We start from the raw sequence: 59665 nt of genomic DNA, 5'->3' as shown, positions 1-59665 counted from the left end.
AGGAGTAATACAATTTTGGTAGTTGTAGACCACCATTGTTTGTTTTGGTTTTTATTGGCTTTAATAGAGTTTTCAAACTTATACGTGATGGTTTTTTTCTAGTGACTTAAACCAGGCAGTAAAGAGTTTATTCGAGATCAGCAAGAACCAGTTGTCTATTTGAAACAGAACCATCATTTTAAGTGGTGCGACTCTTCCCATGAGTGATATGAGTAAAGTATTCCAATGCGTGGGATCTTCTTCTTCTTCTTAGTGGGAGAATATGATTCAATTGTACCAAGTGTGAGAGCCTGGTCGAAAAATCTATACCTAATTATCTAATGTTACCTAATTGTAGTGGACTGGTGGAGGTGTTCTGAAATTCGCAGCTCAGATGTAGAACTGTTGATCTACTCCAGCTAATGGGGTAGTCTGATATGGATGAGAACTTATCTATGAATGTTATTGTCTTCAGAAGGAAAGGCAATACATCATCAGCATATAGGCTTATCTTATGGTCTGTATTTTCAGTTTAAATTCCTTTAATATCTACATTTTGCTGCTGCTAGTGGTTTGATGAAAATGGACCACTGTCTGGTGCACCTCTTTAGATTTAGACAGCTCTGGGATGTAACATAATTTGTCTTAACAGATGTATTTAGAGAGCTGTATAGTGTTTTGATCCAATTTATGAATAATGAATCAAAGCAATAATCTATTACCTTAATTAATTTCTGTGTATTATTGGCTGAGTGTCTGCCTTGATAAAACCTGTTTGATCAGCATGTATTTATGAATGGAGTGAGTTTTTCTAATCTTCTTGCAAGGGCTTTGCAAAGTATTTTAATGTCTACATTTATGAGTGAGATTGGACTATCTTTCTAATCATGCCTCCCTTATTTTTAGTATCTGGTAAGAGAGTAGGTGGCAGAGCAGCTTATGACGAGGCTAAAAAGCAGTGTCAGAAGCTGGTCTGTGGAAGAGGAGAGTGGGAGTGTGACAGCGCAAGCAGGACATGCTGTGCGAAGGAGAAACAAAGTGTGCAAAGCATACACATGGGTAGTGAATGTCATTTCACAGGCTTGTGCCGTGGAAAAGCTTGTGTAAATAAATGAGCAAATTTGAACATATTGACTGTGTCTAGGTGTGTCTTACAATTCTTATTATTGTTTATTTGTTTGTGTGCAGTGGGCAGTTTTGCTTTTAAGCTCACACTGCACACCAGGCCGAGATATGCCAAGTTCTTTTTGTAAATCAACTCGTTGGTGCAAAAATACCGTTTAACGCCTGTCAAACTGAAATACCAGAGATAACACCATTCAGCTAAAGAAAGTGGAACAACTATGTGTTGTTTGTCGTCAGTACCATAGTTACAAGTTCCAAAATTGGTTCTCTGCTAAGTTGTTTATATGTGTAAACACAACACTGGTTTATTGCTTGAGTTACGTTTAAAATAATCATAAGTCATTTTTTCCCATTGGTTAAAAGGACTATGGGACTTTTCCCGGTGTGGTACATTGTCGGATGTTATGTTATTAAAACTAATAAATAAAACATAGATAAGAAGGATAACTAGGAGTGCAGAAAGGTGAAGACACGCAGGAGTGGAGCAACATGGTGAGATAATGAAATACAGCCAGGTGTGTTTTAATGTTCTTTTCTTTTACTTTTTTTTTTTAAAGAAAAGAACACAGGGGCTGCCTGTGTTTTTGTAAAATTCAGGACACTATTCGAGGCTTAAAAGGCTTTAGTGGCTTCTGAGCACGACAGTCTGAAAACACGCCCGTCCTACAACTACGCTAACTGCCACTTTAAAAGGTGTGGTGATAAACGTGACAGCGTACTGAACAGTTATCTGGCGTCCTGTACATTCTGGAGTGGAGATATTTATGTTAACTTTGCATTATTTGACAGAAAAATAAAGAAAGGTGAGTGTTTTTGTGATTTTGACATACATTCTGTATTGTTTCTGTATTCTCTGGCTGTAAAACGTTTATCAGACATGTGTCCGTCTCTTGATTATTAGTTTCCTGGTTTGAAAATGGCCACAGATGAGCTCTCGTCCAAACTCAGCCGTCGGCTGCAGATAGAAGAAGGATCCGAGGATCCTGTCGCCGTGGATGCTCCCGGACAGCACACTGGTTCGGAAGAGAAAGCGAATACGGCCAACGCAAACTCGGAGCTGGGCGCTAAACTGTTGCGGCGAGAAGAGCTGAACGAGGGGATTGGTGAACACTCCCTACCCAGCATGAAGGTCTTCAACCCCTACACTGAGTTTAAAGAGTTCTCTCGAAAGCAGATCAAAGATATGGAAACTTTGTTCAAAACGTGAGTGTTTCACAATATCCCCCTGTTAAATTGAGCTATAATTTGGAAATGCCTATAGACAGCGCTGCCCCCATTTTAATGTCATTTTACTGGGCACTGGTTTTCAAGGAAGTAGCATTGAGATTACGCACTGAGATTAAGGAAGTTGACTTGACAGTTTGCTGGTGTAGCTCAAATCGTAATTAAACAGGAAATAACTTGCCTTATCCATCTACTACAAATGACAGAATAAACAACTGTGTCTGTCTTCCTCCCTATGGATATAAATATGGATATAGATATATGCGCGCTGTTTCTTTGGCTGTCTGCATTATCCTTCATATGTGATTTCCAGGGTGAACAGTAATGCCTACACTCACACATTTGCAAAAGAACAATTAAAAAAATGTCACATCATCACTGTAAAGAAGAAACATGGAGGCAACTCAAGTCAGGTTAAGAAGTTCATTTTTAGTTGTTGTTGTCTGACATAGTGCTGACTGATAATTAGTTGTTATTTACAGTTAATGGTAATGTTGTTTTACAGAAGACTATAAATGGCTAAACCACAAACACAGCTTTGCATGAGTCTTGTTAATAACCTGTTACATGCAGGTCTGACCGTTATGAGGTGTATTAGGAGACCAGTCCTCATTTTATGCGTCTTTGCAAATAAGAGATTTACCTGAAATAAAAAGGAAGTTCTGCCTATGGAAGACATCAGGAGCCCATGGCAGTCTCACGTGTGCTGGCCTGAACCCTCTTCCAGATGTTGCAAACATTTAATTTCAGTAAACTCAACTAGTCTTTCTTCATGAAATGTACTTTGCAGCAGCCTCCTCTGAAATGTTAATCCTTGATGATTTTGATTGAGTTGCCCTGTTTTGGAAATGTAGTGTAGAACTGTCCGTCTTCTCTTAGATGTAATTAAACTAAATGCCATTTGCCTGCTGCAAATGCCAGAAATCACATTTAAAATTCTCAGCAGGAAGAATCTTGACATGGTCATTCCAACACCACATTCAAAGATTGTTTCAAGCTCATAACATTTATCAAGTTTTGTTTTTTGCTACTTTGTTTTAAAAGAACAAAGAAAACATAGTTTAAGAATTTTGTAGTACAGTAAAAATCAGATCGGGGTAGAAATGTTTGCATGTTCACAAGTCATGGCTGCTTCTTTGCAATGCCCAACCCAGATTCTTCAAGTTTCTATCTTGTCTCGGCCTGTCTAGGCCACTTAAGTGCTTTTTGCTTACGGCATAAACTCTTTACTGTTCCTGAGACATCAGGGCTTTACAGTTTGTTCTTGTAAATTTGTCTTGGGAGTTAAAAACATTTTTGTTTAAAGAGTGGTGCTCTCCTTAACTGGATGCAGTTACAATGAAGGTTAAAAATGACATGAAATGACCGGACGTACTGACGTAGAAACACGATGGGGGTGCTGTTCCGCTTTTTTGTGAGATGGTCACGTAATCAAATCACGTAATTTTGCAGAATGTCCAAACATTTTCATGCCATCAACATAAGGAAAATACATTCTCCTGAAACAAAATCACATTTGTATGTTGCAGGAAGAAAACTTGCACCCACTATACAAGTTGATAGAGGCTGGCGTGTACATGCAAGTGTTCTACTCTGACATTAACTGCAATTTAACAGTTAGTTTAAGATTTAACAGTTTAATTACATTTAACAGTGTATTTACCCTCTTAACACACTAAGGAACAACTACATGTTTGCAGGATTCTCTAAATTGATTAAAAAACTGAGAAGACGTTTCCCCATTCATGAGTAATTCTAGCTGTGAGAACTAATGGATTAGTTCTTATCAGTTCAAACATTCCAGTTTGAACTGATAAGCTGCTGTGTAAATGTGTTTAGTTTAAACGGTGTGTGCCACTTCCCCCTACTGCACATTTGTTACAGTTATCATCAACGGTGTTCCTTTTTGGAGACGGAGAAAGTTAAATTCTTTTGCAACTCAGGGTGAAGAAACATAATTCCATAGAAAACCTTTGTTTTAACAACATGTTTCATCTTGTTGCTTTTATGAGATTGTTGTACAACAAATTAACAATGTAATTTTAACTTATTTAGGGGATATTTAGTAAGGTGCAGAGTAGGGCTGCAACTAAGGATTGTTTGGCAGTCAACTAATCTGTCAGGTTTTTTTTTTTATTATTATTATTTTTAAACAAAGTCAATTAGTCAACAACTATTTCTGACACTCCTTCAGTTTCTGCTCCCTGTGGGCATACCTCCTATTCCAGGCTCCAGTGCATGTTTAACTTGCCCCCTAACTGTGCTCCCCTATGAATATCACCATGTCTCTTCTTACAGCAAATTAAAACACATTAGGGGTTCAGAACCACAGAACAAAGATCCATGAGTACATCAGAAAGATGGCTATAACTGATTATGTGCTTAGTGAATACTTTAGGCAGCTGAAACTGAGAAAGAAGAGGAGCAAGAACAGGAACCATCATAGGAGGACAAGCCCCTGCACGGCATGCAGCATCAGCAGATAGAAGAAGTGGCTGATATTGAGAAATCCTACCAATGGCTGGAATGAAAGATAGGAACAAGCCCTAAGCACAAGATTGATAGAGGCTGGGCTCTAGCACACCAGGCAAGAAACCAGGTGCAGGCTGTGTAACGATGTCCCTAGCAATGCCATAACCAAGTGGCTGGCACAGTATACAGCAGGGGTGGGCAACTCCAGGCCTCAAGGGCCGGTGTCCTGCAGGTTTTAGATATGTCCTTGATCCAATACAGCTGATTGAAATGGCTAAATGATCTCCTCAACATGTCCTGAAGTTCTCCAGAGGCCTGGTAACGAACTAATCATGTGATTGAGGGGTGTTGACCCAGGGTGAGATCTAAAACCTGCAGGACACCGGCTCTCGAGGCCTCGAGTTGGACACCCCTGGTATACAGGAAGGTTAGGTATGGCCTGCAAGTCTCACCAGTCTGTCGCAGGGCTAACACGTAGACAGAGACAAACATTCCCGCTCACTCCTGCATTCACACCTATGGGCAATTTAGAGTTTCCAATTAACCTATCCCCTACTAAGTGCATGTCTTTGGACTGTGGGAGAACCCATGCAAACACAGGTAGAACATGCAAACTCCACACAAAAAGACCCCGGCCTGATGGTGGAATTGAACTCAGGACCTGCTGTGAGGCAACAGTGCTAACCACCGTGCCACCCTGCTGCCCCTGTCTTCTTCCCCTCACCCCTAATTGGTTGCGCCAAATGGCCCCGCCCCTCCCTGAGCCTGGTTGTTCTGGAGGTTTCTTCCTGTTAAAAAGGAGTTTTTCCTTCCCACCATCACCAAACCACTTGCTCATTGGGTGATGGATTAGCAATATGTCCAGCCTTCTCTGCATTTCACCAAATGTCGCCTCATTCCCTGCTGCTGCCCCTTGGACCTGACTCCAGATAAGCCCCTCATTTAAGTCACGGTGCGACAAAGTCATTACTGAAAAATGTGATAAATAGTTTTAAATACCTTTGGTTATTAGTTTGTTCATATGCTCTATTAGACGGTTCTCAAGTGCACCTTAATATCTGAGTGCCTCCTAGTTTTAGACGACTAAAACTTTTTTCTTTGTTTAGTTGACAAAGTGATTGATCACTAGGAACATCCCTAGCTTATCCACCACTCTGCATTTAATAATTATTTATTATTAATCTCTGGTTGTCTTCTTTTACCCTCAACCGGCTATGCCAGATGGCTGCCCCTCTTTGCTGGTAATCATAGAGGTCAGATTTTTTTTTTTTTTTTTTTTTTTTTTCTTTGCACATATTTCAGGAGGGATTTTGTCCCACTCGTCGACATCAATGTTTCATGGCTGATGTTTGGCAACTCTAACCTTCAGCTCCCTCCACAGATTTTCTGTGGGATTGGAGACTGACTAGGCCACTCCGAGACCTTAATATTGACCTTAACATTCTTCTTGAGCCAATCCTTTGTTGCCTTGGTCGTGTGTTTTGGATCATTGTTATGCTGGAATAACCGCCCACGGCCCATTATCAGTACCCTGGCTAAAGGAAGGTGGTTCTCACCCCATCCATCCTCCCTTTGATGTGATGCAGTTGTTCTGTCCCCTTGGCAGAAAAACACCCCCAAAACACGTTTCTACCTCCATGTTTGATGGAGTTCCTTCCGAGTAGTTCTGAGCTGGTTCCTCACAGTTCTTATTATCATAAACTCCACGAGGTGAGATCTTGTGTGGAGCTCCAGACCGAGGGAGACTGGCAGTTATTATATGATTCTTCCATATGCGAATAATCGCACCAATTGTTGTCACCTTCTCACCCAACTGCTTGGCGATGGTCTTGTAGCCCATTCCAGCCTTGTGTAGGTCAACAATCTTGTCCCTGACATCCATGGAAAACTCTGGTCTTGGCCATGGTGCAGAGTTTGGAATCTGGATCGATTGATTGCTTCTATGGACAGCTGTCTTTTATACAGGTAACGAGCTGAAAAGGCTCCAAATGTCAGCTTGTTACCTGTATAAAATACACCTGGGAGCCAGAAAACTTGCTGATTGATGGGGGATCAAATACTTATTTCATTCATGAAAATTCAAATCAATTTATGACTTTTTTGCAATGCATTTTTCTGGATTTTTTTCTGTTCAAATAAACCTACCACTGAAATTGTAGACTGGTTAGTGGACAAACTTACAAAATCAGCAGGGGTTCAAATAATTTCCTCCCTGACTGTGATGCACTGCGTATTCTGTCATCTTTCTGTCAGAACCAGCATGAACTCTTTCAGCAAATGTAGCAACAGTTGTTCTTCTGTTTAATTCTGTCAAGGTATGATGCTGGTAAGGACAACTACATTGACCTAATGGAGCTGAAGCTGATGATGGAGAAGCTTGGAGCTCCGCAGACGCACATCGGCTTGAAGAATATGATCAAAGAGGTGGATGAAGACCTCGACAACAAGCTCAGCTTCAGAGAGGTGAAGCAAGAGAGTTGTTTGTTTTTTTTGTTTTTTTTAATTAAATTAAAATTCAGAGTCAGAATCGAAGTTCCTGTTCTATCAGTATCTGTTTGTTGTTCTTGTCTTCCACAGTTCCTACTGATTTTCAGGAAGGCAGCAGCAGGAGAGCTGGCAGAGGACAGCGGCCTCTGTGCCCTTGCTCGCCTCTCTGAAATTGACGTCTCTACAGAGGGGGTCAAAGGAGCCAAGACCTTTTTTGAAGCTAAAGTAAGTTGAAATGGAATAGAGTAGGATTTATTCTATAGAATTTTCCTAGTCTTTCTGATCATTGCATGTCACCTCGTCATTGCACTTAACTTTCATCAACGTCTTTTGTCAATTTAGTTTATCACCAATTAACTTAGTATGTATTTCTTTAAACTATGGGAAGAATCCAGAGTACCTGGAGCAAACTCAGAGAGAAACTGTGCAAACTCTACACAGAAATTTGAACCAGATGATTCCCAACTTTCTAGTGAAAAACACATCATTTCATTAGTGGCACAGAGAAACAGGGATGCATTGCACCTCCTAAAAAAATACAAATAATTGAAATCAAGACTAATTATTTGGCGAGAGCGTTATTTGTGGGCAATCTTGTTTCCACATTGAACACAAGAGACCCTTGGAAAATATTTAAAGTATTATTATATCCATGGTCCTCAGCTGAATAGGGTGGAGTGCCCACTCTGGGGCAGGAACTCATCCCTGACCAAGTGGAGGAGTTTAAGTATCTCCGAGTCTTGTTCACCGATTGAGGATCGGTTCTTGTGGTGAAGAGAGAGCTGAGTAAAAGCGAAGCTCTGGATTTACCAGTCGATCTATGCCCCTCACCTATGGTGACAAGCTTTGGGTAGTGACTGAGAGGATGAGATTGCAGATATGAGCTTTCTCCAAAGGGTGGCTGGCCTCTGCCTTATTATCCATCCTGGACATGTTTTGTCATCTGAATTCAGGAAGTTGGTCTCAGGCCGTTACCTCGTACCTCAGGTCGCTTAAAGCTGACAGACCTCGTGTAGATTAATCTTCCTGTAGTTGTTCATTTTAAGACATTTCTCCTTGTTTTATTTTTTTTTATCTTACTTTTAATGTGTTTATTTTTTGACCTTGTTGTTGATCTCTGCCTTAACATGCAACGTTGTGATTAGTGGCTGTGTGAGTTTGACTGTGTGAGTTCTACACACCAATATGAAAAACTGATCCTCTGCTACTGATTGGACTGTGCTTTGTAATAAATGGTAAATGGCCTGTATTTATATAGCGCTTTACTAGTCCCTGAGGACCCCAAAGCGCTTTACATATCCAGTCATCCACCCATTCACACACTGGTGTGTGGTAATAAGTGTTGGCAGTAATCCAAGATGTGCTGCAAAAGCATTTCAAGCAAGGAAGTAGAATATTTTCCAGTGGTTGAGTCTATCACCTCATCTTGACATGACTCAGCATTTATGTCACATGTGTATGCGTTTCACTCACTGATTAAAAACTAAAGGTACAAATTAATAGTAGATTGATGAAAACCCTGAAAGCTGTTGTTTAGAGGTCAGAGGATTCTCTTCTTTATTTTGTGATTCTCACTTCTTTACTAAGGCAGCTTTGTGTTTTTCTGTTGAACAGGTCAAGGCCATCAATGAATCCAACCGATTTGAGTCAGAGATCCGCCAGGAACAAGAGGTCAAGAAAAAGCAAGCTGAGGAGCAGAAACAAAGACGAGCCGCATTCAAAGAACTGCAGTCAGCTTTCAAATAACTCCTTCAAGACCTTTAAATCACTAATGCTGTCAGTTTTCAAATTGGTAGATTGAAGACTCTTAGTCTTAACAATAATAATAGAAATCCTACAATATGAAATATCAGTATTGCCCTCTTAAAATCAGTCTCTTAAGCCTCTTAAACATCAAAATTTCAAGTTACTAAACACAGTTCTAACATTTGTCATAATTTCCACACTCAGTACTGCACAGTCTTAGAAGAGAGACACTCAATGTAATGCTCTACATTTTTTTTTTTTTTTTTTTTTTTTACTGCACAAAGAGTCGTATGGTCCAATACCAGGGTTGTAACTTGGTCTTGAGAAGCCTCGGGACAGCTGTAGTGGTCATCATTCCTTAGTGTCATGCTTCGTGTACTACAGAGATTTAAAATGAAGTTATTTTAGAAATTAGGTAATATTTTTGTAGCACTATTTTTTTTTTTTTTTTTTCATTCAATCAGCCTTCTTTGTTTTATTCACCAACTTTGCTGCTAACCGCTGTGAATGATGTGACCTTACTGTATTCTGCTTTGATTTAACCACATGTGCCATCAGACTATCAAAATGATTTATCCTGAAGTGTAAATGAAAGGCATAAGAACAAAAACCAGGTTCATGATAAAGTGTGTATCATATAAATATCTTTCCTGGTTCATACTGCGACTCACCAAGTCGTAGTGAAACTTAAAAATGTGACGCAACCAAAAACTGATAAAAATTGTGCCTTAATGTTAAAACATGTTTCAAAGGTGCAGCTTCTGCTTTGAACGTCTGGTTCTAAGTTGTGTCACCCTTGTACAGTTTCACTGCTTCTTGGCAAGTAGTTTGCTTTTAGTAGACAGCTCTGTTTCTTCCAAGGTAACGATGTAAGACTGTAGAGACCTGTTAGTGACCAATCACAAGGAAGGTTTCAGTGCATCACCTTATCCACAGGTGATTGGTCAGAGCTCTGTAAATGTCATCATCAGATGGGGGCCAAGCAGACATCTGGGCACTTGCCAGATTTTTTTTGTGACCACACAGACTCGTCTGTGGAGAATTTAATGCACTAACATGCGCTCCAGGCAGCAGACTGTATAACAGGAATAAGTAATCAGTCATCGTCTCCGTCAGAGTCTAAAGCCTGTTGTGGAGACGGACAGCTGCAGACATCATGGCTGAGCTGTCTGGTTATACTTCTTTGAAGTCCACACTCGCCATATGATTCGCAAAGGATATGTTACTTGGAACCAAGTGGAGCCCAGTAAACTTATAATAATCAAGCCTTATACAAGGCTTTGTGACAAATCTAACTACTGCCAGCGACCACCCCAGACTGGTTGGGGAATACTGCGATCGCTGGTTTCTGGGTTGTCGAGCAGTCTCTAGGCCTGTGTGTTTGTGTTCTTAATTTTTATTTTATTTTTATAATTCTTGCGTTGCTAAATTAGTTGATTGCATTTTTTCTTTTCTTTTTTTTCTGTTAAACTTCCAATATGTGAAGTAAAGTTAAACTTAGTGCTACAGCCTAAGTTCACCTACTCAAATTACTCTTTAAATTTTTTTCTCAAATGAATTAGCATTCATTTATTCATACACATCCCTGGTATATTTTGATTAAAAAGACTTAATTTATCGTGTGACATTTGTTCACATGAATCATTTATGGTCTGAGGTGCGTATTCATGATGTTAGTATGGGTTTCTGCTCACATTTCCAAATTACTGTCCTACATGGCTTATAATGTGAACTGTGATTGCAAGATGTATGTAATTCTGATACAATGCCCTTTCTTCGTAAAGTATTTTTGGGGCGTCTAGTTAAGTGATTTGTTCATATACTTTTCTTATTCTTCATACGGGACTATTGAAACAGATTGGTTCTTAAATATTTTTTTCAATTGGAATGACATGTTTAACAGCTGGATTACTGTTGTGCTTTTGCAGCTCTTTTAGTGTAGTACAAGCATTAATACTTTTAAAGAGGCTGTTTTATACTGTATGAGGCACATTGTTGAAAAATAATCTAATGGAGCTACGCTGTGTTTCGTCCAACCTGCCATCCAGCTGGGAGAAAAAAAAAACACCAAATCACTTCCCACAGGTGCTCTATGTGGTGCCTTTACCCAGCTGGAAGCAGCCATCATTTGGTATTAGGGGGCACAAAGTGAAAATTACCCAACAACCTAAACTGCTGAAAAAACCCAGCTTGGATACTTGCATGCACATTTTAAAAGAATAAGGTTTTGAAATCTCCAGTATGAGCAATTTTACCCTGTACTTTGGAAAATGTTTGTTTTTCAGCATCAGGAAGGACATGATAGACACACAGTTAATAAACTGAAATTAATGCTTTAGTTTATAAACGTGTTGAAATGACTCACCAGAGCCAAATACTACAGAGCAGGATTTTGGCTTATCCAGGCAACTTTGGACAAACCTTACGGGTTAACCACGTAAGGAAGATGGTTTACTTCTTACCAGGTAAACTGCCATGATAACGTCAGATTAAAGATGAACAGATAAGGAAATCATTGTTAAATGACCAATCAGTTGAAGTTACAGTTCTTCCCAAATGTGCCAGCATCACTGCTTTTTCCTCCTCTATTTGTCTTATTAGTTTACTACACTCACCCCAATACCAATAAAATGTCATTTTAAGTCAACAATGTGTTCTTATATTTATCTAAATTTGAGAATTTGTCATATTAGCTGACTGCTGGGACAAATTTGTCTCAATTAGATTATGATTATACCCGTCTGAGTATTTCCTGTTCCCAGTATGCAATACTGAGAGCGCCACGCTCTCAGTATTGCATACAAACTGCATATCAGTCTGTTCAGGGCTGGACTCTCACCATGCCTGTGAAGTTTGGTGGAGATTGGACAAATGTGTCTTGGAGTTACAGCAGCTTTGTGCTTTAAGCTTAAAAAATTCATGTAACCTGTCACAGACCTCCAACTTGACGAAGGCTCTCATGTTATATGGTCATTTTCACTGAGTATTTCAAAATAAATTCACAGCTCCTCCTAGACAATTTCAAAACCGAAGCCCCTGCTTGATCTGTGAGTCTGAATTTTGGCACCCACATGTAAGCTATCAAGATGTACAAAAAAGTTTCTTGGAGCCATGTGCAACAGGAATTTGTTAACATTTTGTGCCATTTTCATGTGTGCGAGGGCCCACCCATCGCTGCTTGCAGCTTTTATTGTTATTATTATCATTTCTGCAAATGAATTGGCTTTTTGAGGGCCTAAACATGTTCAAAAACTCGTGAAATTTTGCACACGTGTCAGGTCTGGTGAAAATTTGGTTTCAGACATGCGGTTGGGCAAAAATGCTCAGTATCACCTCCAACAAACATGAAAGATATTGAGCCCCTGGGCTGGGTATGACGTAGTGAGATCATTGACAAGGCTGGCTACGGATACCAACTACGGAACGGAGCAGTTGTCAGTCACCTTCTCTACATGGATGACATCAAGAGTGAACGAGACATTGATTCACTGATCCACACCACCACCACGGTCCAGGATGAGACAACAAACATCCACGATTACATCACGAAGATGGCCCCAACTGACCAGTGAATACCTCAGGCAGCAGAAACCCAAGAAAGAGGAGGAACCATCATGGAAGGACAGGCCCCTGCACGGTATGTACCACCAGCAGATAGAGGAAGTGGCTGACATCCAGAAATCCTACCAGTGGCTGAACAAAGCTGGACTGAAAGACAGCACAGAGGCACTAATCATGGCAGCACAGGAACAAGCTCTGAGTACAAGATCCATAGAGGCTGGGGTCTATCACACCAGGCAAGACCCCAGGTGCAGGCTGTGTAAAGATGCCCCAGAGACAATCCAGCACATAACAGCAGGGTGCAAGATGCTAGCAGGCAGGGCATACATGGAACGCCATAACCAAGTGGCCGGCATAGTGTACAGGAACATCTGTGCTGAGTATAACCTGGAAGTCCCGAGGTCAAAATGGGAGACACCCCCAAGGGTGATGGAGAATGACCGAGCTAAGATCCTGTGGGACTTCCAGATACAAACGGACAAAATGGTGGTGGCTAACCAACCAGACATAGTGGTGGACAAGCAGAAGAACATGGCTGTAGTGATAGATGTAGCGGTTCCCAATGACAGCAACATCAGGAAGAAGGAACACGAGAAGCTGGAGAAATACAAAGGTAAAGTAAAGAAAAGACTTAGCTAGCTGACCAGCATATACTGAAAATAGGATTTATGTAATGCTGAGCAGGTCATTTCTCTGAGTGTACTTCAAAACCAGCTCACCATAAAAAATCGGTTTCCTGCAGTTCAGAATTGTTGCCCACAGTTTTGTTTTGTTTTTTCAAAAATAACCTCTGACAAGAGGTCTGCTCTGTTTCACTTCAGCATCAGGTAATGTTCAGATGTTGATTCATGGTTTTCTTCAGTTTTTGATCTCCTGCAGAATATTTTTAGGTTATCTGCTATAAAAAGCCAGGCCAGGAAAATCCTTCATGTTTTTCTGAGTTTTATCCTCAGTTACTTTGACACAAAGGCATCTGCTGTGACGCTCACACCTCTGATGAAGTCTCACAGTGTCAGCCTTGTTTTTATACATAGATATACAAATATGGATATGTACTGTAAATGATCAGAATTATAATATTTTTGACTGTCTAAGTAAAATTGAATTGACTTGAATCAGGACCCTGTGAATCAGAATCATAGATAGATAGATAGATAGATAGATAGATAGATAGATAGATAGATAGATAGATAGATAGATAGATAGATAGAACTTTATTAATCCCTCGGGTGGGTTCCTCTGGGAAATTCGATTTCCAAAAAAGCACAGCACCGACAGAAGTTACATAGTTACAGAATATTGTATATATACACACACACACACACACACACACACACACACACACACACACACACACACACACATATAAATACAGAGACAATATAAATAAAATATACGAAGGGGATAAATAGAATAAATAGGAATAAAAATAAAAATACAAGTGAATTGCACATTTCAAGTATTGAGTCTATTGCACCGTTGACTATTTACAAAAGTATTGCACAAAAGGTATTGCACAGTGAGGTGAAGAGGCACTACAGCTTAGTTGTTCCCCCCTCCTTTGTCCTCCTGTTTCCCCTCCCTCTCCCCTCCAGAGAGGAGTTAAACAGTCTGATGGCGTGTGGGACAAAGGAGTTTTTACGTCTGTTAGTTCTTGTCTTTAGGAGAAGCAACCTGTCACTGAACAGACTCTTCTGGTTGTTAATGGCCGTGTGCAGAGGATGTCTGGCATTGTCCATAATGTCCATCAGTTTCTTTAATGTCCTTTTCTCTGCCACTGTCACCAGAGTGTCCAGCTTCATGCCGACCACAGAGCTAGCCTTCCTGATCAGTTTCTCCAGCCTGGATGAGTCCCTCTTTGCTGTGCTGCTCCCCCAGCACACCACAGCATAGAAAAGTACTCCAGCAACCACCGACTGGTAAAACATCCTCAGGAGCTTCCTGCAGATGTTAAAAGACCTCAGCCTCCTGAGGAAGTACAGTCGGCTTTGGGCTTTTTTATACAGGTGCTCTGTGTTGCATGACCAGTCCAGTTTATTGTCCACCCACAGCCCGAGGTACTTGTACTTGTTGACCACCTCCACCTCCTCCCCCTCTATCTGAACCGGCAGTGGACCTGCTCTGGACCTCCCGAAGTCCACAACCAGTTCCTTAGTCTTTGAGGTGTTGAGTTGCAGGTGGTTTGTGTGACTCCATGCGACAAAGTTCCTCACCAGACTTCTGTACTCCTCTTCCTGATCATCCCAGATACACCCCATGATGGCTGTGTCGTCTGCAAACTTCTGAATGTGGCATAATTCAGAGTTGTAGCCGAAGTCAGAGGTGTACAGGGTGAAGAGAAGAGGGGACAGCACAGTTCCCTGTGGTGCTCCTGTGCTGCTGACCACTGTGTCAGACGTGATGTCCTTCAGCCTGACGTACTGTGGTCTGTCGGTGAGGTAGTCGGAGATCCAAGCCACCAGGCAGGGGTCCACCTCCATCCTGTTCAGTTTTTCCTGAAGCATACAGGGCCGTATGGTATTAAAGGCACTGGAAAAGTCAAGAAACAGGATCCTGACCGTGCCTTTTCCCCCATCCAGGTGTGAGTGGGCTCTGTGTAGGAGGTACAGGATGGCATCCTCCACTCCGACACCCGCCTTGTATGCAAACTGTAGTGGGTCCTGGGCATGTTGTACCTGTGGCCGGAGGAGGTTGAGGAAGAGCCGCTCTAGAGTCTAGAGCCGCTCTAGAGTCTCAATCATATCAGTTAGTGAATACCCATCCCTTATATACATGAACACATTTACATGACTACAAACTTATTTAATGGAAAATTAAAATGCTCAAATTTGAAAGATTGTGAGTTATTTGGTTGATGTATTAGCTGTTTAGTCAATAAAAATTTCGTTTTTTTGAGTTGAGGAGAATAAAATAATGCCTAACATTAATTGTACCAATGTTGTTGTGTACTTGGCACAGATTAAATTAAGACGTTTTAGTTTAAGAAGTTTTGAGCAAATGATATATTAGGTAGCAATTATAGGAATGTATGGTTTAGGATATAAAAAAGTACATTTATTGATTTACAGTGAAAAAAAGTGCCTGAAATTGGTCTTGTACAACAGGATCACCTGTTGAGAAAGAAAAAAGTAAATACTAAATATTAAACATTATTGTGCAACATGCAAGATCGACAGCGCACAGTGTGCTTTGAGGTAGGAGCCAAAAAGGGTGTAGTTTGTGTGTGTGAGCACCCGTGTGTACACCTGTGAGCATGAACGCACTTGTTTTTAAAAGGTTCCTTCATGTAATGATCTGCTAGAGGGTGTGGGGGGGCCACAGCCCCGTCCTTCAGGGCATGAAGCAGGTATGGAGGAGATCCAGGCTCCAGACATCCAGAGGCCCCCAGAACACAAGAGACCAAGGAAGACTAACAGAGGGGCAGCCGCGCCACCATCCCAGAAAGAGCTGAGGAGAGTCCCAGATGAGGGCTCACTCAGCAGCCACGGCGCAGAAGCCAGGGGGAGTTGCAGTGACGTGCTCGTGAGCTCCGCCGGCAGCCAGCTGTGCCTGAGTGACCGAGCCCCAGGCCGAGAGGCCGGGGGCACCCCACCCCCGAAGTGGCCCGAGCGAGCCCCAGGCTCCAGGCCCCGACAAGCAGCCACCAAGGAGTGAGCCGGTGTGTACCTGGACGCCCATCCCTGGACACAAAGAACCACCAACGCACCGATGTCTGAGGGCGTCTGCCACTGGCAGGGGAAGTGGTGGGTGGAGATAGGCCTCCAAACCTTGGAGGGCCTGAGATGTCCCCAGAGAGGTGGTGTCTGATACCCAACCTGACATATAGACACAGACAAACAGGCACACACAGATACAGACATCCATTCCCACCCTCTGCTCTCATATGCACTTACTCAACACTCACCCAACGTGGAGACAGACATAGAGAGACACTGTACACACGATCACACTCCCCAAGCGTACTCTATACCCCAGGTCTAGGTACCCTTGCCCCTGGAGGGGAAAACTGCACCCAGACCCAGGTGGTGTTACCCTTTTTCCTGCGGTGGGGAGAAGCAGACCGCCCCGACTCCGCAGCAGCAGGGAGGCCCCACACTCCAGACCCCAGTCGGACAGCCAACTCCTCCTCCTAGCCCCCCCCCCCCGCTCCAACAGGCCGCAGAGAACGAGCATGTGAGAAGACTCCAAGCCTCCCTCCGCCCGCTCATATGTAGTGTTGATGCATGTGTGTTCTAAGGTGCCTTTAAAACCCAGGAGGGCATGGAGCTACCTGCCAGAGAGCAGCAGGGACGCGCATAGCCCCTCCTGCTAGCCCTCAATGTCTACGTGTATTTAAAATTGAGAGGTAGGCAACGACACCAGGGGTGAGGTTGTACACCCTGATGGTCTTTTGTATTCCGTGTAGCGTGCCCACCCCCAAGATCCTATATGTATGTGTAATGAGAGTGTGAGTAATGTGAATGTCTAAGTTGTGAGATAAAATTGAGGCACAGGCAGCCAGAAGGGGACAGAGGGGGGGGATGCCTCCCCTGCACCCTGGTGACACACCAGGCCCATCCGGACCGGGGCCCAGAACAGCAGCGCCGCCCGGCCCCACAGAGCCCGGGACAGCCCACCCGACCCCACCACTGAGAAAACTGCACCCACCCCGTCATCCACTCATCTTCCAGACTACACAAGACAATAGACGCCCAGACTAAGATCTTCCTCAGTCTGGGCGCCTCAGTCTATATATGCAAAATATCCATTAATAATACAGGAAATATGCTGTGAAAAAAAAATGAATTTTCCATTTTAGAGTTGAAGGAACTGTTCCCTAAATAGAACAGAGAGTGTACTCTATATCTACAGGATTTTTTGTTTTACCATTTATGGAAAAGTCTGTTAACGTCTGGAAAAAAACAGAAAACGTCCTGGCAGAAAATTACCAGCACATTTTCTGTTTTTCTACGATGTAGTTACAGGTGATTTTGTGCTGAGAATCTGTACAGCTGGCTGTTTCCATTATCGCTCTCTGTGGAGGGGTGAATTTAACTGCTTCTGTTTCCCAAAGGCTCCCACCTTCGGCGTGGGCCAAAGGTAATTTTTTAAAAGTGATCTTGAGCAGTAGTTTTACAGGTTGTGTGTTTGTATCTTTAGTGTTTTATATTGGCTGCTTTTTCAGTCTATTTGAGTCCAAAGGATCAACCAATCTACACATAACAGTCAACTTAGCAAAGAACTCATTTGTACATGTAACTTCATATGTAGGCACTTTGTTACTAGCAGAAAGCTGCCTCAGAAAGTTGGCTGTGTTGAAGACTAAAGCTGCTCATACAAAATATTGACTTTCAAGGTCATTAGAATTGTGAAAAACTGTTTTTGTCTTGTATACCATATAATTTTAATATACACTATATACCTTACTATACCATGTTATTAAAATGTGCACCCATTTCCCTAGCAAAAGCAAATAAACAGGTGGTTCAAGACTTTTGCACAACAGTTTCCAAGACTAAACATGTTTTTAAAAATTCCATGCTAGCTTAATTATAACTATCTTAAACCTAACATTAAAGGGTGCTGGCTGCCGCCACTCTTGTTCTACTTGTCACACAAACTTGTTTTTGAGAGTTTGTGCATTAGATGACAGTTTGTGTCCATCAGAAAAAAAAATCAAAACATGTATATGAGCTCTGGTGGGTAACTTAAGTCCAAACAGCAGACCACCACAGCCGTGCAGTGCTAGCCGAGCCAGTGAGGACCACAACAGCTTAAATGAAGACACTTTTTTCCAACTGAATGTCTTCTGGCTGCACATCTCCTCTCTCACATGCAGCCCCATTCCCTGTTTTTCAGCCTCCATGTCTGTATCCTGTGTGATAAAAACATGAGTCACAAATGAATGAGCCTGATTTGTCCTGTAATATAGAATGCAGTTTTAATATCTTAGGCAATATAATTAATTTAAAAATTACATTGCAACAACACCATTCCCTTATGAACACACACACTGCACAATTGAGTTATATTGTGATGATGGAAAGAAACTGTCCATCAGATAAATTAAGCCTGCAAACAGTTGTCTGATAACCCTCTTTTGTCTGATCGATCCCTAATGACATTTAAATTTACAATAATGGATTACACAGCAGTGGGGAGTAGATTTAATCGCAGTACATGTCTTTCTGAAAGTGCTGCAACAGGTTTAAGGACATAATTCATCTACTGTTATCAATTTCAGTGCCAACAGAGCAGAGCAGCTCACTGAACTCCACTCCTACAGATGTTGATTATATTGTTAATAATTTTAGGATTATTAACACAACTCTGGATACTCTTGGTCCTCTGAAAATGAAAGCCTCAAATCAGAAGTTCTTGCCTCTCCAGTGTAACTTTCAAACATGCACGTTAAAGCAGATCACTTGTAAGCTGTAGAGGAAATGGCATCTCACTAGAAGTTACCATTTAGCCTGGAAAAAGAATTCGCTGCTCTATAAAAAAAAACCCATTGGTAAAGCTAGAACATCTTGCTTTTGATGATTGATTGAAGAAAATAAGAACTACTATGGGTATGCTGTTGAAAAATCAATGATGGGATGGCATGTTGCTGCAGGATGCTGTGGTAGCCATGCTGGTTCAGTGTGCCTTCAATTTTGAATAAATCTCCAACAGTGTCACCAGCAAAGCCCCCTGACACCCTCACACCTCCTCCATGCTTCACAGTAAGAACCATGAATGTAGAGACCATCATTCACCTTTTCTGCGTCACACAAAGACAAAGACTTATCAGACTAAAGCACAGATGTCCACTGGTCTAATGTCCATTCCGTGTTTTTATTGGCCCAAACAAATCTCTTCTGCTTGTTGCTTTTCCTCAGTCGTGGTTTCTTAGCAGCTATTTGACCATAAAGGCCTGATTCACACAGTCTCCTCTGAACATGTAGAGATGTGTCTGCTACTGGAGCTCTGTCTAAAAGATGACATATTAAGAATTATTTATAATTTTTTTCTTTGCTACATAATTCCATATATCTTGCTTCATATATTTGATGTCTTCGGTATCTACAATGTAGAAAGTAGTCAAAATAAAGAAAACCCTTTAAATCAGAAAGTGTGTCCAAACGTTGGACTGGTTGTGATACCAGAGCGATAGAAGCCAGGTCAATAAACTACATGTTCTCCAATGAACCATCCCAGGTGTACTCTCAGTGGCAGGGGACGATATGAGAACAGCCCCACCAAGGCTGGAGATGCAGAAATACTGGAAGAGCATAATGGGCTGAAGGACACAACACATAACAACAATGTTCAAAACTCTCAAGCATGAAGAGTAGAAAAGTACATATAAGAACCAGAACAATTTGCCATTTAGTAACAGAAGGCAGACATTGAAGGTAGCTACATGTACCTTGGAATCCCACGAGCAAACAGGAGCCATGAACCATGAGGAATAGTGGTAGAAGTGGACAGGCAGAGGAAGATGGCTGTAGCTCAAGAATAACCAAGGGCTGAGACAGGAGCTTGAGAAGATGCGGAGGGTGAAGGCAACAGTAGTCCCTGTGGTAATCAGATTACTTGGGGCAGTGACCGCCAAACTGGGTGAGTGGTTCAAGCAGATTCAGGGAACGACATCCGAGATCTCTGTCCAGAAGAATGCAGTCCTATGAACAGCAAAATTATTGCACAAGACCCTCAAACTCCCAGGCCTCTAATACAGGACCCATGATCGAAGGATAAAGAGCGCCTTCAGGGGTGAGTTTGGATTATTCTTTTTTTTTTTTTTTGTAATATTTGCAGTGCCATGTAAAATCAAAACTTTCTACAGGCCTATTTTCTGAAAGAAATGCAAAACTGAAGTAAGAAAATGTGACCCACAAAAATATTTACAAAATGGTTACATTGTGACTTGAGACACTGACACCATAACAGGTTGCATGCAATTTAATGTAAAAGCTGGATTTAACAACTACCATAAAATACAGTCAACATACACCTACCTATTTCCTAGATACGAACTTTTAACCTTAACATGAAATTCCACTGGATAAAAATATAAAATGTATGCCTCTTCTATATCATTCACAGTGGCCTGTCAAACTTGCATGTTCTGATATGTCCCAAAAGATGCCATTATGGCCAACACAATACGGGGCTTTTATTTCTTTCTTTCCTAGGATCAAAAATCATAATAAAAACACACGGAATTTTTATAAGGTTACATAAAACCAAATGCTAAATTCAGGTCACCATTTAACTAACTGATGAGAAGCTAGACAAGATTCAGTTACATTTTTAACACAAGTAAAATTTCATTACAACATTTGACAAAAAAAAAAATGCATATCTGTAATGCATTAAGAGAAAATATTAAGCTGGAAAGTGAACAACTGCATTAAAAACATAGTTTGCTGATTACACAGTACACATTTGCTTCTCTTGAGTACTGGCCTGTTCATGTCGTAGGAGATTTTAGGGTAGGCATACAGAAAAACAAAGGAAAATGTAAAATAGCAGAATTACAGATTGATGTTCCAGGTAACAGTACGCACTGAAATGATATTCAGCCTCCGATCTACTTCATCCTCGATATACTGCTATTACACATTTTCTAACTGAGCTTGCATTGGCCTGACATCAATGTCAATTAGTCATTTATCCTGATGAATTGCATCCAAAAAGATGATTCTGCATATCAACATTTGATGGTGAACACTAACATTAACATTACATGTCACTGCAAGAAATAGGGCCTATTTTGCAAAGTAGTAAAGTATAGTTTGGCGTGATGAAAGGGCATGTATATGTCAGACATTGATACATTCTTAGTCCTGTCTTACACTTGGATTTATTAAACATAACAAGTGGTTATAATTTTAGGGGCGGGGGGCCACATGTGGTTTTCACAGGCACCCATCCATTATTAGTTTCATGTTACACTGTGAAAGCCTCCTACTAGAAGCATATAATTGTGCAACTTAAATTGTGGAGGATCAACATGCTTTACATCTTGCTATTATATTATTTTGGCTTCTACAGTGCTATTTTTTTACGCTTTATTTTCTGTTTGAAAGTTACCATACCTGTGACAACTGCTTTTTAAGGGATGGGATGAAATGAGATGTTATTTCAACACCTCCTGTAGCACTATTAGAGGAGACAAGTTTAACTACATGCTCATGTTGTATCCATAGAAGAGATTGCTCTTTATACCAATTCTAAAGCTAAAGCTAGATGAGAGATTTGTAACCAATCACAGACAATCACTGACTCTCTGTCACCCACATCACTTTGGTCTGGCATCTTGCTTCCTGCACCTACTGACGTGACTGCACATACTGGTGTGAATTTCCCTGCTGTTTTACAGATTTGTGTTTAGTGTCATTATAAAATTTATTCAACATCAGTCTTGCTTCATAATTAACACAGCAAGTAGGTACAGGGTGACAAAGGAACTGACACACTTTCAAATCCATACATATTAAGAACACCACAAAAGTCCATTTCTCACTGGAAATAATTGAACACATTAGAATTATTCTCTTACATTGTTTCCATAAACTGGCAGTGACTTTACAATTGAATTTGAATTCACAGCTGTTGGCAGACAGAATGTGTTAAAGAATGCCAGGCACAGTAAAGGTGACAGGGAAAGAGAAGCTTGATCCTTGCAAAAGTGTTCACAGAACATTCTCTCGTTGGGTATGCCAAACAATTCTACCTGGAAAAACCTGGGAAAAAAACCACAAAACAAGTCTAAAAATAAGTACATCTCCCACTGGGAGTAACTTGTGAGAATTAAGTGTTTCCTGCATTCAAAATAACTTCACCTTAAAACAGGATTGAACAGTATCTTTAGGTTAAAAGTTTTAAATGAGCTGAGCTAACATACCACAAACAAGAAATTGGTTAAATTCAATGCACTTGTTTGATTCCATCCTTGAAGAAAATGAACAATAATACCAACTTGTTTGCATCACCCCTTTGTTTTTGCCAACACAGTTCCATTTCTCTGTACATGCTATGGAAAGGGATGCCAAGTAGATAACATATGAACTTAGTTCTCAAATATTTAATGGGGTTGGCTGGAAGTTCTTCAGTTCCTTTCAGGCACCTTAAACAACAATCACATCTCACTCTACTCCCTACCACCTGGAGAATGTTTCTAAGATACAGAGTCTTTGTTACCCACTGCTGAGCTCCCTCCACTTGTGACCAAATTACGGAGCAGTTTGCGTCGACCAGCTTGGTAGTCCTCCTCATCAACATTGACTAACAGTTTTATAGCCTCGTGGCCTACAGCCTGTTTTAGGGAATCTGTGATAAAGACCCCTTTGAGGGCCTCTAACAATGATCCATTGATGTAGTCCCTCCAAAAGGCATCCAAGTAGGTGAGCTCAGAAAATTTGATGTCACAGATGATGGAGCCCAAGTCTCGCGATTTTAGGATAGTGTTGGCCTGGTTGAAGCGCTCAAATTGCCGCTCCACTGCCTCTTGCTTGTTGGAGAAGACGTTGCCCTGAAGTGCAGATTCATGCTGGCAGTACTCAGCACGAACTCGTAGACGAATATCTGAAAGGATTGAACAAAAACACAAAAAAACAAGAGACTGTCAAAGTATTCTGGGCAACTTCTTTGTCATTAATTGTCTTGTAAATGTTGTACAAGATAATGATTATTTCAATCATTACAGTGTTAAAACAAACAAACAACAGAAGATATGCTTCAAACTCACACATCGCTTCTATACTATACCCTTCCTGATATTCCAAATAAAGCAACACTCCTAAAAGCAGCAGTCATATCAACTACAAATTACCACATGCTTTTTTCTGTTCAGTGCAATTTGCAGTAAATTGAGAGCTACAGAGCTCATAAACCACATGTGTAGTTTATTTAGGGGCGATCGTGGCTCAAGAGTTGGGAGTTCGCCTTGTAATCGGAAGGTTGCCGGTTCGAGCCCGGCTCGGACAGTCTCGGTCGTTGTGTCCTTGGGCAAGACACTTCACCCGTTGCCTACAGGTGGTGGTCAGAGGGCCCGGTGGCGCCAGTGTCCAGCAGCCTCGCCTCTGTCAGTGCGCCCCAGGGTGGCTGCGGCTACAATGTAGCTTGCCATCACCAGTGTGTGAATGTGTGTGTGAATGGGTGGATGACTGGATCTGTAAAGCGCTTTGGGGTCCTTAGGGACTAGTAAAGCACTATATAAATACAGGCCATTTACCATTTAAATATATCCCACCCAAAATGTTAAGTTCTGAAAGGCAATAATAAGCAACAAGGCTAGATTAAAAAACAAAAGGTAGTTCGAGACCATGACTTTCATTGCAAAACTAATTGCACTGCTTTAGTTAATACAAAAGACTGCTTTGTTTCTACTCTTTTATCTCTTTGAACTGCGTGTGGACATTAAAGGTGAATCTTTGGATTGATTTAAAGTCAAACTAACAGAAGTTTCTCTGTTAAAATTTGCCTTTGCCCTCTTGCGGTGTACCTCAAGGGTCCTCTATTTTGTGTACCTCTATTTTGGGCCCATTAGGTTTGCTTTGAGGAAACATAATCTGTCTTTTCATCGTTTTGCTGATGAGATCCAGATTTATAATCATATGATATTCACTGCGGTTCTTGTTAAACTGCCTTAAAAACCTAATGAATTGGTTAAAGCAATACTTTTCGTCATTTTCATTAATGAAAGCAAAACAGAAATTGTTATATTTGGTGTGCTAACCAGCTGATAGACTGTGCTGCCTCTTTTGGCTACTTGGGCTCACACATCCATGAATCTGATAAAAACTTGAGTGGGACTATTGACAGCTCTTTCAACTTTGGAGAATGAAAAAAAATACATACATACATACATACATATATATATATATATATATACATACATACATACATACATACATACATACATACATACACACACACATATATATATATATATATATATATATATATATATATATATATATATATACATACATACATACATATATTTGTAAAAAAAAACAAAACAAAACGATGCAGGGCTGTGATTGGATATGTTTGGTGTATGTGTGCACACACACACACATAAGATAGTAGAATAGAAACACTGATATTTCACTTTGTGGGACTAATAAAGGTATAACAAATCAAATCAGATAACGCAGTATATGCAGTTTCTTCTTACCGCATGTTTGCTTCTCTCTGCAGTCAGCCGAAGAGTGAATTCTCTTCCGTTTGCGGTTTGGTACAGGAGGAGTTGGCTTTGTTTGTGTAGGACCCACGTGTGGTGCTGATGGGGAACAACAAATGACTGGCTGGGGACCTAGAAAACAACATTATTTTTATTATGTTTTTTAGTCATCTGAATCGTACTACAAAATGTGAATAGGAAGACATAAGCGTGCACTCAGATGTCAGAACCCACCTGTTCTTCTGTACGGTACAGTGTCTTTGTTCTGTACTCTTCCTCTTGGTAATATATATCGTACTGATGTCTCTTCCAGGTATTTATCAACAGGGTCTGGGCACACTGAAAAGAAATGATTTCTGATATTATTTTATTTCAAAAGCTAATGTGTGTGTGAATGACTGGTTGTGTAAAGCGCTTTGGGGTCCTAGTAGTAGTAAAGCGCTATACAAATACAGGCCATTTACCATTTAATCCTCTTCAAACTACAGGAATCAGTCACACATAATGCAAAGATGACATGCAGCAATCAACATTTATGTAAAGAACGGATTAAATTAGCTTTATATGTATCATTTTAATGTTTGCATTAAGACAATACACAAATAAGGTGACGGTTCTAGAATGATGTCTTTACTCCAAGCAACATGGTTATAAACAAAGGCTTTGAATGAAAATGGAACAGAATTAAATTTAAAAAAAAAAATCATGTTAAAAAAATGTAAAAAGTAAAAAGGCTTGAAATTCATGTTAGTGAGCCGGTGACACTGGATGATATTTCTGACTGCTGGATTGTTTTGTTTTTTAAAGCTAGAGCTTAAATTACAGCATTGGGTATTACTGTTTAACATTACTGCATTTACTGTATATTGTCTCCTTAACTACTTCTCCCCATGGTGTCTATTGTGCTGGCAGAGGAAAGCAAAGAGAAAGATGATATTTGCAACAGAAAAAAAGAAAAAAAATAATCAGAAACTAGCATTATTAGTTAGTTCACATCCCATTTTATCTTAGGATGATATGGTATACCTCATAGTACCATATCACCCCAACAGGACGCGTCCTCAGACTGCTGGTTTACTTGTGTCACCGGGGTATTTAAAAGTAGAATGGGAGGCGGTGCCTTCAGCTTTCAGGGCCCTCTTCTGTGGTTTGGATTTGTGAAACAGACACCCTCTTCTACTTTTAAGGTTAGACTTAAAAATTTCCTTTTGATAAACTATATAGAGCTAGGGCTGTGCAATATTACCAAAAGTAATTTCTTATCCCGATAATGATGTATTATAACAAAATTCTGTGCATTTTCTGTAAATTCAGTGAACAGCTCATTTAATCACCACATCAAAAATACCATTTATTTTTTACACTTATATTAAACAATCAAAATGAAGTAAAGACTGGGCCTTAAGTAGCATTATCCCACAGTAAAACCCACTAGATGACGCACACAGTCACACAAGCGCTTCCCTGAGGCCTCTGGCTGTCATTACTGCTCCTGTGTGGTCGTCAGGCAAACATCCTGTCTCCAAACATCGACTGCAGTGTCAGTCTTGGATTAAGTGCACCGTTAAGCTAACACGGGGTGAGTTGCAGATGGCTGCCCCTACCGGAGCCTGGTTCTGCTAGCGGTTACTTCCTGTTTAGGGGGAGTTTTTCCTTATCACCATCACAAAGTGCTTGCTCATGGGAGGTCATCTAATTGTTGTGGTTTTTCTGTTTAATTGTATGGTCTTTACCTTACAATACAAACACTGTGAGGCAACTATTGTTGTGACTTGGTGCTATATAACTTACTGAAGTGAACTGGTCTGCAACAATGCTTAAGTTATATGTCAAAGTAACATCCAGAAGACCTAAAGTTTCCCAGCAGAACATTACCCAAACATCACACTGCCTCTGCCAGCTTGCCTTCTTACCATAGTGCATCCTGGTGCCAGGTGGTCCCCAGTTTAGTGATGGAGATGCACATGTGATGTAAAAAAAATTGCAATTCATCAGACTAGGCACAGCTTTCCATTCCTCCATGGTCCAATGTTGACGCTTACTTGGCCACTGTTGGTACTTTTAGCAGTGGACGAGACCAGCATGGGCACCCTGACTGGCCTGCAGCTATGCAGCCCCATATGCAACAAGTTGTGATGTACTGTGTATTCTGACACATTTCTATCAAAACCAGCGTCCACTTTTTTTTTGTTTAGCTACAGTACCTTGTCTGTTGGATCTGACCACATGGGCAAGCCTTCATTTTCCACATGCATCAGTGAGCCTTGGCTGCCCATGACCCGGTCAATAGTTTACAACTGTTTCTTCCTTGGATCACTTTTGATAGATACTACCTACTGCAGACTGGGGCACTGAGATGTCCCAATCCAGTTGTCTACCTATGACAATTTGGCCCTCGTCAACCTAACTAAAATCCATTTTTCCAGTTTTTCCTGCTTCACACCACTCTAATGTAAATTCCTGCATGAATGTGCAACTTATTTTTGTAGTCATTTATAGGACAACATGGAATTGGTTAGATTAACTCACCGGCCTGCCGTTTCCTGAGTGTGACATAAGGCAAAAGGTCATGGCGGGTGATAATCCTTAGAAGCTGCAGCACGTGTCTGAAGTTTGTCTCATCACAGCGACCCTGGCGCTCTAACGCCAGCAGAAAATCTCTTCCACTCCTGATGCCACCTCGCTCATACTCGTCAATCACATCAACAAACAGGAATGACAGTACCCTTACATCCCGATGTGTTAGCTGGGCTCCAACTATGTCAAACATACGGTGGAGTGAGTACAGCCCATGGGAGTTATCCACTGCTTCCTCGGGCCATGGTTCAAAGCCCCCATCTCTTCTGGTCAAGCTAGAGTTGGTGGAGGAAACAGAAACATTCCTGTTGACCAACTCCCCAGTAGTGGCTAAAGCACCAGGGCAGCCTGGCCTGCCTGTCAGAGGCCTATGTTCAAGAAGCCCAGCATTTGCACTGCTCTGACTCGACTCCAGCTGATTCGGGTGAATGTGAGGTCGGATCTGCTGAGCATTGGAGTTCTGAGCAAGCTGGGGAGGTATAAGAGCATTAGGGAGTTGAGGTTGTTGTGATGTCATCTCAGGGGCCAATGGTGACGAGGGATGCGAGAATCCCTGCAACTCCTCCTTCCAATCAATTGATGAACTACAAATAAGGAAAGGAACAAAGACATAAATTTTCAAGCACTTCTGATAAAGCTTACCGTTAGTGAACATAAACATGAATAACCAAACGTTAACATGATACAAACAAACAAATAGGATCACTCACATCTTACTTTTGGGAAGGCATTTCATAATTACAGTCACGGGTGGAAATTAAAATTTATCAGCCACTCAAGCATTTAACCTGCCACTATCTTGCTTTTTTGTGTGTAAAAAAAAAAAAAAGAAGCCTGGTGCTTCGTGGACCACGCCGTTGCTTTTTTATAACCATTCCCTTGTTTCCGGGTTTCAAAAAATGGCGGTTTTAATTTTCACGAACGAGACCGAGTGACGCTACTGACCAGCAGCCGTCTCATACCGCTACCTGGGCTGCAGCAGATATCTTGCGCTTAAACTGTATAATATATAATCTACATTTATTTCCTCTCCTAATATTTTACACTACAGTTCATTCTTCATTTACAAAATATGTGCTTTGCTAACCCCTGTGATTGCATATTCTGTAAACATCAACTCTTTGTGGGTGCGGACAAGATAAGAAAGTTTAACTTTTATACTTTTACAAAAAGTTGAATTATTTAGATGCCAGATGTTGGGTTGTTTGTTCTTCCCTTTCTTTATTAGAGGTTTCATACATTTTTAATGTCACAGACGCCTTCATTTACATCTGATGTTCACTTTTCCTCACTTATACAATCAAGCAATCCACTAGGTGAGATAATGTGAGATGAGAATTTCTAAACCAAAGCAAGGAAAAGGGTTTCTGACAGAGTATATCATACCCTAAAAATACCTAAAATAAAAATACTTTAATGACAATTACATTCCATACTGCATTCTGGGAACATTCAGACTGAATGCAAGTAAAATATCAATATAAATGGCCGTTACATCACGGTCCCAATGCCTGCGAAAACAACAAGCATTATAAATCACTAGTCAAATACGAAAATGTCTGCTTATGTTGTGGCGACTGTAATTCAAAGTCTTGTTAGCATTTATATAAATTCACGAGCCCAACTCACTTGAATAGTTTCTAAAATAAAATAAACAAGAACCACTTCCATCTGATCAGCAAACCACAAAACAGGTTAACAGCTAGCCACGTACCAAACGGAAGTTAGCTAGAAAGCTAACTACATTTAAATAGATTTAAAGAAACTGCAGTTTGTTTGTTTTTCGTATGATTGCCACATTCCTGTTATTGTTCTCTAACTTAATAACCACTAATATGTAAAGATTACGCAATACAATGCTACACCGATCTTTATGAATTACGTTATTTGTTGTGACTCCTCATCGATTTAGTCATGATTTCATGTAAGCTGTAACGTCACCTACCTACAGTAATAAGATCAGTAAAAAAAATTACAACGAAACAAAAGATATACATAATTATCAAAGATACATTTATGTTACCTTTAATGTGTCCTGATGAGTCCGAAGCTATCAAACTTCAGTAGGCAGCTAACGGTAAGTTAGCTTCTCGGGATGTAATAGCAACGCTTCTTTGAAGGTAGAAACCAAGTTTAGCTACGTTTAATGTTTTGGTCAACTGCACGATATTTGTTAAAGACATAGGTTCCCACCCTATTAACATGCGGCACTGCTGCTTTCAGGGTGAGTTTCAGATACGAGTTCGTTTAATGGTTTTGGTCTTCAGCCTGACACCGTGGGAAAATAAGGAAACAATTTTCAGTCTTCAGCTAAAATGAAAGAACTTCCAGTTCAATGATCAGTTCAGTTCCGGTGTTCGGGGTACTCAAATTAGCCACTCGCTTTGTGAAAACCCCTTGGTAGTACACAGACGCGCTTGTGTCTGTAGTTCAATATAATATTATCTATGAGTTTTTGTGCAACCTCATGACTGGATAGCTTATTAAAATGTAACATGGACGGTCTGTGTCAGTGGTTAACCTTATTCTTGTACGGATTCTCCTGTGATATTTGGTGATACTAGTTCATATCACCAAATCTGCTTCTGTCAAGATACGTGTATATGTATACATATATATATATATATATATATATATATGTGTGTGTGTGTGTGTGTGTGTGTGTGTGTGTGTGTGTGTGTGTGTTTATACGTGTTTATTTTCTTCTGCAAATTAGCAAATCTAAATATAGTTTTACTTGAACATGTGAAAATATTTTTTTGAGATGTATACGTTTTTGTTGTTCAAATTTAGATGATGAGGATGTAAACCTGGGGGGTAGGGCTAAATAAGTATATACTTCTGCCTACTCCTTTTCAAACAACTGTATGGAATGATTTTATGAAACGTTGGTGAATGTATATGTTTGAAATAAAAAAGAACAGAACTGAACATAAATATATTTATTAGTTTGTGTTGTCAAACAAAACCTAACATTCAACCGCTGAAATAACAGCAGGCAGTATTTTGTTCTTTATTAGAGAACAAAATCTGTTCTCTAATAAAGTTGGGATTCTAAGTGACATTTACTGTTTGTCGTGTGAGGGTTACTAAGTAAGATCAGATTTTTTTTTACCTGAGATGTCAGGTAACGTTGCCCACATGTGACCAAAAGTAATTTTTTCATGTTCTTCGATACTGGAATATTTGTGTCGCTAGTTTAGTAAATTAGGATAAAACTAGAGATGGGAAGCTCCAAGAAGACATTTCGACATCCCGAAGTGCAGATGTTTCGAAACACTGCTCCAAAACGTGGTCCACAACACCGAGATCACGTGACCACGACAAACCCAGGTTTTGGTACCCCAGTTTCGACTGGTGGCGTACCATACCCAGTCTTTTGGACTGAGGCTTGTAATTATTGACTTCATATTTTTACCGTTTCAATTATATGCGCAATAATACCGTCTCTGTCATTATTATTTTTGCTGTGGATTGTGAAGACTAGACTATCCAATCTCTTAAACACTGGAATCTAAAGGATAATGAAATAAACATTATATAGATCTATAAATAATATATAAATAGCTTATTTTAATGATTACTGGAGAGAAAGCGAGAGACAGAGGCTGGTGGGTGAGCTCCATTCACTCCTATCAGCAGAGAGAGAGAGAGAGCGAGAGAGCGAGCGGCACACTGGGCTGTAAAATCATTAAAAGATCTCAATAACAACAATGCGCCTGCTTTAAGGAGAACATTTAGTTTTGTCTGCTTTCAACAGAAAATGTCATTTGCAGCATTAAGTGACTTCATCCTCACTACAATCCGTATACTTACACATGCGCCGCCATAAAGAATATGTTTATACTATAAAAAGAGGCGCCAATAAAACTAATTCATCAATTACAGGCGATCTATTTCTTAACAATTTTCATGACAGATGTGTGGGGTTTTTTTCTTTTTCTTATGCAGGTTCACTATGACCAAAACTCCAGACTCCCAGTAAAACATCACGCCAGTGTCACAAGATAAAGTTCAGGAAAGTTTCTGCATAGTTCAGAGGCTGCTCAGCAGAGGATGAAGATGTGCGTGAAATGGACTGTTACGATTGGTCAGAATTATCCCATGAAAATGTTAACTTTTTTTTTATAAAGAAGGAAAACACATGTAGTCTTTTCATTTAAATGTATATTTTTAAGTTAATTAAAATCAAAGCTAACGCTATGCCAGCTTCTCACTTTGGTTGACAGTGTAAAACCAACCTGATGACATGAACTTCCAGAAAACCTAAAAGTCAAACAAACACATTCAAAGTTTCAGGGCTGTGAGCACAAACAAAACGTCTGAGCCCCAAAACAGCTGTAAATCAGTGTGGTCGTTACAGTGAACATCGCAGACTTTTCTCTGTTTGTTTTACTATATAAATTGATTTATTGTGAGCAGCAGGAATATTAACAGATGGAGAAATTTGCTGAAGCACATCGATCACTATAGTCACAGATCTGTCTTTAACAGTCTCATTATTTTTCCCCCTTGTTTGTATGAAAACATCTGCTGATCACAATTACTGACAGTCTGATATAATAAGTAGCTTTGCTTGAAATTGTGCAGGGCATGTCTGCGGGGATGGGGTTGGGTTTCGAAGCCTCAATAAAGTTTCGACACAACTGCTTTGTTTCAGAGTGTCACAAAGCCTCGCTTTGCCATTCACTAGATAAAACCCAGTAATCAATTTTAGAAATTTACTCTTGAGCCGTGCGCCATTATTTAGAAAATATTCCACCACCGCCGCGCTGTGAATCTTGGGATGGTTTGGGCCACGAAGGAAAAAGGAGGCTACACATCGAGGCTTTTGAATGCGCCCTTCGAAGGCTGCAGCCCCTGAATTGGGACACGGCTATGTATGATATATATATTTTAAATAAAGTTGAAGAAAAAAAAACGTTATCATAGTCATGAGACTGTCTTTATGGTGCATTCTGGGAACTGTATTTTGGCGAGTTTTCATTTCTCATTCATTCTCGCTGACAGTAAGTCTACAATAAAACTCAACCTCCCAGAAACACCGCGTTCACACATTATTCGATTGGCTTGGTACTTCGTTTCCACACTGTAGGAGACACAGAAGTGTCAGATTTATTTAGTTTGATAGAGAAATCCCCGGTCAGGTTCAGTTTGCAGGGAATGAAGAAAACTAATTACAAAAGAAGCTGTTTTGTAGCGAATGGTCTCCAACGCAGCGGATAATTACAATGCGTTTTGCCGATATAAGGAGTGGCAGTCGTGCTAAGTAACTGGTCTCTATTTTCAAGCTAGCAGAAGATGGAATGTACTTTAACTGTGTTTTATGCATGGAAATGATGCTAATACTTTAGCTTTAACCAGTACCAGCGAAGTCGATGTTCATATTTCGCCTCACTGTCACCGGATGCTTTGCTGTTATCCAGTTGGTTAGCTAGTTTAGCTTCTTTCAGAGAAGCTCCGGCCATGGAGGAAGTTGATAAAATTCTGATTCACGCCCTAAAACAGGTTGGGACGTAAGTATCAACAACAGGGTTTCATAAATGCCAAGCAGTGCACTGTGATCTTAAAAGTAAGCATAAGTTACCGAGCTGACATGTTTACAGGCTAATGGGAAGTTTTCCGCTCAGTCCTGTGTTGAACCAGCCCCAGTCATATGATCATGCTGTATGTGGGTTATTTGAAGCTTGTGTGGATACGACCAGCTTTGTAGCAGCTAAGAGTTATTTTTTTTTGTCTTCGTGTCCCGCAGGGAAGTGCCTGAAGAAATTAATAGCGTGAAACAGTTCAGTAGTGAGCTGATAGTAGAGGCGGTGGTCAGATGTATTCGGGTGATCGATCCTGGTCTGAGCAGCACGCTGGCCACCTCCCTCCCTCCGGGTATGTCTGCCCGCTTCAGAGTGGGCATGAGCCTGGCACAGGCCTGTCAGGTAAGATATCTGAATGGAACTGTTGTCCCCTGTTATCACTGGCTGAATCCAGTCAGGCAATTGGCAGTGTTCAGACACAAACACTGTAAGCAGTTGTCTACTTAAAGAGTTTGTGCACAACTAGTTCTTCGCAACAGGAATCATTAACTGGTAGAGAAAGTACAATTAGGAACCCCACCTACACGTTGTTTCTCTTTTCACCATGGAAAGAAGAATGTGAAAAAAGCTGACAACCTAGTTTTTTCCAAAACAGTTCAATGTAAATAAAACGCAGTGATAGACCCTGATGGTTTTAATGCCATAGCTTATCTGCTGTTTGTATGAGAATTAAAAAGTGTGATAGCTCTGGGTCCCAATGATTTTCTGTCTCTTTGTTTTACAAGAGAGAAAGAGTCATCTTCTAGTAGTGATGTTTTTTTTGTTCTGTAAAGATGCTGTGAGTAAGGGATTGATCAAAGTTATTCAAGATGACTTCTAACATCGTTAGTGTGCATCTTTCCACCACTTCCCCCAGTGTGTCCAGTCTGGCTCCAATTACAGAGCTATTTTATTTTTAGGATGGGAGATGTTATCAGAACGAGAATGTGATCAGCTCTAAGCTGTGAGCGCAGTGCCATAACCTTGGCTCTGTCCTAAAACTCTTCGCTCATTTCTCATGCTGAGAGGTGAGGTGAGCCCCACTTACTGCAATTTAATGCCGCAGTTTTCATGAAACACTGCAGAAATGAACTGAAATGAGCTTTTTCTTGGCACTGTGCACACACTGAGCGGCTTCTCTCTGCTGAATCTGTAACAACAAAATGTGGCACAATAAGTGATCTGACGGTAAATACAGTTTTGGGTTCTTCTTTATATTGTACAATCCAGCTGTTCCACATAGATGTCAGGTTTGTAGGGAAAATCTCCTCCTTTAGATAAATCTTGCACCACACCTGAATCCTAATCCTCTGAACCCTGTGCTCAGTGCGGAATGATTTCTATCAGAAGCATATTGATTTTTCTTTATCTGAGCTGACGCACTGTTTTCAGAGAAAAACATTTGTGTGAAGTCTGAGCTTACACTGAATTATTTTGGTTAGCAGGCCTGCAGCGGCTCCCTCACACTCCCTCTAGATTTTTCACGCTGCTCCTGGGAGAATGTTGGTTTTTACTGAAGTGAACTGCCTGCATCTTTGTATGTAAACTACAGCACATTGTTTGTAGATCACCTTGCAAATTTTGGCCCACTTTGCCTCATAGGATATAGAATGAATCCTAAGGACTGCAGTACTTCAATGGACAGTACTGATGAACACTGATAATGCTTGAGCACACTTAGTTAATATTGATCATTATTATAGAGCTTATACGGCGGTCTGTGCTCTTTATGGAGCAACGACTCCATAATCCAGCTGTATGATGTTCAGCTGTGAGTTTAACAGGCTGTGTTTTTTTTTTTTAATATATATATAAATATATCAGGCAGTTATGACAGGAAATGAAAAAGGAATAACAATGAAAATGCTTATTTTGTTGATGTTTTTATGAATGGTCAGATGATCCTTTGCAGTGGGATGGAGCTTTCTCTCCCCCTTTCATAAAGGATTGTCCTTGAAGAATTAGAATTAGTTACTGTGTGGATCTTTTCGGGGTTTTTCTTGCATGGTTGAATTTGACCTTCCTTTCATGAATGGATCCTTAATAAAATAAATGATTAATTTTACAGTTTCCAAGTTACATGATCTTTTCTCACTTGAACCCACTGAGTTTGGTTTTGTCAGCATTGTCTGTTGTATACAGATATTTCTATTTTTCATTCTTCTCATTACTAAAATTTGTATCAATAAATATTTTTCTTAAATTGTGAAATTATTTCTTTCTGAGTGATGAACCTGTTCTGTCTTTACTTTTGAAAGATTCTACCTTCCTGGGATCCTCTTTTTACACCCAGTCATGAGTGCATTATTTATTTTTGGCTGAGCGTTACACAAATTTAATTCCCTTGTTGCTTGTACCTCAGTGTCTCCTGTGGTAGTTAACACATTATGAATGAAGACGTGAATCCTTGGAAGTGTTCCATCAGGAAGGACATGCGATGTAAATATTTACCAAATAAAAGATGAAAGAAGATGTTTTTCACCTCAGCTGTAAAACACTGATGTTTATGGGTATTGTCGACTCGTGACCCTGTTGGGCAGATGAGCGACATGGTTATCCAAGTTTGTCAATGCAATAACTTGAGAATCAGGTGCCGTCTGAGTTGAAATTGATAACATCAGTGTATCTACTAAAAATCTCAGATGAATTTGAATTTGAGTGACCTCGACCTCAAGGACAAGGTCAGAGGTTAAAGTTTCTGAAAATCTTGTGAGTGCGATAACTTGAGTATGAGGTGACATAAGATTTTAAAAGTATACCACAGGTGAATCTACTCGGAGGCTGAGGGGTACTGCTGGCTGCTGCCAGTATTGTCTTTGTACTATTTTAAATTTAATATAGGCTTCAAATGATTTATTGCACAGCTTAACAAGTTATAGCCTGTACTGGAGTTTTGGCTTATCTTTCTCATCAGGTGAAATTTCTAAATTGTTAATGACAACTGAGAAATTCAGTGAGTGATGAAGCAAATAATGTTCACCGAAGATATAAGAGCAAAATTGCGTATTATTAGAAAAGTACAAAATTAGCTTTCTGTTGTCTCAAAGTAAATTCTTATTTTTCAGGACATTGGATACAAAGGAGAGCTAGGATACCAGACTTTTCTGTACAGCAGTGAACCAGAGATCCGCTCCCTGCTCATGTTTCTGGTGGAGAAGCTGCCCAGAGAAAGTGCTGAGACTTCAGACCAGCCGACAGGTGCACTGACACAGTTTATCTCTGGCATACACATAGTTTCATATAATATTGGAGATATAGACTATATTGTCTAGTAATTGTTGTTTTACTTTAGCCTCTAATGTTAGATGTAATTAGAGTATTATGAGATACAGCTACAGGTAAATTCAAAGGTCTTATTTTGTGAATTTTTTTTCTGTCAGTGCAAATCTTTTTGAGACACTCGAGTAGAAAATGTCTCTGACATTCAGCAGACATTAAAACAACCCACTGACCCAGGCAACCTGATGGACAGACAAAGGCTGTTGTTGTGTTAACTGCCTGAAAAGCACGAGGCCCTGATCAAATGGCTAAAAAGAGAACTGATAGAATAAGGTCTTGGCACTACAGGCTATATGAACAGGGGCAAGGCCATAAAAGGCTTTATATCTTATTAATAACATTTTCAAATTAATTCTACATTTCGCTGGAAGCCACAACAGAAGTGATTTGCCAATTCAGCCAAGTTGTTGAATGTTGTCATCCTGCCGGGCAGGCAGACAGGTGGCTGACATAAACAACCCAGTTTGTGATAACTTGAGATTAAAGCGATGTAGGAGTTTCAAATTGATGCCGTAGTTTTGTCTACTAATAGCTAGAACATACAACTTTGACAAGTATGAAGCTCAGTGACCTCCACCTCAAGGTCAGGGTTCAGAGGTCACGTTTTATGAAAATCTTGTGGATGCGATAACTCGAGAACTAAGTAACGGAGGAGTTTCAAATTGATACCATAGGTGCATCTTCTAGAAGGCTGAGGGGTACTGCTGGCTGCCACCAGTATTTTCCTTGCTGTTATATCTATAAACCACGTTTGTAGTGGCGATCCTGTGAGGACTAGGGATGGAAATTGAGAGCTGGTTCTCTACAAAAATAGATTCCCAGTAGTCCAATTCCTTGTAATTGTTAATATGCCTGCATATCAATCCCACTTATTGGTTCTTACAGTCAGCTGATTTCAGTCTGTGTGTCAGAGGAGAAAAATAGTGGCAACACAACTTCAGCTTTTGATGAGCAGACAGATTGCAGCCTGTGTTTCTACCTGGTCGTGTTTCTACAGTAGAATCACCTACTTTGAAGTGTCTTTGTTCTGGTTTTACATCTTTGATTTGTTAATTGATAAGTTATTGATAAATGATATTGATAATGGACTCAGAATCGCCAAATTCTTATCAATTCCCACCCGTAATGAAGAACAAATATGTGTGAAAAAAGCCAAACAAACAAAAAATGGTTGTTCTTGAGATCAAACATATCTTGGTTTTTAAAAAAAAATCATTTACATATATATGTATATACAGGTGCAGATAGGACCGCCTTACTGGAGGGTAAGTGGTATGACGCCCGATCTATAGGGAAGTTTTGGGTTCGGGAGACATGAGCAAAGGTAGCTAGCGCCCAGTGACAGGAAATAGCTAAATAGTTAACACTCTGTGGAATGCTAAGCTAGCTAGCCTAAGAAGGCTGAGATATGCCCTGAAGCGAGAAGAGGTCTTTGAATAACGGTTATGCAGAAAGACCATTTAGGGTTGGTTGCTCTGCCCTGTCGCCAAGTTTCTAAGTAAGTATATTTCTAAAGGTGACTTTGACATGGAATTCTCACCAGATGTTGGTAACAACCCATCCAATCACCACATGCAAGGAAATCAAACCTTAGATGTCCAACAATTAAGTTCTGTAATAATGAGAAATAACACAGGGACTGAATTTACTGAAACTTATTGAATACATCATAAAGTAGCATTTGTTGGTGCTGATAGCTTCAAGATGCCTCCTGATTGGAGAGGCTAGTTGCAGCATTGCTCAGGTGTGATTTTGGCCCAGTCTTCTATGAACTCTGAGCTTTAGTTCTTAAAATTTTCAGTAGATTCAGATGAGATGATTGTCTGGGCCATTCTATTAGCCGAGTTTTCCTCGGCTGTGTTTGGGATCATTATCTTACTGAAACGTTCACCTCGTTTCATTTCCATCATCCTGGTAGATGGCAGCAGATTTTTATCAAGAACGTCTTGGTACATTTTTCCATTCATCATTCCTTTAGTTATGTGAAATCCTGTAGCTGAAAAACAGCCCTCATGATGTTCCCACCTCCAAATATCACTGTTAGTATGGCATTTTGGGGTCATATGCAGTGTCGTTTGACCTCCAGACTTTATGGTATATTATGACATCCAAAGAGTTCTATTTTGGTCCCATCAACAGGGAATATGCTCCCAGTATTTCACAGGCTTGTTTAAATGTCTAAACTTTGAATGTGCTTCAACGTGCTCTTTCTTCAGCAGTGGAGTATTGCATGATGGAGCATGCATGCAGGTCATGGCGGTGGAGTGCATCACCTGTTGTCATCTTTGAAACGTTGTTTTTCTGTCCAGTGGTTCTTGTTTTAGCTCCTCTGTCTGAAATCTTGGGGGCGAGGGGGGTTGCCTGAGCCTTTGTGATTATTACTAGCATTATTACGTTGTGGTGGGATTGCTGTCATTCCTAATCGCTTCCACTTTATTAAAATACCACAAACAGTTGACTGTGGAATATTTATTTGTGCAGGCGGCATCCTGGAATTCAATGATTCATTTGTGAAATGCTACATTTTCTTATTTTGAATATTGGATCAATTTGAAATTGATGACAGTAGCATGTATCAGAAGCTAGGACGGGGCCATGTTTACCCCTGTGTAGCATGCTCTCCTCTTTTAACAACAATTGGTTAATATAGACACAGGGACATATCTACGGTGGCCCCTAGAGACAAAGCACGTACAAACCCCAAAACACTTGCAAACCCCAAAACACTTGCAAACCCCAAAACACTTGCAAACCCCAAAACACTTGCAAACCCCAAAACACTTGCAAACCCCAAAACACTTGCAACTAGGGGCAGTGTTGAGCTCGATTTGCAAAATAAACGGCAAGTTTGTCTGTATGGGACGGTCTAGTCTCCGTCGCGCTTCCCAGGTTGCCTAGCAACCATGATACTAACCGCTAGAAACGTGTCATACAACTTGGTTTGACAGAAATGAAGGAGAACATATTTTGTTCATTTGTTTGTTTGTTTCTACAAGAGCTTTGTGTGATTTGATAAGTATCTGAGGCTGAGACCACAGGACAGTAAAACATGATTTTTGGGCTTCATTTCTGTACTGAACAGTCATTTAAGATTAGTTAGTAAATAAGAATTAGCTGATGTTGTTCATGAGACTAAAGTCATATCACTTTGGTAATGTAAATATAATATGGCCAATATTATAGTTATTATATTAATCATTATTAGCTATTACAGCAGTGAACATGAACTCTGTGCCAAATAGGGCTGCTCAATTAATCGAATTTTAATCACGATTACGATCTGGGCTTTCAACGATCATTAAAAATGACTGAGCCGATTATTAGCCCCTCCCTCATGCTTTACTCTCGCGCTGCTCCGTGTGGCAAATCAAGCGCACTGCTCTGCATTTCGAACACGCGTCACAACAATTAAGAGGACCCGAGGGAAGCTCGGAAAGCTAAGCAGAAGTTATTTGGAGAGGAGTGGACTGCCGTTGGTTGAAAAGAGAGGTAAAAAAAAAAAAAAACTTCCGTGGTGTGGAAACATTATGGGTTCGCGGAGTCAGACGTGGATCAAGTAGACACAGTGTGTAAACTTTGCTATGGTGTCGTAGCTGCACCACAGAGCAACACTGCAAAGTTTACATTTTTCATTTATTTCTTTTATTGCAAAAATTTGCACTGTTATCAGTATTTGCACACTATTTTATATTATTTTTTAAAGTAATTATTCAATACATTGTTATTGTTAACCCTTTAAAGCCGGTCAGAGCAGCATGCTCGTTTTGTATAACTATTTTTAAATCCCTGTAGAACCTGAACCGCTAAGCTAGCACAATAAATTTTTTTCCATATGAAACCAGAGGAGTTGTACTTACATCTTATGCCATCAGCTTGTCCTAGGTCACGGTTTCCTTCCACATATAGCTTTGCAAAAATTGCATAAAAAGCGCTTGCAGGAACAAAAACATAATATTCCAGAAACACGCTTTGCCGATCCGATCAGCTGTTCTTAACACTTCCCACATTGAAAAAGACGTCAACGCGAACTATCGCAAGTGACGTCATTTTCGCGGAAAATGTAGTTTTTTACTTGTAGGCCTTAGAACTCGAATTGCACTGCTGGAAATAGTTTATTTTGATGCACATGCACATTCTTTGCAACTTTGCATCATAGGATTGTTTTTTTGTTTTTCCTGCAGTATATAAAAATTGCTGTATCTCCAAAAATAAAACTATGAAGACACTCAAAATAAATTTCCTGTTGTTGTAAACTATTTTTTGCAACTTTTTTGTATTTAAAGTTTTGAGGGATAAGCCTCTTAAATTTCTCCAAGTAGAAATATATGTAAAAAAAACAAAAACGATTTTCAATTTTTTTGTAGTTTATTGCACTTTTTTGCAATTAATGTAGTTACTATGGACTTAATACATACACATTTTTAAAATATGGGCTATAACAGTTGTATTGATGTATAGCAACTTGAAATGCTCCCACAAATGGCACTACAGCATGTAAAAAAAATATTATAAGCTCTGGCGGACTTGGTTCTATGGTAGATCTTAAAGGGTTAAATAAATATCGTCAAATAATCGTGATCTCAATTTCAGTGAAAATAATCGTGATTATCATTTTTGCCATAATCGAGCAGCCCTAGTGCCAAATACTGAGCTTCAGTACAGATTCAAGTTGCAGTTATTTATATGTCTTATCACCTTAAATCTTCACTCAAAGACAAGTATCTTTGACAGTGTGTATATAGGTGTATCATATATAAGAGACAAATGTTGTTCCTTCAGTATGTTGGCATTACTAAATTTGGCTCATTGCTTACATATATTTATAAAAAGAAAATGTACGGGCTGTAATAACTGTTTCTGATAAAATGAAGAGTAGACTGATATATGAAATATTCCTTTATTGGGTGAGAAAATCATACCATGTCATAACTGCTTTAAGTCATACAGAATAGATATCAGAGCCTTAAACAGGCTGGCTTCTGCTAAATGGGTCAAACTGGGCAGAAAGTATACAAACACATAACATCCTTACAGAATATGATGTAACACTATAGATCAACTTACCTCAGAATATATAAAGCATATAAACAATTACAGCAATATGATGCAACAAACACAGGAGTGCTACTAATCCCAAATACTCAAAGCTTCATAGAACTGAAACAAACATTAATTTTTAGCTCCATTCTGCTGCTGATACATACTTTAGGTTTCTGAATATTAAACTTGTTGCTGCCTTTCATAGTGTGTAACTTGAAGGCCCTGAGTACTTTCTCCCACACAGAAAACACTGGAATGATATAATTATTTGAACATTACCTAATAAGACTGATTCAGGACAGACAATTAGTTATTTCAAACTTTTCTAGCAGTCCTTCACAAACAGGGAACAGTCTGTCTATTCTCTCCATCTGTCAGCTGGCTCTTCCTCCTCCTCTTCCTCACACACTGTTGAGTTTGTCCTGGTGGATCATCAGGGGTGCAAAGCCTCACAGATGATGTGCAGCAGTGGGTCCCTCAGTCTGTCCTCACTCTGGACACTTGCAGTTGTCACACATGGAAATCAAATGTGTGATAAGCTGCAGGATTCAAACACAAGTGTAACTTATAAATACATGTTCATACTTTTATTCCACAATCAGAGAGAAAGAAAAAGAGAGAGAGAGTGCAGGACAGACAGACAGGTGACAGTCTCGGGTGTATACACTGCTACAAAACAGCACAAAAGAAGGAGGATTTAGTGTTTGTGTCATTACGAATCAAGAAGAGTTCCCAGATGGTACAGTGGACACATGTGTGACCTTAAAATGCGGCCTTCAAGGCTGCAGACCCCAAATCCGGTCATTGGTACTTCCTGGCTTGTGTAGTAGGTTGTTACTAGGTAACTTTGACTACGATGACCTGGATGACTGAGAACCTTCACAGACATGTTACTAGGTAACAAAAGCTCAACACTGCCCCTAGCGTCCTGGAGCACTTCCGTTGTTTTTTGGAATTTGCATGTGTTTTGGAGTTTGTACGTGCTTTGTCTCCAGGGGCCACCGTACATATCTGGTTTAATAGGCGTTTGCAGATCTATGTGATGGGACAATAACGTATTCATTAAAGGTTCAGAAAGGTCACAAATGACCTTGTGCTTAGTGAATACCTCAGGTAGCAGACACCAGAGAGAGAAGAGGAGCCATGATGGAAGGACAGGTCCCTGCACGACAAGCGGCAGGTAGAAGTGGCTGACATCCAGAAATCCTGCTAGTGGCTGGACAAAGCTGAAACATCTGTTCCTGTATACTGTTACATTTTTTATATTACACCTCTAACCATCCTCTCTGAGATTGATTTAAGTTGTTATTGGAGATATCATGTCCAAATGCTCCCTGACTGCTGATCTTTTTCGGTGGATTTATAGTGTGCTTACGATCTCCTTGCAAGCTCATAATAATCCTCAGAATAACCTCAGGTCCAGTTCACACAAAAAAAACAATGTCAGTGTCTTTTCAAAAGCTTGTATCACTTAACAAGGCAGTCATGTCATTTCAGAGAATCAGGACCTTGTTTATCTTTGATCATATAATATTCTGAAGAATGATTCGGGCCTTGACACGGGCTTTATTTGGACACGCCCCCTTTACTCAGGACAGACCTCGGGCTTCAGTGTCAAAGATAATATCTCTACTTGGTTTAACACACACAAAATTAAAGCAGGACCAGGAGCAGGAAAGATAACCAGCAACAACGCTTGCAGGTGGATCTGTGGCCTGTATAATGTCTGACGGCTAATTATTGAGTGAGCCAAGGTGCCAACTGTGGGTAACTGGTGGCAGCTGAGTCCTGGAGTGAGAGTGGAAGTTTGTCCAGTCAGTTGAACTCCAGATCTAGAAGGAACATTCTGGTCCTGGAGTGCTAGACCAGCTATTTATTCTCTTGACGATATTCGAGGATGTGTTTTAGAGTTTATCTAACCAGTCTACCTGTTTTGTGAACCTGGGACCAAATCCCCCTGAGATACCCTCTGAGGGGTATTTGGCATGTTGTTACAGACCATTTGGTCCTGGTACAGAGCTTGGTCTGCATTGTCAGCCATAAGTTGGAGTTGTTCTCAGTGGGTGTTGCACTCTGCCAGGGATTTGTTTATAATAAATTTTATGGACAGAATTTTTAGGCGTAGCCAAGTGGGAGAAGACTTCCACTCAGAATCTCTGCTTTTTGCAGATAATGTGGAAGTGCTGGCTTCATCAGGTGGTCCCCTCCAGCTCGTACTGGAGTGGTCCGTAGTCAAGTGGGAAGTGGCAGTAATGAGAATTAGAACCTAAAATAACACTCTTAGGGTGCCCCTAAAGGGTGCCCCTCCCACTCTTGGATGGGGACAGGTTAAGTGGAGAACTGTGTTTAATCTTGTAAACTTGTCTTGTTCATGTGAGAAGAGAGGGGAGATTGGCAGGTGGATCGGGGCAAAATTCAACACGAGTAAAATCATAAACTACCTACCTCCTATTACCAGTTTTATTTCACTTTTTTATGCCAGTTAGTTTGTATAGATACATAACTGTACGTACTAGTGAGTAATTTTAAAGTGAATTTCTGCGACCCACCTGTAGTAACTTTGTGGCCCAACAAGGGCCCTGGCTCACACTTTGGGAACCACAGCTGTAGAAGACGACACATTTTTCTGCTGTGGATTGTTTAAAAAAAGTGATGTGATCATGATGTGGACATGACCGGGGCACTTTTCATCAAGGACGATGCATTTAAGTCACCCAAAGCTTTGGTTTTTGTCTTCCTTTAGGGAAATCAGTGGTACTGGAGAGAACCATAGCTGCTGCGATCAAAGCCCATCTTGCTGTACCTTGGCTGCCTCCAAAATGCAGACTACCACTAAACTGTGAAACACAGGTTAACTAATGCCCCATTCTGCTCGTTGTTATATGCTATAGTTTTAATTTTGTTTTTGAATGTATGTGTATAATTATGACTGGCAGTGAGTGAGACTTTTGAATTACATTTTTTGTGTCTTCATGGCATCAGTACAACGTATAAACTATGAAATAATTTATAATATTCTTATAAATAATAATAAAGTGGAGCTAAACATAGCTATGTTTCCTGAGTTAACAGACAGCCAGGTAAAGATCAGTTTTGTTTATAAAATGTTTCACTTCTATTTTCACATGTATAGAGACAAGGAGTCATGCACAGCTTCCACGTCCAGCCCCTCAGCCTAACAAACTGCACTAAAGGCTCAAGCAAGAGGCACACAAAAGGTAGTCCTCTTACTGTACACACACACACACACACACACACACACACACACACACACACACACACACACACACACACACACACACACACACACACACAGTGTGTTTTTTCCTACTAATTATGAATAATGAAAATGTTCAGTTTGCCATCACACTTGCAGTGAAATCACTTCTGAAAAGTTTTTACAAAAGAGAAAGTGTGAGTGAAATGTAAGGTGTGCTGTGTTTGCAGAAGTGAAGGACTACCAGCGGGACGTTCTCTCCCCTGTCACCGCCCAGATTTCCAGTCAAGCTTCTGTGGTGGCGTCCATACTGGAGCAGCACACAGCTGAAATAAGTGCTGCTCAGGAGTGGGACAACGAGTGGAACAATCAGGGACTGTTGTCCCGCTTTACTCCACAGGCAAATATTCACACAGTCCTATTTGAATCTTAGAGTTATTTGCTTCCTATTAACCTAATGTTACTAATGCCAGTACAAAAAAATGTCTAAAAGTTCATTATTTTGTAATTTAAATCAAAAAAGTTAACTTGGATATATTGTATCAACATTTAAAAATATTCATGCCCTTTTTGTTTCATTATTGGCTTGTAGTAAGTCAGTAAGTAATGTCTTTTTGAATGAAACTATGAAGGTTTTTCACAGATTTCTAATCTTTTGAATCACACGAGTCGATATAGTATTAACTATACCCTGTTGAGTATGCTCTGTCTAAATGCACCAAATTTGAAAGTGTTAACTCCTTGTACACCTCTGTATGAACATGTTTATTGGATGTTGTGTAACAGGAATATTGCTTACGGAAATTCACCCGGTTGCATAAACGGATCGAGGACCAACTGCGTTCTGCTGCCCTGCCCTCTTCTCATAGTGCCTTTGGTGTTTCTCGCTCCACCTCTGACCTGTGTGAGCTCCTGCAGGCCTTCAAAGGCTCCGTTCAACCCGGCCACATCCTGACCAAGGGCACACACTTCACCCACACACAGAAGTTCAACTTCACACAGGTAGAGACCTCAGCATTGTTTAAAACAACTGCATACATACAGTTTGATCCTCACAAAACTCTTAACCAGTGAAAACATTTTTTTCAGCCTAATTTACACTTTGTCCAACAAATGAATGCATTCTGATTGAAGTTTGACCACCTCAGCAAACCTAAAACAACCTGCTTGACAGTTTGAATTCTTTTTTTGTGGGGCATTTAACACATCCTGTCTTTGAATCTGTAAGTTTGGTCCTGAATGTATCTCTCAGGTCTCACAAAGCCTACATCACATCCTTCAGCCTGTGTAAGAAATTTCACTGAAAAAAGAAACTTAAAAGTTGAATGATTGTGTGGTTTACTTCTACCACACAGCCTCTCTTTCCACTACTAAATTAGATACAGATAACAATAAACTTACCTTTACACGTCATTACTTTGGGCTCAGTAAATTGAAATGAAGTTTTATTTCAGTAATGCTGCAAACTAAGTGCCTGAAAACTCTTTAGAATTGCTTTTGTTTCTTATAACAAGAAAGATTTTCACTGTAGTTCTAATAGCTCCTGAGTTGAGCAACTTCCTGATGGATCCTGTCTGTGACTCCGTATGTTTACAGATTCAAACAGGAAATTTTAATGCAAAGTTTGTTTTGTGAAAGTACGCATTGTTACAACAAATAGACTTGGCCTTTGCTCTGTAGAGTTTACATGTTCTCCCCGTGCCTCCAGGTACCCTAGTTTTTTCTAAAGACATGCACCAACTACATGTTTTTGTTAATTAGTAGTTGTTAATTAACTGGAGATTTTAAATTGCCCATAGCTGTCAGTAGTTGTTTGTCTCTGTGTTAGCATGGGCAACCTGTCCAGGGTGTAACCTACTTCCCCCTTAAAGCGTGTGTGTGTGTGTGTGTGTGTGTGTGTGTGTGTGTGTGTGTGTGTGTGTGTGTGTGTGTGTGTGTGTGTGTGTGTGTGTGTGTGTGTGTGTGTGTGTGTGTGTGTGTTCTACAGGAATTGCCTCCAGTAGCAAAAACCATCCCGACTAATCATCAGTCAGAGGGGGATGTACAGCTGGGTCAGCAGGAGGAGTTGGCTTACCTTCAGCAGCAATTCCAGCAGCTTTGCAGTGAGGTTGACCATCTAGCAGCAGACATGAAGCACATGAGTGTTACCAGCACTCAGGTAAGCTCACCTAAGATGAACCTGATGGACTGGTGGCAGTCAATAGTTACTTTTTTCTCTTTCTCCCGTTTTCATTCAAAAATAAGAACTGAATACACTGCAAAGATGTCATTTACTCTAGTCTCTTTCTCCTGAGAGGAAACTGGAGTGTATAGCTGTTTTTCCTACTTATCTGAAATGGAGAAGTCATTATTGACTAAGTTGATTGAATTGTTCATGTTACAAATGTGTCTTTCATATCTTACTTCATTTTTTCACTTAAGTATTGCTACTAATGATAGAAAACATTTGGTGAAAGGTTTCAATTAGAGGAACGAGGGACAGAAGGCAAAACTTGTAAGTGATTTTTAAAGAGTTGCTCCAAAGAGCTCGTTTGTCACCCTTTATTTTGAATTATGTAATGCCCACTTAGACATTTAAGCGTTTTAATTTATTTTTGTTTTTGTTTTTTACTTTATTCTAAGTTGTTTTTCATGTACCTCAGTGCTGTCCCAGCATTTTGGAATAAAAGAAGTGTTTTTCTCAGGTTGTCTTCAGTAGGCTTTAAAAGCTGGTGACGTGGGTGATGTAATCACGAGGGCTAAATGCCCCTAAGCAGCATCTAGGAACGTCGACGGTAATGTCTTGTGTATCCACCAGGGGGAGCAGCATGGACGTACATTCATTTGCAGGCTTGCTACACTATATGCTTAGACCTTTTAAATTTGTTCAAGGATTCTGTAATTATATAATCATATTTACATTTTATATTATAATTATAATAGAATCATAACGTTGAGCCTTTCTATAAAACATACGTATTTGATTGCAGCAATTAAAATAGAGCTTGTCCACACCGAACGAGCAAGACAGAAGACGGGAAGTGACGCTTGCACTCTGTGATTGTTGCTGATTTATATTTCTGAACATGAAAGCGTAGAACAGTTATTTACCTCCACTGCTAATGTTCTTATATAAAATGCAAAATCAAAACGTAACGTGAATTCGTTAATTGATGGATGTTGCAACACCCAGCAAGTAATGCTATACAGATGGGCAGGCAGAGAGCACTGCTCTGGCACTGTGCATGTAAAAGCAACTTCACATTCTCCATTTGCATTTGTTTCATATGGCAAGTCGCCTGTACGTAACTTAACAATCACCAAAATGTTATGGCAGTGGACTTTTGTTCAACTCAACACTAAGTATGGAATGAAGAATTTGAAAAATATGACACTTCCCAGTTTGTCTTGTTTCAGCTCGAGCATATCCAAACATTCAGTTACCTCCAAGAACAAAACCCTCACTGTTGGAACAGACGTTGATGAGTCCTGCGAGTTGCAAGGGCCAAATGATGTCATCTTACATTAAAGAGAGAGAGAGAGTGTAGAGGGTTTTTTTTAACACGACGTCAGATGTAAAGCTTGTAGAGAGATGATTCCTGTATTTAAGGATTACAATTTGAGTCATTATGAGATGTAACATGCATCAGAGTGTTTGGTGGCTGAAAAGCTGGACAAACTGCATGAGCTATACTTCCCATTGATCTCAACTGGTTCAGTCAGACATAACCAAAGGGCTGAATGTGGCCGTACAATGCCCAGGTTTGCTCTAGATTTAAAAAGTAAGACGAAGATCAACAAGGATGACAAAATCCATCTGTCGTTCTCTCTATAATCTTTTGCTTATCTGGAGTCAGGTTGCAGTAGCAGAAGGCTAAATAGGATATTTCATATTTCCTTTGTTCCCAGCAACATCTCAATGGGAAGTCTACACCAGTCTAGAGGTCAGGGGAGTTAAACAGATCTGTCTTGGCGGTTTGAGGTCTGTAATCCATAACATGGTGAGAGTTATGGGTTGCAACATGCGTAGGAGTGGTAAATTCTTCGTTACCACTTCTTGTTCTGCTTCCTTTTCTTTACTCCTGACACTGTCAGTCTGTTCATCTCACAGACAGAAGTGACAGTATACTGAAAGGTGCTGACAGAAATGTAAGAACCTGTGGAGGATATGAATTGTCACAATCTCTGAAAAGAGCAAAATGAGCACAAATGATTGTTTCCTGATTCAAGATTCACAAATATGCACGGCGACGTGGCTAATGATGTAACAGAATAACCTGTAGATGCATATAATAATATCATTTTTATTTATTTGTGGTGTGGTGCAGGTGTTGGATGAGCTGAAACAGAGAGAACTGAGAAACTCTGAAAAAGAAGAGAAAATCCAAGTGAAGAAGAAAACAATTGATCTTCTGCCAGATGCAGATAATAACCTGCTGAAACTTCAGGTAGGAGCTGATGCTTGATGTCACCCAGCCAAGCAGGTCTCACAGATCCACTATATATATGTGCCTTCCTCTCTGCAGGCTCTGGTAGAGGCCAGTGCCAAGCGAGTCGTGAACCTGGCATCTCAGTGGGAGAAACACCGTGCTCCACTCGTTGATGAATATCGCAGACTCAAAGACATCTGCAGCAGCAAAGATGTATGTCGTGTAACAGGCCTTTTGCTTTTCTTTAACAATAAATGTACAGTTTGATCATTTTTGTGTATTTTCCGCAGGTGGAATCATCCAAGAAGCTGTCCGAAATCAAGTCTTTGCATGAAAAGATCCGTGTTTCTACAGAGGAGGCCAAGAAGAAGGAAGATGCATACAAACAGCTGGTATTGAAGATACTAATTACATTTTTATTGGGGTTGACATAGACAAATTTAAAAACATTAAAAATGATTTTAATTTGTAACGTTGAGTGGTTGATATACCTTTAAATAACGTGAAAATTGTATTTTCTAAGCCTGAAAAAAATGTCATGAGAAAAAAAATTTGCTCCACAGATCCCTTTTCTAAAGTAGTGCATCTCCAATACATCAAATTAGGTCATTCATTCTTTGAAGCTTGTTTCGTAATATAAGGTTTATAATGGTTATGGCAAGTAGTTGGAAGGATTAGTTTGCAAAATATGTGTTTTGGCTGCTGAATGTAATAAATGTGCTGGTCTTTTGTCCCCGTTTGCTTCTAACGTAGGTAACAGAGTTAGAAAATCTTCCTCAAGATGCGTCTCGCTCAGCGTACACTCAGAGAATTCTAGAGATTGTCAGCAACATCAAGAAACAGAAGGAGGAAATTACAAAGGTATGTTTAAAACCAAGAACTGAAGGAATCTTAATTAGTGATTTTTACATGTCCTATGACCAGACTAGCAGTCTGCATACCTAGGTTCCTGATTTTTATACACCTGTGGCCATAGAAATTATTGAGCTGCATGAATTCGATTATTTGGATGGTGCGTGAATAATTTTGGCAATATAGTGTATTTCTCCCAGCTTCTGTTTATTGGCTCCCTGGGATATCTAGGATTTAAAGTCCTTTGCACATAATACAAATCGTAAATGGTAAATGGCCTGCATTTGTATAGCGCTTTTCTAGTCCCTAAGGACCCCAAAGCGCTTCACACTACATTCAGTCATTCACCCATTCACACACACATTCACACACTGGCGATGGCAAGCTACATTGTAGCCACAGCTGCCCTGGGGCGCACTGACAGAGGCGAGGCTGCCGGACACTGGCGCCACCGGGCCCTCTGACCACCACCAGTAGGCAAACATGGGGTTAGTATCTTGCCCAAGGATATTTGGCATGCAGCCAGGAGGCAGCCTGGGATCGAACCACCGACCTTCTGATTAGTGGCTGACCTGCTCTGCCACCTGAGCTACAGCCACCCTATAATACAAGATCTTGAATAAACAGGCCCGATCTTAACTTAATGTCCTCAGATATCACCCCATATCTTATCACCCTAGCAGAGTACTTGTTAGGGCTGGATCAGGTAACCCTGAAGCAGTACGCCTGGGCTGCTGCAGGCTCACTCACCATTTCTTCTTCACTCATCTAGTTATAATAGTGTGAATGCCTCAAGGCATTCACACTATTGAGGTCCTGTTTCTCTTTAAACTTTGTTCTTCTACCTTATTGTGTGAATGCCTCAAGGCATTCACACTATTGAGGTCCTGTTTCTCTTTATACTTTATTCTTCTACCTTACTATTCTAGTTGCTCAGACCTTTGCTGGTTAACTACTCCCTTAGTTTTCAGCTGATTTTCACCATTCAAACTTTAAACTGTTCAGCTCTTTCCGCTGAAGCGTGCTATATCTTTTGGCGCTCATACCTTTTATACTTTTTGAGATATTAAGCTTTTTATGCCATTTTGCTGAATGGGACCACATTATCAGTGTGATCACCAGCTTAGCTCGCCGAGCTGAGCCATGTTTTAGCTCAGTGAGATGAGCAGCCGCTCTCAGAGCAGGCGGGCCGGGTTCGAATCCCGCTTATGGCAACATTTTCTTCAGTTAACATTTCAACAGTTTTAACTCTTTTCCATGCAAATTTCAGCTTTTTCACCTCTTTTTAGCAGAATTTTCAGTTTTTCACTACTTTTCAGCACAAATTCCAGCTTCTTCAGCTGTTTTTAGCACAAACTTCAGCTTCTTTACCTCTTTTCAGCAGAAATTCTGCTAATTCACCTGTTTTCAGCGCAAAGTTCTACTTCTTAACCTCTTTTCAGCAAAAGAATTCTGCTGATTCACCTCTTTTGAGTACAATTTTCAGCTTTTTCACCTCTTTTCGGCACAACTTTTAGCCTCTTCTGCTCTTTTCAGCACAATTTTCAGCTTTTTCACCTCTTTTCGGCACAATTTTTAGCCTCTTCTGCTCTTTTCAGCACAATTTTCAGCTTTTTCACCTCTTTTCAGCGCAATTTTCAGGTTCCTTATCTTTTTTTGTTTGCTGAACCTTCAGCATTTTCACCTCTTTTCAGCACCATTTAGCTTCTTCTGCACAGTGAACATTTTTTCTCTCATCATATCTTTGTTTGAGATCAGAGCTGGTTTGGCTCAATAGGAAGAGCAGCTGCTGTGAGATCTAGTGGCGCAGGTTCAAATCCTACATGTGACATTTGCTGCACATCTTCCCTGCTTGCATGTACTCTGCTTTATTGACACTGCTTAGTGTACTCTTATATTCCAGTACAAGGCATTCACACTGCATTTTCGCAGGAAATGCAACTTTTTCTAGTTCTAGTTGCTCCGACCTTTGCTGGTTAACTACTTCTTCAGTTTTCAGCTGATTTTCACCATTCAAATTTTCAACTGTTCTGCTCTTTCTGCTAATGCCAGCTATATCTTTTGGTACTCATAACTTTTATACTTTTTGAGATATTAAGCTTTTTATGCCATTCTTTTGGCCCATTTTACTGAATGGGACCACATTATCAGTGTGATCACCAGCTTAGCTCGCTGAGCTGAGCCTTGTTTTAGCTCAGTAAGATGAGCAGCCGTTCTCAGAGCGGGAGGCCCGGGTTCAAATCCCGCTTAGGACAAAAAAAAAAAAAATTCAGTAAACAGTTCAACTTTTTTTTAAACTCTTTTCAACACAAATTTCAGCTTCTTCACCCCTCTTCAGCAGAATATTCAGTTTTTCAACTCTTTCCAGCAGAAAGTTGAGCTTTTTCACTATTTTCAACACAATTTTCTGTTTCTTCTGCTGTTTTCAGCACGAAGTTCAAAAGTTCACCTCTTTTCAGCACAATTTTTGTTTCTTCTGCTCTTATCAGTGCAAATTGATTTTTTTCATTATATCTTTGGTTGGCATCAGAACTGGTTTGGCTCAGTAGTATGAGCAGCCGCCGTGGCGAAGGTTTGAATCCTACCTGTGGCGATTGCCACACATGTTAGCCTGCTTGCATACACTCAGCTTTCTCGACACTCTTCACTGTACCCTTTCAAATACAGCCATCTTTAGCAAGCAGTTCAGCTTTTACAACTCTTTTCAGCAGAAAGTTCTGCTTCCTCTGCTGTTTTTAGCAGTTTCTACTACAAGACATTCACACTGCATTTTCGCAGGAAATACAACTTTTTGTAGTTAAATTCTGTCTTGCTTCCATAGTGTACTTTTTGTCCTCTGCTCTCTTCTTTTCCCCTCACCCACAACAAGTAATGGCAAATGTTTGCTCCTCTCTGAGCCCGGTTTGTAGGAGTCACCGTGTCCTCATGAGGTCTTTTGATTGTTTGGGTTTTCTCTCTGTTTTTACCCCTCAGCCATAAAAGGTTGATGAGGTCTGGTGTACAGGCTGGCAGGTGGCATGAACACTCAAGTTTGTGAATGCGATAACTCTAGAACGAGGCGACGCAGAAATTTTGAAACGTGTACCAAAATCCTAGAGTGAAGGTTTTCAGTCATCCAGGTCATCGCAGTCTAAGGAGTTTGGAAAGAGAAGCGTCTGGACTTTAAGTTTCTTGAAGACGTTTCACCTCTTATCCGAGAAACTTCTTCATTTCTAAGAGCAGTTGGTAGAAAGAGCAATCACACACGAGCCAAGGTTTAAAAACGGGTGTGGGTATACACCCTGGCTCGTGTGACTAGGCAGAGGATCAGTAAGGACACTCCCATAGGGCTTAAAAATCTGAGACTCTCCACCAGTTGCTCTTAGAACTGAAGAAGCTTCTCGGATGAGAGGTGAAACATCTTCAAGAAACTTAAAGAAGTCCAGACTCTTTTCTTTCCAAGCTCCTTAGACAGACCATATGTGCATCTACTAAAAATCTCATACGTTTGAATTTCAGTCGAGGTCAAGTTTTCTGAAAATCTTCTGAATGCAAGATCTCAAGAAGGGAAGTCATGTAGGACTTTCACATTCGCACCATGTGTGCATCTGCTAAAATCTCAGACAAGTTCAAATCCTGGTGATTTGAAAATCTTGCACCTTAAAAATTCAGATTTAACACTGTTCACTTTCCTTTCAGATTTTATCAGACACTAAGGAGCTCCAGAAAGAGATCAATAATCTGACTGGAAAACTAGACAGGACATTTGCTGTGACTGATGAGCTGGTCTTTAAGGTAGTAGAGAATTTTTTTTTTCACAGGATTGGAACTCTTCTGTCTCATTGTTCAGAAATGTTATGCATAATTATGAGGATGATTTCTTTTTAGCATTTTACCATTTCTCAGCAAATTTTTTTTCTTCATTGAACAAATGTTTAGTAAAAAGAGGTTTGAGTTCTTCCCAGCGATGGGATAGATGCTCTTTAATCTTGTCATTCCCTGACTTGATTGTTTTCTTTTTTTCCAGAGAAATCAGTTGCTCCTGTGTTTATTTTGTCAATAAATATTTGTCATGTATGATTTGTGTAGGATGCCAAAAAAGACGAAACCGTCCGCAAATCCTACAAGTACCTGGCAGCCTTGCATGAAGTATGTCACTGTTTGTCTGTGTATCATATATTACTATACCCTTGATGACTATCAACAACAAATGCTTTCATCATCTTTGATTCTTCTGTAGAACTGTAATCAGCTAATCCAAACCATTGAAGACACCGGTACAATCCTGAGAGAGATTCGAGATCTCGAGGAGCAGGTAGGATTTATAGTTCGACTGCTGCAGTGTTGATTGCTGTGTTACATTGGAATAGAATCAAAAGTCAAAGTTGTCCAGCCTGGAAAGAGCTGCGGGATGTAGTTAACTGTGACCCGATGAGCAGGATGTTGAAGGCCGTGGTAGAAAGGATAGGTGAGGTTGAGCAACCCATTGCAATGCCTTTTCCAAGCTGATGCCAGCTGGTTGTGGCCTCTTGAAGTGTAAAGGTGGCGACTGCTTGGCTGTACTCTGAGGGGATGGCTTGGGACTTCCAGGCTATTCTCATCAGTTTCCAGAGGAGCTTCAGCACCATGGGACAGTTCTTGTACACCTTATGAGGCATGCCATTTGGTCCTGGTGCCAAGGCAGCTTTATTTACCACAAGATTAATTTCAGACCATTTGGGAGGCGCAGTATCAAACCTGAAGACTGGCTCAGTGAGACGAGGCACATGCTTGTGCGAAGTGGGGTGTTCTCAGGGTCACATAATTGAGTCTTGGTGTGCTCTTCAAGGTCCTGCTGGGTGGCAGCTTTCTGTTATTTTTCTCCTCCAGTAGACTTTTACACGTATTAAAAAGTGTCCTGAAAGAACCTCATCCGCTCCTTTCTCTTTCTTGTTTCCGTGCTTGTGGATCCGCTCTGCCCTCCTCAAGGTTAAAACCTGCTCTTGATTTGGACCCAAAGTAGCTGCCTCTCCTTTATAAACTTAGAAATCTCCTGCTCAGGTCACCCTTTTCCCCGAGGATGTTCTTCCTGTGGGTTATTGCCTCAAACCTCTACCCACCAATCCCCACAGACAATGCTGTCAAAGAGGTTTACAGATTTTTCTCTTTAGTTTAAATATTTAGTCTTAGCTGAGAGTTTTATTCAATACTGTATTTATGAAAACAAACCAACAAGGAAAAAGTATTAGACTTGAAATTTGAGGGCTATTAGTTGACCAGCAACAGTCACAGATTGCTGAGGTCTTTTTGTTTGTTGTTGTATTTGCTAAGCTACATTATACCTGTAGCAGGTCCATAGTAGGCACACAGTAATTATATTTTTATCCATCTTTAGTCACCACAGGCAACATGTCTTTTAAAAAAATCTTTGGTCTTTTGGTCATTTTGTGTTATTCTCTGTTAGATTGAGACAGAAAACGGAAACAAAACTGTGGCTAACCTGGAGAGGATTCTGGAAGACTACAAAGCGATTCGACAGGAGAACGCTTCACTCGCTGCCAAAGTGAGAGAAGGATGAAAGTACAGCTCTGCTTTATGAGGCTAAAGTGAAAACATGAATGGGACTGAAACAGCACTTCAGCTGTCACACTTAGATGTTTGTCCATTAATGTGGAGACCCGCTTTTCTTTGAAAAAGACAAAGTGTGTTTTGGACCACAGGAACTCTGTAATTGAAATGCATGCCATGGATGGACAAATAGGTCAGTAGATGGAAAATGTTGAATTTGTACTTGGTGTGCCTGGGGGATGATTGTTATGCATTCAACTGAAACACGACACTGGGCAGCAGCAGGTGCTGTCATTTATAACGATACATGAGACATCATAAGATGTTGTGATTGAAATTTAATGTTTTCCTTTGACATTTTAAAACACAAGTAACTTTTCCATTTTCAGACCTTCAGTCTATAAGTTGTCATGATTTCATGTGAGCTTAAGTTGAGCGAATGGCATTTGAATGTAGTTAATCTGTCGTCCATCAGCAAATTGTTGTATATATGGTACCAGCCTAAATAAAGATGCCTTACATGCTTGAAGATACTGTGATTTTTATTTATTTATTTTTTAAACAAGTAGCAATGATCCAATAATACCCCAAAGCAGAGATTCTTAATGATATATATGCTTTCAAACATAGTGCTGAACAGCTATTTGAAGATAAATAAAACAACACGAAAAGAAAACTACACTTTAAAAAAAAGATAAAACAAAAGGGAATAGCAATAAGAACCAGTAAAAACTTTAGGCATACAATTAAGACACATAGGATAGGGTGAACATGTGGGTCTTTAACTTAGCTTTGAAACCCCCCCACAGAGCATGCCTGCCCCAAAGATGGGGCACGAGAAGAAAATGGTTTTTCTTCTCGCTTTAGGAACCCTTAGAAGGCCAATATCCTGAGACCAGAGCGCACAGGATGGAATATAGGGGTGCAAAAAGGCAGAGAGATATGAAAGTGCAAAACTATTTTAAAGCCTTGTAGGTGAGCAACAGGACCTTAAAAATTCAAATTCAAATTTTATTTGTCACGTACACAGTCATACACAGTACGATATGTAGTGAAATGCTTGGACAACTACTCGTGACCTAAAGAAAACAAAAAAAGGAAAGGCTATGAATAAGATAGGAAATAAATATGCAAAATTAAAAAGGGTAAATTTAACTAGGAAGGAATAAAATATAAATTAAGGTTAAAAATGAAATAACTGTACAACACAAATTAGAATGAAGGGTAAATTTAACTGGGAAGAATAAGATAAAATATATAAATTAAAGTTGAAAATAAAATAACTGTACAACAAAATACACAATACACAATATAGAACTATATAAGAATGTATGAAGAAATCTAAATATAAATAAATATATACACAATAACAGCAGCTGTACAAGTATTAACTGGAAATGAAGAATATAGTGACCAGTGTTGTGCAAAAACAATGTCCAGAAAGTCCAGTGTGTGTGTGTAAGAACCATATGTGTGGGTCAGTACTGTGTGGTGGTGTGATTGAGAGACCGTATCGCCTGCGGGAAGAAGCTCCTCCTCAGTCTCTCTGTGTTGGTCTTCAGGGAGCGGAATCGCTTTCCTGACCTCAACAGAGAGAACAGTCTGTTGTTGGGATGGCTGAGGTCCTTCACGATCTTCCTGGCCTTGGTCCAGCACCGCCTGCTGTAGATTGAGTGCAGGTCAGGGAGCTCGGAGCGGATGGTGCGCTCAGCTGACCGCACAACCCTCTGTAGAGCTCGTCTGTTCTGCATGGTGCTGTTCCCGAACCAGGTTAAGATGTTTCCCGCCAGGATGCTCTCTATGGTGCACGAGTAAAAGTTCCTGAGCACCTTGGAGGGCAGTTGGAAGTCTCTCAAGCGTCTGAGGTGGTAGAGACGCTGTCGGGCCTTTTTCACCACGGTGTTGATGTGACAGGACCATGACAGGTCCTGCGTGATGTGAACTCCGAGGTATTTGAAGCTGTCCACTCTCTCCACTGGGCACTCGTTGATGACGGGGGTCTGGTAGTTCCTCTCCTGCTTAGTGCTGAAGTCCACTATCAGCTCCTTTGTCTTACTGACGTTTAGAAGGAGGTTGTTCCTCTGGCACCAGTTCTCCAGATTCCTAATCTCCTTCAGGTAGGCCGTCTCGTTGTTATCAGAGATCAGGCCCACCACGACGGTGTCGTCAGCAAACTTGATGATGGTGGTGGAGCTGGTAGTGGCCACACAGTCATATGTGTACAAAGAGTACAGCAGGGGGCTCAGAACACACCCCTGGGGGGCTCCAGTGCGGAGAGTGGTGGAGGCTGAGACATGTCCGCCCATCCTTACTGCCTGTGGTCTGCCAGTTAGGAAGTTGGAGATCCACTGACACATAGATGAGCTGAGTCCCAGATGCTCCAGCTTGGTGGTGAGTGTGGAGGGAATTATGGTATTAAATGCAGAGCTGTAGTCTATGAAGAGCATTTTAACATAATTCCCCCTTCTAGTGTCCAAGTGAGTGAGTGATGTGTGGAGGAGATGAGAGATGGCATCGTCTGTGGAACGATTTGGACGGTAAGCGAACTGTAGTGGGTCCAGTGTGTCTGGTAGTGAAGAAATGATGAAGTCTCTGACCAGGCGTTCAAAGCACTTCATCACTACTGAGGTGAGGGCTACAGGGCGATAGTCATTGAGAGAAGCAGGGTGGGGTTTCTTCGGGACAGGAACAATGATGGACTCTTTGAAGCATGTGGGGATCACCGACTGAGATAAAGAGATGTTGAATATCTCAGTGAACACAGGAGCTAGCTGGTATGCGCAGTCTCTTAGGATACGACCTGGGATGCCGTCTGGTCCTGCTGCTTTCCTGGTGTTCACTCTCTTGAAGGCTCTCCTTACTTCATGCTCGGAGATGACGAGCACGTTTCCGGTGCTGGCAGTATCTTCCTGTCTGCAGCCGTTAGCGTCGCTAACACTAGCATTGTTGGAGACCTTAGCTGCAGCCTCGAAGCGAGCATAGAAAGTGTTCAGCTCGTCTGCCAGAGTCACGGCCGCGTTCGTCATACCGGTTGTTGGTGCTTTATAGTCCGTTATTGTCCTTAGTCCCCGCCACAGGCTCCTAGAGTCACTCTGTTGGAGTTGTGACTCTAGTTTCCTCCCGTAGCGCTGCTTCGCCTCTTTCACCGCCCTCCGCACGTTATATGACGCGGCTTTGTACGGGTCCATGTCCCCCGTCATGAGTCCCGTGTTGTAGGCAGCGGTGCGGGATCTCAGAGCGTCGCGGATGGTTTTATCCACCCACGGCTTCTGGTTGGGAAACGTTGTGATAGTCTTTGTCTCCACGGTATCATCCGCTAGTTTCCCGATGAATCCCACAACCGCTTCCGTAAACACGTTGACGTCATCGTCGGAGCTGTTTCTGAACATGCCCCAGTCTGCGTCATCGAGTGCGTCCTGTAACGCGGCCACCGATTGATCCGTCCAGCGCGCGACCTTCCTCTGAACCGGAACTTACAATGACCGATGTAAATTCCCGAGGTAGATAAAAAGGACGACACATGATGGACAGTAGTTCCAGATTTGGTGTGCAGGAGCGTGTGAGAGGAACAACGTTCGCACTGTTGCACCAGTTGTTGTTCACCATTAAACACACACCGCCTCCCCTTGACTTCCCCGAGTCCCGTGTCCTGTCCATGCGGTGAACCGAGAAGAACTCGGCCGGCTGGATGGCGTGGTCCGGCACCGCTGGGTTCAGCCATGTCTCGGTGAAGCAGAGGAGATTGCAGTCCCGAATGTCTCTCTGGAACTTTATCCTGGCCCTGAGGTCGTCAAGCTTGTTCTCCAGTGACTGGACGTTGGCGAGCAGGATGCTAGGCAGAGGTGTGCGGTGTGCACGAGCTCTCAGCCTGTTCCTGACGCCGGCTCGCTTCCCTCTAGGCCGCCGCCGCTTCCCTTTGTTCTCCCTTGAGATCTCACTCGGCTAGCTCGGATCCGGAGTTAAAAACTTCGAATTGTGAGTACATTGTATACCAATAGAAACAAGAGTGTCACTGTCATACCTAATGTACCCAATGGTGATGATTTTGCCGATTTAGAAACGCTGAAAACTAACTTAAAAAACAAAGACAAAGAAAAAGTGGTCGGAGCAGTCGTGACGGCAGCCGACCTCACCGGCGCCATCTTTAAATCGGCTCAAACCTGACAAGGCAACCAGTGAAGAGACTTCAGTGCTGGAGTAATGTGCTCACATTTCTCACTTTTGGTTTAAGTGCAAGCAGCTGCATTTTCTACCATCTGTAAACCTCTAAAACTTTTCTTTGGTAACCCAGAACGAAGAGTGTTACAATAAGCAAAGTGCAAAGACACAAATGCATGGACAAGAACCTCTGCAGCATCAAGTGATAAAACGTGTCTGATTTTAGCTGTAGGTGATAAAAGGCAGTCCTTGTAGTAGTAGTAGTAATATAATTTTTGTGGTCCAATGGCTG

General features: G+C 40.7%; 3 protein-coding genes across 3 annotated transcripts; 2 read left to right on the top strand and 1 right to left on the bottom strand.

Annotated features, from left to right (window-relative positions):
• Window positions 1–1756: 1756 nt before the first annotated feature.
• efhd2 (EF-hand domain family, member D2) lies at window positions 1757–11683 on the top strand. The gene is made up of 5 exons (XM_004570909.5): window positions 1757–1907; window positions 2006–2307; window positions 7116–7263; window positions 7378–7512; window positions 8902–11683. Exons 2-5 carry the CDS (start codon window positions 2021–2023, stop codon window positions 9031–9033), a joined length of 702 nt encoding a protein of 233 aa, XP_004570966.1. The 5' UTR covers window positions 1757–1907; window positions 2006–2020; the 3' UTR covers window positions 9034–11683.
• Window positions 11684–20501: 8818 nt separating this feature from the next.
• dedd (death effector domain containing) lies at window positions 20502–29663 on the bottom strand. The gene is made up of 5 exons (XM_004570911.2): window positions 29349–29663; window positions 27278–27909; window positions 24983–25087; window positions 24743–24880; window positions 20502–23145 (listed from the first exon to the last, which is right to left on the bottom strand). The coding sequence occupies exons 2-5, from the start codon at window positions 27840–27842 to the stop codon at window positions 22739–22741; spliced, it is 1215 nt and encodes a 404-aa protein (XP_004570968.1). The 5' UTR covers window positions 27843–27909; window positions 29349–29663; the 3' UTR covers window positions 20502–22738.
• Window positions 29664–32378: 2715 nt separating this feature from the next.
• On the top strand, window positions 32379–55744 carry ccdc22 (CCC complex scaffolding subunit CCDC22). The gene is made up of 16 exons (XM_004570913.2): window positions 32379–32841; window positions 33078–33255; window positions 35958–36090; window positions 43955–44061; window positions 44345–44429; window positions 44659–44828; window positions 45215–45430; window positions 46416–46586; window positions 48736–48855; window positions 48934–49050; window positions 49128–49229; window positions 49591–49698; window positions 53368–53463; window positions 53758–53817; window positions 53909–53983; window positions 55112–55744. Exons 1-16 carry the CDS (start codon window positions 32792–32794, stop codon window positions 55223–55225), a joined length of 1902 nt encoding a protein of 633 aa, XP_004570970.1. The 5' UTR covers window positions 32379–32791; the 3' UTR covers window positions 55226–55744.
• The last annotated feature ends 3921 nt before the right edge of the window (window positions 55745–59665 follow it).

The sequence above is a fragment of the Maylandia zebra genome, linkage group LG20 (assembly GCF_041146795.1).
Source record: "Maylandia zebra isolate NMK-2024a linkage group LG20, Mzebra_GT3a, whole genome shotgun sequence".
Classification (NCBI taxonomy): Eukaryota; Metazoa; Chordata; class Actinopteri; order Cichliformes; family Cichlidae; genus Maylandia; species Maylandia zebra.
This window is presented reverse-complemented; position numbering and strand designations above follow the sequence as displayed.

Coding starts and splice junctions, on each gene's coding strand:
- dedd (XM_004570911.2), bottom strand. CDS start 27,842: ATGACATCACAACAACCTCAACTCCCTAATGCTCTTATACCTCCCCAG. Junction 25,088..27,277: donor ACTCAGGAAACGGCAGGCCG/GTGAGTTAATCT, acceptor ATTTCTTTTCAG/TGTGCCCAGACCCTGTTGAT. Junction 23,146..24,742: donor CAGAGAGAAGCAAACATGCG/GTAAGAAGAAAC, acceptor CAATCCTTTCAG/ATATTCGTCTACGAGTTCGT.
- efhd2 (XM_004570909.5), top strand. CDS start 2,021: ATGGCCACAGATGAGCTCTCGTCCAAACTCAGCCGTCGGCTGCAGATA. Junction 2,308..7,115: donor ATGGAAACTTTGTTCAAAAC/GTGAGTGTTTCA, acceptor AATTCTGTCAAG/GTATGATGCTGGTAAGGACA. Junction 7,513..8,901: donor AGACCTTTTTTGAAGCTAAA/GTAAGTTGAAAT, acceptor TCTGTTGAACAG/GTCAAGGCCATCAATGAATC.
- ccdc22 (XM_004570913.2), top strand. CDS start 32,792: ATGGAGGAAGTTGATAAAATTCTGATTCACGCCCTAAAACAGGTTGGG. Junction 45,431..46,415: donor AGAAGTTCAACTTCACACAG/GTAGAGACCTCA, acceptor TGTGTTCTACAG/GAATTGCCTCCAGTAGCAAA. Junction 53,818..53,908: donor ACCTGGCAGCCTTGCATGAA/GTATGTCACTGT, acceptor ATTCTTCTGTAG/AACTGTAATCAGCTAATCCA.